Consider the following 72,089-nt stretch of genomic DNA (forward strand, 5'->3'; position numbering starts at 1 on the left):
CGTTCACACCCGCGTGCAGAACAACAGAAAAAGTGGCATGAGCGATGCCGATGTGTTGGAGGCCTGCTTAAAACAATACAAAGCCCTTTATAATAAAGATTTAGCATGTTGGAAGTTTGGAGACTATACATAAGCTCGCCAAAATGGCATACGGTCCCGACATCATCACCACCGTGACCGTCCAAACGGTCAAAGACAACGTCTACTTTGGCCGATCAATCGCCGTCGCAGCCCATGTCCGATGGTCATTGTCAAATTATTCTAAACGAGTTGGATCCGGAATTAATTTTTGACGAACCGGATGAGTTGCCACAGCTGTTAGGAAGAGATAAAGCCAAGGCGGCGGCTAGAGGTGGAGGATGTTCGTCCAGAACCACATCCTCTAAGAGTTCCGACACGAGCTCGCATCTTGAAAACTTGGAGCGGAGGCTAGCCAAGATTGCCAACATTAAAAAACAAAGACAGGAGGGCCTCATGAAGGTGCACGAAGAAAGAAAGGCGATGCTTGCGGAATACAAAGCGATCCACAAGGAGCGAACGAAACAAAAGGAACTCGAGCTCATCACAAAAGATCTATCGCATCTAGATCCTGTGTCGTGGGCGGTGATGGAAAAAAGAAGAGCAAAGATATTGGCCAAATATGCAAACGAGGACGACAACGACGATGACGAGCATTAGTTATATTTTTATTTGTATGTTTTTTATTTTTATTTGTATTGGTTTTTTTTGTTTTATAAAAATAAAATAAAATAAAAAAGGTTGGGCTTCGAAGCCCCTTCACCATAGAGGGGCGTTATGCCCTAGGGCTTCGATGCCCCCAGTGCCTACGTGGCGCTGACGTGGCACTGTGGAGGGGCTTCAAAGCCCCCCACCATAGCACGCAGCCTAAGGCTAAGGGTAATGGGGCTTGGTTGAGCCCCAAGTGAACCAACATCTTCATGACACGTGGCGCTGATTAGGCATGCCAACCAAGCCCCCAGACCAAGCCTCAAAGAGTGTAATGGTCCAGGTGAGCCGGGGCTTGGTTGAGTTTTTTTTTAATACTTTATCCTAAATAAATATTAATAATACTAAATTAAAACATTTCAGTAAAACATAAATAAAAAGGAAAATAAAAACATAAATTTAAAATGCAACAACCTCTAAAAAAAATACATAAAAATAGCGTTTTTAATTTTTTTTCATCAATTCCTTCCGAATACGATCGTTTTCTTCCTCCATTATCGCTTGGTCGGATGGCGGTAGGTGGCTAAAGTCCTTGGCTAGAAATTCCAAACTCCTCATCCGGTTTCTATTATGTTTAGCTTGACCAATTGACTCGAGACCAATTGACATTCTAGCAATCTCTTTTCTGAAGTCGTGACCGGCGGTTCTTTTCCCACGTTCCCTACCCGGGGGGCGGCTAGAGCCTTGCTCTTTCAAATCGCCCTCGGACAAGTTTAGGTCGAAGTTAATTTGAGTCTCCGAGCCGCTAGAAGAGACGTAGGAGCCGGACTCGCTAGTTTTCGTACGTTTAACCGATTCTTTTCCGACATCCGCATCTAGAGTAACTAACATGATCCATTTCGAGCACTTCTTGAGCACGTCCCACAAGTAGCGCTCGTCAAACGTCTTCACCATCCTGTACTTCCTTAACACCTCCGCTTTCCACTCGTCGCAAGTGAATTGAAAAACTTGAAGATCATCGGACCCACTCTGTCGCATTCGGTTTGCATTTCGGTTATGTAGGTTGGTAAATAATCCTACAAACTTACGAATATCGGACCACTGACCCGATATCAAATTATAGGTTCGGTCCCTACTCCCCACTTGCTCATAAAACAATTCCCGAACTTTGCTCCAAAATACTCGACGTTTATGAAAGTCGGCTATAAAACAAATAACAAAACTTTAGTAAATTGCAAACAAAAACTAAAAATTTAAATTAAAAAAAAATGCATCAAAAAATAATTACCCTCGTTTCGATCTTGAGATGTCTCAATCCAAGCTCTAGCCAACGCTAATTTTTCATCATTTTTCCAAGGAGTAGACTTTCGCTTCGTCACAGCCGGTGTCGATGAACCGCCCGCTTCTCCTGTTTTATTCGTTTTCTTACCTTTGTGAGAGCGTTTTGTGGGTTTATCCGGTCCCAGTTGTGTCTCCGGAACGGAAAACTCGGGTTGTGTATCCGAGTTGAAAAAAGTCGCGTTTTGAGATGCCATTAGATCTTGAAAGGCCTCGTCAGACATGTAGTCCAGCCCCTGCATCTGAAATTGAGCGCCAAGGTCCACTACCCTTAGCCTAATAGACATTCAAATAATGATGACAACAATAGCTTAGAAAGAAAAGTTTAGACCATTTCTTGATTTGTGCATGTCATCCTTGCACAGGGGCCATACTAATCTTCTCTGTATCATTCCAATTTTATCGGATGTCCCCGAAGGGACAAACGTTAACCCCAAACAACGCTATATAACCGGCTAGAGATTTGTCTTTTGGTCGATGTGGGAGGATACCAAACACTTATGACGTTTTTATAATAACTACTTAATTCAATATAAACTTACTTTTAAAATAATGTCAATTGCCAAACAACCCTTGAATAATTTATTTTTGTTCCATGCAAAAGTAACCACCATATTTTTATTTGCCTTCAATATTCCGAGTAAACCGGTTAATGTTTAGCTAACGTGACATTCAAGTCATCTTTAAAACTTTCAACGTCCTGTAGTATTTTTCATAATAATCTGGGGTAGATTTCAAGATGGCCCTAAACCCGCATCTTTACGGTAACGGCATGCCGGTCGCATTCGTCAACGAGATGTTCATTTTAATCAGAGATGGAATCGAATTCGAGATTAACAACATCTACGGGTCAGTTCATTATCAATTTGTTTGAATTCAAGGTTATGCTGTTAAACCAAATTCTCAAAAAAGTTGTCAACAAATCATCCAAAAGCAATCTATTAATAATAAATTACCATCATCCAAATCAATTAATAGGGATTAAACGGGTTGGAATTTTATACGTAACTTTCAAAACTATATGCATGTATATATATAAACAAAATTTTATGCACATATTTTCAAACTAATTAATCGGATTGGATTAGTAAGTATAACATCTAAATACTTCAAAGATATTTTTAACCGATTTTGAATGATTTTGGCCAATTTAGACCAGCTTTGACCGACCACAACCTAACCCGACTAGTGAGTTCTACAACAATGATTACACATGTATGATTTGATTGTCATAATTACGAAAGATTTAACTGTTCTACAATTCAACCAATATTGTTGATATGTGTATACATTTAAGTTAAACCAAACTCAATGCTAAATTTCATAATAATTTTTCAGGGCAAATGGAGGAACTGTGAAAGCAAAGGGTAGAATCTTTTTGTCAAATGTTCGCATGGTGTTGGTTTCCGATAAACCTACACAGATTTTTACTGCTTTTGATATGCCTCTGGTATGAACAATCTTTCGACTTATTACTTGAAAATTATACATTCAATTACATGTTTGATTTAGTAACAGGATCAATGTTTTTTGTCCCCTTTTGTTTACTCTGCAGCTGTATGTGCATGATGAAAAGTTTCACCAACCTGTCTTTCACTGCAACAATATATCTGGATGTGTGGAGCCCGTAAGTAGACCGAAACATATACTTGAGGTGTCAATTTCAATTTGAACCCTTTGAGCGTGTCGATTTGGTCAAACGGGCTGAACAGATTGAAAGTTGCCCAAAGTTTATCTGTAATGCATAAAGTCTCAAACATTTTTATGATGTTTTGCATTCGGGTCAACCCAAGTCAACTCGACCCGTTAAAAAAGTTAACTTCATGTTAAATTTCAACTCATCTCCTATGAATTGGTCAAACAGGTTGAACAAATGTAAAAGTTGCCCAAAGTGTATCTATAATGCATAAAATCTCTTAACCTTTTTATGATACTTTGTATTTGGGTCAACCCGACCCGCTCAAAAAAGTCAACTTATGGAATCAAGTTAAATTGCAGGTAGTACCGTATGATCAGAACCGAGCAAATTACCCTCCTCACTCTTTCAAGATTCTGTTCAAGCATGGAGGTTGCGGGACATTTGTGCCCTTATTTTTCAGTTTAATAAAATCAGTTAGACAATATAATCAACATTTCGATGCTGCAAATACGACCCATGACCCTTTAAGGGCGGCCCAAACTCCGGTTGATGACATGATGAACTGCGCGTAAGTATCATTTTTGACCCGTTTACTTATGAATGGGCCAGGCTTTGTTTCATATCTAAAGGGCTCATTATTTAACTTTGTATTTATATTTGAGCAGATATGTTGATCCGAGTGATCCAACAAAGATATATCTGCAGCAACCCGCTTCCGAACCACATCGACGTGACAATTACCATTCTTAAGACAAATAATCATCAGACCAAGATACATGTACAATTTTGTAAATCAGTTGTATCCATTGTGATTCATAATCTTCATTTATCGTTTATATCTATTTGATTATTAATTATATATCATATTAGTCTTTTTTATTTTAAATTGTCATTTATAACGAAAGTGAAAATTAGTAGTGTAATTGGTCATATTGATTGTATGAATTCTATATTTACAAAGCTGTAGTGCAAAATATAGTATATTTAAATTTAAGTTTGAATTGCCTTTAGGTTATTGCTGCTTTTTATAATATATGAGATATTTTTATTGTAAGGCACAATAAAGCTTAAATTGTAAAACTAAACTTTAAATCAAAGTGATAGTTTGGTTCGGTTTTACATATTAACGGTTCAATTGAGGTTTATAACCTAAAAGCATTTCAAACCGAGCCATGAGCACCTTACTGGAAACCGTCTCAGATTGACAGGTTTCAGGCTAGCAAGTTGAACTAGACTAACCCGAATACAACCTACATATTTATTCATATCAAATACATCAAATCTAAACCAGATATAAATAAAACCACATGCCGTTCAACTTTAAATAATAAACTCATGTAATCAAAGCATGACTCGTTTAACCAATATATTTAAGCGCGTCAAACAGTGAGTTGGATTGCACTCAAAATGTGTTAAAAGAGGCTATAAACAGGTTGACAGGTTTAATAAATGGGTTAACCAAGCAACACATTTAATTAAACAAGTTAATAAAGTTATAAACCCACTTGTGTAAGCATAGGGTTAAACATATCACAGTAAAAAATAACACGATAAATTAAACGATCTAAACAGGTCAACCGAACACCATACATCTATTAAACGGATTAAATATTACAGCCTATAATCTAAATCATTCTCATAACACTTATAAAAACTTAATAACACAACTCATTACCGTTACAGTCAGTTTTATATAACTAACTTGATACAATCAGTTACAACGCTTCAACACACGTGTCTTCTTCCAATATGTCCTCCAACCCGCCACTGCCACCGCCACCATCCACCACCGCTGGAGCTACCGTCAGTGGACCCAGCGGCTCCTCCGCTGCCAATGCTCTCACCTCTTCCACCCCAGTAAGTATATCTTATCCTCCACAACCTCTACCATTAATGGAGTTCTAAAGCTCTTCTTTTACTAATTTCTTTCAGGTTCCACCACTCGAAATCACCGAGTCTTACACATGCGATGATATCTGGGATTGGGAACCCGACGACAATATCAAAGACCCGAGTATGGAAAATTACTCCGACCAGTTCCCGATCGACTCCATCGATCTCTCAGAATTCGATTTTGAAACAGAATCAACTCCAGCTTCAACTGTACGTAACTACTTCATATTGCTCTCTACTTCTTTAACTCTTCAAACTATCACTAATAATATTTTAGATAATAATAAATTAATAAGCATTGCATCGAAATAGAAGCCAAAATGGCATAACATAGCATTTCCATGCATGACCCGTCTAACCTTTTTGAATAGCAAAACTCAGTCTTTAAATAATTACGTTCATAAATCTTCGGGTCATAACATTTCCATCATCCAACGGGTCATTAATATTCAGATTAACAATTTAGGAAATCGTTCAACAACCCGAAAGTTCGGGTAAAGGAAAGCAACCAATTCAGAACAACAACAACAATGATGATGATGATGGATATAACTGGAAACAAATCGGGGTCAGTAAAGTAAATGTTGGTGAGAATCTAACAAGGTATTATAAGTGCAAGAACAAAAACTGTTTGGCGAAGAAGAAGAAGGAAACATCTTCAAATGGTCATCTTATTCGGATCTTTTGTACGGGAGAACATGATCATCTGAAGCCTCGGTCTACTAACGAAGCATCTTCTTCGTCGAATCCTGTTCATGATGATGACCTTGATTCTCAAGTTAAAAGATTGTGAGTTAACTCCTCTTGTACTAATTATATCATCTATTCAAGATTCAAATATAAGTTTCGGGTCGGGTCGCTTGAGTGCCAAATTGGCGGGTTGAATTGCTTGACCCGAACACAAATTTAAACATGCTAATCGATGGGCGAGTTATTAAACAAGGTTAAATGGGTTAGTGGGTCAACTTGTTTAACTATTCATGTTAGTGGTTCGACTTGTTGAAGGTTAAACGGTTGTTAGACATAGCAACCCAAAACGTGATTGTTTTCGTATGTGAAAATGTATTGAATTTAATGTTCGGTTTTGGTTTTGTATGTAATAAAAACTAAAACCAACCAAATTTATATATTCACTTTTTTATTTCTAGTAATTTATAAGAATTTAATAAAATATGTAACTCAATTTTTTTTTTCAAATGTATAATAATTAATTAGTTATATTAATTAACAACGTTATTTAGGCCTAGACACATTAATTTTTTGAAAAACAATTCGGCCAAAAGTTTTTAATCACAAATGGCAAACTTGAAAACCGAACCGAACCAAACCAAACCCAAAACTAAAACCGAAAAACCTAAATCAAACGGTTTTTAGTTCGGTTTTGCCCGAAACCGACCCAATCCGAACCACGCACACATTTGTCACCCCTACTTTGACAAATATATTTAAAAAAAAATCATTGGTTTCATGGTGTGCTTAAAATTTGAAAAGATAAAATTTGATACAAGCTAGACTGAATTGTTAAACTGTCTAAACCGAATTGTGAACAAAATCATTTAGACGGTTCGATCAGTTTTAGCAGTTTGTAAACTCTTGACAAACAAAAAACTCCGGTCTCTTGTATTATTATTATTATTATTATTATTATTATTATGTTAAATAAGATGGAGGGTGATAGAAAAGAAGATAATACATTTAAGGTTCAAGTAGAAAGTGATATTGGTATACTTGAGGATGGATACAAATGGAAACTGTCGTATAAAAAAGTCACCAAAGATAATCCTAATCCAAGGTATCAAATTTTTATTTTTATTTTTATTTTTAAATTATAAATATAAAATACACAAATATAACTTTTATTAAATACTAAAGCATATGCTAACATATGTAGGAGTTACTATAGTTGCAAGACCGTCGGTTGTCCGGTGAAAAAGTACGTGGAGCGAGCACCAGATGATATAAAGTCAGTGATAACAACCTATATATGGAAACACAACCATCCTCTGCCGGTGGCTAGTGGTCCTCGTCATCCAGCACCGCAACCCGCCAACGTGACCACCAACTCAGTGAATCCGGTTTTTGCGAGCATCATGCCATATATTCCACCGATATATTTTGATCAATATCGTTCAAACTATTTGAGCCATGGCCCAAATTTACCAATGTATACAGAGTTTAGACCACCATGGTTGTTACCGGGCCAAGCAGGTTCTACACATGAGATGGGCCGAGGAGGTTTTATACATTGGCAAGGCCCAGCGGGGTTCCATGCATGGGTCGGGTCCAGTGGGTTTCTCACATGGGCTGGATCCTTGGGGTTGCATACAAGGGCCAAGCCAAGGAGGTTATCAACATGGGTCGGGCCAAGGAGGTTTTCAACATGGGCCGGGTCGAGGAGGTTTTCAACAGCCAAGGGGGTTACATACATGTGCAGGGCCAAGGGGGTTACATATATGCGCCAGGCCAAGGGGGTTACATACATGCGTCGGGCCAAGGGGGTTACATACATGCTCCGGGCCAAGGGGGTTGCATGCATGCGCCGGGCCAGGGAGGTTCCATACATGAGCCGGGCCGAGGGGTTTCCATACATGGGCCCAGCCAAGCGGTTTCCATACATGGGGCGGACCAAGAGGGTTCCTTACATGGGCCGGGCCAAGGAGGTTTCGTACACGGGCCAGTCCAGGGAGGTTTACATTGGCTGAGCCGAGGGGGTCCCACACTTGCGCCAAGCCGTGGGGGTTCTGCATAAAGATGACTCGTCATGGCGGGTATATAGTAACTGGAAGGAGGACGTGCTTGTTTCCCGAACTCTTGACACCAAGGTTCATGAAACCTAAGGATAAGCAATGCGCATATATCCAATCAGACGTTGGACCCTGTTGCTTACCTGGAGAGTTCGGGAAGGGCATGAAACTTATTAGGCCAATACGTACCACACCAGACGCCATACGAGTCACCACTTTATGTCTTTAACCGTGATCATGTCCTCTTTGTGATAAGGATATGGTTGCATCCCTTAGGATGTCACACAAGTCATGGTGGTTCATGCAACGTGTGACTCCGACCCTCTATGTTTTACAATGTGTTTTAACCGAAAGTCTGTTAAGTCGTGGTGATACACGAATACCCAGCTTTTGGTTCGATTTATTTTCGAAATTTCGATGTTGTGTTGGAACACAAGAGTCCATGGTGGTTCATGAAAACACTAAGTTCCTCACAACACTTATTATATTTATGGTTTTCATATTTTAACAAACTTTACAAAAGATTTATTTTCTTTATATACATCATGCACTATTCCGAGTCTCACGATTTTCGAAACCTTTGTTCGCAGAATGGCTTCCCGCAACCTTAAGCGTCGATCATCTGGAACCTCTAGCCGCAAGATAACTTCCCAGATCACTAAGCACCTGACAGCGGTCCTCCCCAATATCATGACCCAGATGCACCAGAACATCATGGCTAACGTTAATCCTCCTCCTCCACTGCCTCCAGCTCCCGTTGTGACCTACAAGAACTTTACTGACGCCAAAACTACCAAGTTTAATGGAACTCAAGGTGCCACTGCCCTACTTCAGTGGTACGAAAAGATGGAAAGCGTGTTTTACCAAATTGAATGTCCTGATGATAAGCGAACCCGATTCGCTACAGGTATGTTCGAGGAAGGCGCACTTACATGGTGGGTCAAGGAAAAGACGAACCGCGGTACTGAAGCTGCCATGGCCTTGACATGGAACAAATTGAAAGATCTCATGACCCGACAGTTTTGTCCTCCCAATGAGCTTATGAATTTGGAGTATGAGTTTTGGAACCTTAAGCAAGAGGGCGGTGAGCACTCCGCCTACACCGCCCGTTTCAACGAACTAATTGTGTTGGTGCCACACCTCGTCACTCCCGATTCGCGTGCCATCGATAAGTATATTCGGGGACTACCAAGACAAATTCAAGATAGTGTCTTTAGTAGCTCTCCTAAGGAACTTGGTGACGCGATCAACCTTGCTGCAACGTTGACCGATAATCATGTCAAAGCCGGGACTTTGACATTGAAGGGGTCCAAGAAACCCGTTGAAAAACCCTTTCCCTCACCCAAAGAAAACAAAGCCGAACCCTCCAAACCTGCTTATTCCTTGAGCCACCGAAACAACAAGCGCAAGAACTACACGCTGACCGATCAAACCGCACGGCAACCCCAGCCTAACTTTGCACCCCCTCCCAAGAAACTTTATAACGGACCCCATCCGTTTTGTAAAATGTGTCAACGCCATCACCGCGCTAGTTCTGCTTGCCGCCAATGCAGCCGTTGCAACCGTTTTGGACACCTCAGCAACATTTGTCGTGAGACAGCTATCCTTGCTCCCCCACGGTTTACTCCTCCAATGTGACATTCGTCAATTTCGGGTCTTGTTTGTATTCGTTTTTGTATTTGTTTATTATGTAAACCGACCCGATTTGTAAACCGAAGCTTATGTTATAATCAAAATGATGGATTTATGTTACAATATTATTTCAAACTTGTTGGGTCTTGAAAACATCCTATTTTTATTTTTATTTATTTATTTATTTATTATTTTTTTTTTGTTGTTTTGTGTTTTTGTCTTGATCCATTTTGCATGAAAACTCTTGTGTCTCACACCCATATGTGACCACCAACATTACCCTATATATACACCACCTTTCCTCTTCATTTTCCCTTGCTACAACTCCACAAAAAAAACTCTCTCAAACATCAAAGATTCAAGGTTATCTTCTTAAGTGTTCTTGAAGGATTTTGGTCTTTCATCTTAATTAGTTTATGTAGCCTTATTAATACTTGTTTATGGTTGTGCAACATATATATATATAATATACACCCCTTGTTTACCTTTGGTAGTTACTTCTCCGATTCCAGTCGGTGAGGTTTCGGACCCCTTAAGGCAAGGCTTCATGGAGGACTTCGTGTCCTTGATATATATACATCTATATAACTTGTTCATACATATTAATCTTGCTTATTTTAGTTTGTTGGTCATGTTTACAAGTTCCATGGTTATGGGTTTTTAAGAGTCTATGCTTCGGTTTAACCGTAAATAGCTCTAAACTGTAAACCGAACTTTGTTACTAGTTTTGTTTGTTTAAACATACTTAGTGTTAGATCTAAGTTTCTAAAATCGTTTTTACAAATTCTATGGTTATGGGTTTGTAGAATCTTACCTCGGTCTTAACCCGAAACACGATCCGAACCGAAAACCGAACTTTTGTTTAAAGACTTTATTGTTAACTTTTGGTATTTTTTTATTTGTACATTATTATACAAGTTATTTAGTGTTTGGACATGTGGAAACCATTTATGAACTTTTTGTAAGATGGAAACCGAAACAAACCGATTCTTGCTCGCTTAAGACACACAAGTGTGTTTTTTTTAGCCATCAAGACTTGTATATTTCTTTAAAAATAGTTACAAATTGATTTTTAAATATTTTCTTAAATACTTGGAAATGTTGGATCCAACTTGATCTCATAAAAAAGTTTGGACCGACAAAACCGAACACTCGCTTAACGTGCGTTGTTAGTTCTAAAACAATGGAACTACATACTTGGTTAAGTCTTATTAAATTTTATTGAGTTATCTAATAACATTCGATATTTTGGAAAGTTGACTTTGGGTTTGACCAATTATCAAGACCCGAAACGACAACCCGAACACTCGATAAAAAAAACCGTTTTAGTATCTTTATTCCAAAGGGATTTGCATTCTTGCATTTTACCCACCTTATTACTTAACATAGGTTGAGTAAATATTAAGGTTAGATACTTTAACCCGGTTTCGAGCAAACTTACATTTTTAAAGGGTTATTATTATAAATTCTTAAATAGTCACATTTTAAACCTTGAACTTTAATTATTTACATTTCTCAACATTTATTTTGTTTAAAGACCTTCAAGACAACCTTTCTAAATTCAAGACTTCTTTTCTTTTTAGGCATTGTGCGTTAAACTCGTCGTTCCGACAAATCTCCAAATTATCATCTTTCAAGTTTACTACTTGAAGGTGAGTACTTCATACCCCATTTTCCATCTTTTATTTTGGGGGTGACATTTCATACTTATTCAACAAAATGCTTTATATTTGAATCTTAAACCACAAACGTAGTTGTATACTTTACCTAAATAATTGCTCGATTTGGTGTTCTATGCTTATATGCCTATGTGTTTATCGCTTTTGGTTGGTGGCACTATAAAATCCTAGACTATTTGGCATCCCCTTATAGCAAGGTGTCGTTAACGTAATGCAATTAACGATAACTATAAAATCCTAGACTATTTGGCATCCCCTTATAGCTAGGTGTCGCTAATGTGTTTAGCGATATCTATTTATCCAAATTATCACTTTTATTTATCGTTTCGTATGCAAGTTTTGTGGCTATCTTTATTATATACTAATATGATTAAACTTATGAATTGCTCACCGACCTTTGTGTTGACAAACTTTATTTTATGAAATGTTGCAGGTTTGCATCTTGGTTGATTTATGATTGTGAAGAAAACGACATCAAAAACCTTAGGATATTAGTAAAAATGAACAATATCAATTTGCCATATTTTGTGATATCTTGTTTATGGTTATTTTATGGATAATTGTTATGTGACATTTTCAATGTTGTGAAATGAAATGAGTTTATTAAATACTGTCACTTTAATTAGTGTCATGTGCTTATGGACAATCGTTACACCTCGGCATGTTCCGCCGCCTTTGGTCGGGGTGTGACATCCAAACCCCCGCCCCGTACAATTTGCTCAACCCATTAGCCAAGTACGGGCTTGTTATAACTGTGGTGACCCTGGCCACTTCCGTAATGTGTGTCCACGACTCATGAACGTGAACTCGCTTCAGCTGGCCCCAGCCCCACAGTTTCAGCTCCAAGCTTATCAAGCCTACCAAGCGATTCGGCCACAACTTCCTCAATTGTTGGCTAATCAAGCTCAAGCCCAGCCGATACAAGCACCTGCACCCCAAGAGGGTCAAGCCGTTCAAGCTCCCCAAGATAATCGTGGGCGTGCCTTCATGATGAATGCCCACCAAGCTCAACAAAACGGCGATGTAGTGAACGGTACATTTCTTGTAGACGACCACTTTGCATCTATATTATTTGACACCGGTGCCGATATGAGTTTCGTATCCTTAGATTTTGAATTGTTTCTTGCTAAACCTCGGTCTAAACTTAAGAGCTCGTACACTGTTGAAGTAGCAAATGGTAAATCCGTGACGATCGACTCTGTTATTCGAAGTTGCAAGATGAATCTTAATGGCCACACGTTCTCAATCGACCTCATTCTGATGCAATTGGGAAGCTTCGATGTCATAGTAGGCATGGATTGGTTGTCCTCCCACCGTGCCGAAGTTGTTTGCTTTGAGAAGTTCATTCGCATTCCGCTCGTCGATGGGAAAACCCTTTGTGTTGTTGGTGAAAAGCCTTCCCCTTCAATTCTCAACCTCATAACTTGTTTTCAAGCCCAAACATACTTGTGCAAGAAGTATGTAGCGTTTGTGGCTCACGTTGTTGAAAAGAAAGAGCAAAATATTGGAGACATTCCGGTTGTTCGCGAGTATCCCGAAGTGTTCCCCGATGACGTTTCTGGTCTTCCTCCCGTTCGCGAAGTTGACTTTTGCATTGATCTCGTGCCTGGTGCAACTCCGGTTGCGAAGACTCTTTACCGTCTTGCATCCTCCGAGATGCAAGAATTGTCTACCCAACTCCAAGAACTTTCGGAAAAAGGGTTCATTCGCCCTAGTTCATCTCCTTGGGGCGTATCTGTGCTGTTTGTCAAGAAGAAAGATGGTTCCTTCCGTATGCGTATCGACTACCGCAAGCTCAACAAGCTTAAGGTCAAGAATCGTTACCCCTTGCCTCGCATCGACGATCTCTTCGATCAACTTCAAGGAGCTTCTTGCTTCTCCAAGATTGATCTTCGTTCGGGTTATCATCAACTGCGCGTGCATGAAGATGATGTACCCAAAACCGCCTTTCGGACTCGATACGGACATTACGAGTTTAGTGTTATGCCCTTTGGGTTAACCAATGCACCCGCGGTATTCATGGACCTCATGAACCGCGTGTGCAAGCCATACTTAGATAAATTCGTGATTGTCTTTATTGATGATATTCTCATATATTCTAAGTCCAAAACTGAGCATACAAAGCACCTTCATTCCATCCTTGATCTCTTGAGGAATGAACAACTTTACGCAAAGTTCTCGAAGTGTGAATTCTGGTTTAACGAAATTCCGTTCTTGGGGCACATAGTAAACGAAAAGGGTTTTCACGTTGACCCCGCCAAAGTCGAAGCCATCAAGAATTGGAAGACTCCAACCTCTCCTACCAAAGTTCGTTCGTTTCTTGGTCTCGCTGGTTATTATCGTCGCTTCATCCTCAATTTTTCAAAGATCGCTTTGCCCCTAACCGCTTTGACTCACAAGGATAAGCCTTTCGTGTGGGGACCAAAGCAAGATGAAGCTTTCCAAACTCTCAAACGTATGCTTTGCGATGCGCCGATCCTTGCCCTCCCCGAGGGCAACGAGGACTTTGTTGTCTATTGCGATGCTTCTAATCAAGGCCTCGGTTGCGTCCTTATGCAACGAGGTAAAGTCATCGCTTACGCTTCACGGCAACTCAAAGTTCATGAAAGGAATTACACGACGCATGATCTCGAGCTCAGTGCTGTTGTTTTTGCATTGAAAATTTGGAGACATTACCTTTATGGCACAAAATGTGTGGTATTCACCGACCACGAGAGTCGTCAACACATATTTGACCAAAAGGATTTGAACATGCGGCAACGTCGATGGGCCGAATTACTTAGTGATTACGACTGCGAAATTCGCTACCACCCCGGTAAGGCGAACGTTGTAGCCGATGCCCTTAGCCGAAAGACCCATGTGAAATCTATCTTGCTTCATAGTGTGACCGTCCAAACCGATCTCCAACTCCGAATCTTTGAAGCTCAACATGTCTCGGTCACCGAGGGTAATATGCACGACGAAATGTCTTGTGGCGCAGAGCTTCAACTCGAAACTAAGTGCGATAGTTTGTTGTATTACCTTAATCGTTTGTGGGTTCCCAATATAGGCAATCTTCGTACTTTCATCATGGACGAAGCTCATAAGTCGCGATATTCTATTCATCCCGGTGCGAATAAAATGTATTTCGACTTACGGTCCACGTTTTGGTGGCCCGGCATGAAGAAAGACATTGCATTGTACGTCGCAAAATGCCTTACTTGCGCTAAAGTTAAGGCCGAGCATCAACGACCATCTGGTTTACTTGTGCAACCGCATATCCCGATTTGGAAATGGGAAGATGTGACCATGGATTTCGTATTCAAACTCCCAACCATTCGAAGCCGTCACGATGGAATTTGGGTTATTGTTGACCGTTTGACTAAGTCCGCGCACTTCGTTCTGATCAATGAAAAGTTCTCGGTTGATCAACTCGCTCAAATCTATGTTACTTTATGCTTAGATCAATGAAAAGTTCTCGGTTCTCGGTTCTCGGTTGGGTAGTGAGGAAAATGAAATCATAACTCAAACAAGTAACATTTTATGCTTAGATTATGATGTGTGAATGCTACCTTACTTTTTTTCTTAGAGTGTCACGTCAACGCTGCATTATACCTCACTTCGCTTCATCCTTTTTCACAATATTAGGGAAATGGTTACTAATTCACCACTTCTCTTCCTTTACAACTAAAATAATAATATTTATAACTAAAACTAATTTAGTTCAATTATTTTTAAAGTTACTAATATAAATAAAATAAAAAACAAAATATTTGATATATTTAAAACATTATGTTACATTTAATAAATTAAATTAAAACATTCCATTTCAAATATTAAATAAAAAACATATTACTAAAATCCAAAAGAATAAATATATAAACATAATATAAATATAACTAATATTATTTTTATATTTAACCCCCACCTTCTTCGATTTACAACTTCTTATCCTCATTTCCTTCTTCTCCCTTTCTCTTTGGCTCTCATCAAAACATCAAATTTTGTGTTTTGAAATATATTAAAGAAAAGCTTAAAGCTTTTCTCCGCCGGTGTTTTATCATGAAAATTTCGCCGCTTTCTTTACCGCTGGGCATCACCAAGAAGAGAGGGGCAGAGTTTGCTGTCAGGGTCGCTGGCCACGTGTGCTTTTGGACGGCAAATCGATACCCACTCCGTATAGTCTTAATGTAACAGAAGCAAAAATTATGAACTATCTATGTGGTTAACTCTAATAGTTAAATTAATCATTGAACCCAATTAATCATCCATATTTCTATCAAGTTAAATAATAACTAGCAAAGAAACCTGCCCGTTGCGATGCAAGATTAATAACAATCATAACTTTATAAATAAATAAAAAAAATACAAATCTTGTAACGTAAACTACGTGTTATGACAGAAGTGTAACCCAATAGTCACATTGATGTGGTCACGCATGCAAAGAGAATTCGACACGATTCGATTTTAAATAAAATTTACGTCAAAACGATCGGCTCGGTCATGTATAAAACTTATATCAAAATTTAGATAAAAATAAGTATATCGCAACAATGCGTTCGGAGTGTACAGACACGTGATATTTATATCTAAAGTTGTAAGAGGAAAAAAAATGTAAAATTACTTATTTGGAAAAAACACTAAAAAGAATAAAATAGTTAAACAAGTGAAAAGACCAAATCAGTAATCACAGCCGTACTGTTTATTATTATATATCGGATGATTATAGATATAAATTGGTATGGGTATGGTTCGACAATCAACATTACAGTAAAACAACCTTGGCAGTTCAAAAAACCATACCCGGATCCGGAAACCAAACATCCACAACAATTCCTATTCTCATTCCCTCGTTCACGAACCCCAGATCCAAACACGGTTTTTTTTACCGGTTTAGAGACCAATTCGTTTTCAGAATTTGGTTTTTAATAGAGATGCTAATTTGTGAGTTCCAAACCAAACAAGCACAAAAATTCGAATCAAACCAAATTATTTTTGGTTTTTCTTATCTTAACTGGAATCCGGTCCAACCATAGTTACCGAATACGCTCCTTGAGGTGCGAAATGCGTATTGGAACGCAGTGAGCCGAAACGCAATACGATAGCGTACCGAACGCTAATGAAATCACGTACCAATTCCGATGGTACGTCGATCCAATTCGGAAATTTAATCAATCAATACGATGATGAAATCGTGTTTCCAATCGTTTTTTTAGTGTTCCGATCGATTAAGGTTGGCTGATTTTTAGCGTTCCGTCAAAATTGGGAACGCTTCAGATCAACTACGTTTTTGGCGGGAAATGGGTGCAGTCTTTTCAATTCCACCAGCGTACGATTTTAGAGTTCAGAATCTTCAGACCATTATATCATCTATATCTATCGATCCAAAACACCACATTATATCATCAATTCACCAATTCTTCAAAATTAAATCCTCAATTTACCTTTCTCCTCTTCAATTCAGTTTTTTGTATTCAATTTCTGAAATGGTTTTGAATAATCTGTTACGGAATATGGATAATCTCTTTTGGATAATATGTTATGGAATTTTAGCTTTGGACATGACATTTGATTATCTGCTATAGAATTAATGTTTTGGTAATATGTAATTATGTATTTTGGTAATTTTTGTTTTAAATTGGGTACACCGAACCGGATTCTATGGTACACCGTACCGGCTCGTATTGAAATGAACCTACCCTCTCCGTACCGAATACGTCACCTTGGGCGAATTGCGTACCCGTATTTGGTTCCCTTACCGGAGCGTACCGCGATTTAGGTAACTATGGGTCCAACTCAACTTATGAATCCACTTCCAGAAAACCAATTCGAATAACCAGAAGACCAATTTGATGCACACACCCACTGCAGCGGCATATGTTGTATGCAGTAGAGATTACCGTATTGACCTCTTTACTTTAAGGGCAGAACATGCTAACATAAAAATGTATTTAATTCAGTTTTAAAATATATAAAAGTACCAAATAAATTTGTGAGCCATCTGACCCGTTAGCACACATGAAGTCTCCCTCATTTCCGCCTACACGCCATTACATTACCTGATGATTTAAAAGATGGAGAACGATACATCAAGCAAAAACAGCAAACTGAAACTAAAATCCGAAATATTAAGAGAGAAGAAATATAGAGAATAACCTTGTAAGAGAAAAGAGAATTACTTGAGTAGCAGCTTTGACCTCAAGGTTAGTTAATCATTGATGCTTTCAAACTCTGAATCTGCATGTCAGAGATTGATATCTGATGCAAAGACAATGGCTACACACATGAGGCTGAGAGATTTACCAGAAGCCAAACATTAATTAATGTATGTTGCACCACTTCTGGTTTCTTGAAATAAATTCGCTACATATAAACAGTTTTAACACAATTTTCATACAAATTAGAAAAAAATTGTTTCCAAACAACCCACGAGGGAACAGCCAAATTTCAATCCACTTATAAATCACTTGGATTCAGAGTTGTAACGGGTCAAATATGTAAAATAAAAAACTATGCAGGTCGAAAGTCACCTGAAGCGTATGCCTACACATCACGCTAAATCACTTTTTCTAAAAATATGAACATTATTGTGATAAAATAGTTAAAACACATTTTTTTTGGTACAAAATGCTCATACAAACTTTCTCATGCTATATAAACAAGACCAAAAAATTAAAATAGCGATGACCAAGACAAAAAGGATTATAATAATAAAAATAGCATGCTTGCTATAGGCCGTATATAGCTAAACAAACACGTGGTCATAACTCAAAAGTAGAATAAAGATCTATAACATTCAACTGCCAATGCCATTATACCAAGCACGTATCTGATAAGTGTACATCACCTAAAAATACTGATCAAATCGTTACAGACCACTTCAACCATTATTTGAAATATATTCTTAAAAGGTAAACGAAAATATATATAAAGATAGCATACCCTGTAGTTCACGATTCTTGATATATTTGCCTGCTCGATAAGATGCCCACCACTGCCTTCAATATCCAAAGCAACATGAACACTTAATAGCATGTAAGCTTGTGTCTTTCAATATCCAAAACAGCACGAACACTTAATAGCATGTAAGCTTGCAAAAATATGTTGTAAAAAATACAAAAACATATGAAGCTTGGAGGCTTTGTAATATGATTCTTATAGCCGACAAATACTTGACTTACTCAATATCAAAGGTAACCATAACTTCATCTAATATTTGTTTCTCAACACATATCATGTAAATAAGTTAATAAATCATACAGGGTGAACCAAAAACTAGAAAACAAAAAAGGGTCCATGTCAAAAAGGTAAATTGTCACCAATAATCTCCGCAAGAACATACTCCATTTTCAAAATGATGAAACCTCTTAGCATCACGTGCAACAATTAGTCTTCCAACGAGCTTAGAAATAATCTTTAACGCATTATGACAATCACCACAAACACGAAGATTTTTTATTATTCTTACGGGTTGACGAGCCGGGCTGGTCAAAAGAGCTTGTGATAAAGCAAGCCTTTCACTATGTGACAAAAGAGCTTCCTCCTTGCTCTCTTGGTCAATATCATGAAGAACAAATTTAGTCTCCGGAACATAACCAGCTTCCTTCATGGGTTGTTTTAAACACCTAAGTTGACTATATAACTTCTCGTGCTCAGGGTGTGATGTGTCACCGGCTCGGTATTCATAAACTTTGGTTTTAATCTCGAGTGGATTAAAGCCTGATAACCTCTTTTTTTCCTTTTCTTTTGCAATGTCTGAAGGCTTTACGGGTATAAGCCCGGATTTTGATTGTTCATCCAAATAAGAAGGATCTAGAAGGCTAATGAGCTCAGTCAAACGGTCTCCAAGCTCGGCAGCCCCGTGCATCCTACACTGGTTCATCATAGTTTCATAAATTTCTATACTTGGCTCTATAGGCATGTTTTCAATGAATTCAAGGGCTTCGTTTAAATAACCTGCACTCCCAAGCATATCAACTACACTTTTATAATGCTCTAAAGATGGCGAAATGCCATAATTCTTACTCATTGAGTCAAACTGTAGCATCCCCTCGTTCATGTCTCCTAACACACTACACGCATTAAACACGCCAAAAAACATTTGACTGTCCGGCTTCAAACCAATCTTCTTAAACTCAGTAAACATATCAATCGCATCTTCCCCGTGCCTGTTTTTAGCAAGCCATGTTATCATAGTATCCCAAGAAGTCAAATTTCTCTGAGACATTTTATCAAACACCTTGTACGCATCTTCCATCGACCCACATTTGGCATACATTTCCAATACTTTATTACAAACCCAAACATCAATACGCGGCACTGACCTCGCAAGGTGCTCGTGAACACGTTTCGCTTCTTCAAGTGCCTGGGCCTCTCCACACTCATTCATCAGAAACAAATAGCTGTTCATATCAACCGAGTCGAGTAAACCCAAAAGGTCCACCGCTTCCTTTAACTTCCCCTCTTTGCAAAAGCCATCAAGCTCCTCACGTAATCGCCCTGGTTGGGAATAATTTGGCATTTTAGGGTTAGGGTTTTGGTCAAACCGGTGGGTATAATTCCCATAAGGGTTTTGAAAATCGAAGGTTGCCGCAGAATAAGTTTTGATACATGAACGGGATTTAACAGAATAATAATACCTGTTATATAAATAATAAGTGAGAGATTTAACTCTTACTCTTGCTTGAGACATGACATCCGGTGGGTGACAGCGATTGTTAAACCCCAAGGGTTCCTTCAAATGGGTAGTATTAAACTTACATATTTAGCTCACTAGTTTAGTTTTTTTGAAAAACTAGTTCCAAACCCATCTTCTTCTATACAATATGAGTGAATGAGGGATAAAAGTTTGTAACTAGAGGTGGCAATCTTGACCCAAACCATTTCAAATGGGTTAATTTTGGTTGTTTTAAAAATTTAATGGGTTGGTTTGGGTCAAGGATTTTAACTAAATGGGTCATTTGAAATTTCATCTTGTAATTTTCGGGTCAAATTGGGTCGCCATATTCAAAGAAATAAGTCGATGTGAGTTAGTGTCCTAAGAAAATGTGGCAGGTTTCGGATCGGAACGGGTTTCCGCACGAGACAGGTTTCGGCGTGAAACGAGTTTGAGATTGGAACGGGTTGGGTTTTGGTTTCTTTTTGGTCGATTCTGGACTCATTTTTGGTTTTTTGTTTCGTTTGTGCTCGTTTTTGTTTAAGTTTTTTAGTTTCGTTTTGATCGATTTTTTGATTTCGATTGATTTGGTTCGGTTTTGGGCTTTTGGCTTTTTGTTTCATTTCTGTTAACTTTTCGGTTTCGGTTCGATTTCTTGGGGGGGGGGGGGTTTAATGGAACCAGGACAACGAGGGAAATATTTTAGTTTTTTTTGTTTTTTATTTATATTTTGAGTTATGATTTTTTTATTATTATTTTTGGATATTTTTTTGAAGGGTTTTTGTTCTTAATAAAAGGGTTGTGTTCAAATAAGAAATTTAACTTTCCTATAAAGGCTATAAGGCTAGAAAGGAGAGTATATTTGTCCATAAATTATTTAAACCCTAATGGCTGCTTCACTAAAAAAACCAATAATCCTTATAAATCAAAATAACCCAATTAAATCAATCATCTTCACCTAGCTCGAACCAGGGCACCAGGCTACCATCACCGTTCGTCGACCGCCGGCGTCGTTTGTCCTCCGTCACAATCTACCCCGTATGTTACGGAGATCCTACATCTCAAAGTCGTCGTTATTTGTTCCAGTCGGTTCCGTCACCAGCTCTGGTAATCGATTTCAGATCTTAAACCTTCGATTCGAATTGGGTATGCGATGCTACTGCTTGACCAGCTGTAGTCGATTATGTGTAAGTATCGATTCGATTTTGTGACAGAATATTGGGAGCTTTGCGTATCGTTTCGATTACGTCGGAGCTTCGCCGGAACATGAAGACTGTTCGTTTTTGAACTTTGCATATTGAGAGTTTGTATATTATTGTACGTCGGAGCTATATATCAATTTATGATTGAGTTCTGCTTTTTTGTGCATACAGATTTTGTGTATTAGTTGAAACACAACAGTGGATAAAAAAAAATGTACCTCCAAAACACAATTATTATTTTTATCTAAAAAACACAATGCTAAAACGTACTTGTAAAACAGAATTTGTGTTTTCACATAATAAATAGAATTTTAGTAATGAAAAAAAAAACAATATTGAAAAAACACAATGAATAAAAAAATACTATGTTAAAACAAAATCCGTTAAAACACAATTTAGTAAAATTACAATTTGTAAAACACAATGAAAAAAAAAATTGAGCATAACCTATAACACAATGTATAAAAAATAAAGAAGAAAAAAGGCAATTCGTTAAAACACAATTTAAAAATGATTATGTTAAAACACAATTTAAAAAATCACTATGTTAAAACACAACGAAAAAACCATTATGCTTAAACACAATATTAAAAAACACTATGCTAAAACACAATAAAAAATATCATGGTAAAACACAATGCTAAGACATAATTAAAAAAAAGAAAAACACTATACTAAAACACAATGAATAAACACATTTTTTGTAATGAAAAAAAAACACAATAAAAAAAACCAATGTTAAAACACAATAAAGAAAAAATACACTACTCAACACTTATAAGTTATAACACAATGCATAAAAGTCCACTAATATTTTTATTTACTTTTATATAGCAATATGGTACTCATATTAAAGATACAAAAGCACTCGTTATTATGGTGGGTTTTTTTTTATAAAACAATGTCACATAAAAAAGTTAAGAGCGTTTTAAAATGATGGGGGAAATGACATGTGATTTGCATGTGGAGAGAGAAAGCCAACAACATGTGCTATTCCTTTTTTGCCCTTTCTCTTATTTTTTCTTTAGTTTTCTCTCAAACTAATCTTAACCCTTCAAATTCAAATTCAATTGATAAGATTACTTCTTATCCTTCCTACAAATATCATACTTCTTATTTTAACTTGACCCATTAATAGAAAACCCCTTAGAAAAAAATTCAAAAATAATAATAAAAAAATCACAACTCAAAATATAAATAAAAAACAAAAAATCTAAAAATACTAAAATGTTTCTGCCGCTATTCTAGTGAAAAAAAAAACCCGTTCTGACTCGTTCCGACCCTAACCTATTATGACCCAAACCAAAACAACCCTTTTTTAATTGACCTATCATGACCCTAACCCATTTCGACCCAAACCCATTTCGACCCATGACTCGTTCGACCCAACCCAACCCATTTGCCACCTCTATTTGTGACTTTATGTAAATTTTATTTGTCTCAACTTATTATTTTTTGATATTTGTTTGTGAGTAGATGATAGAAAAACTTTAATGATAAATGTATAAACTAGCGGGAATTCTGTCGGGTATAAAATAGTTGTGCCCATTATTTAGAGCCATATGGATTTGTTGGATACACCAAAAATTATTATTGTCTCAAGCTTGATACATATTCGAAACGTGAATTTGATTTCAAAGTAATTTACTTATTACCAATAAAGTAATGTATCAATTCACAACTTCCAATGAGAGTTAACTACAAAGTAAAGTGATACTTATTATCAAATATTGATAACTTGAAGATAGCGAAAAACATAAAATTTAAATTTGTATTTGAAGAAACACTAACCGGACCCCGGGCAGATTACTGGTAACCTGGGGGTTGGATAGCTGTTTCCTACGAGGGGTTAGACCCTTGGAAGATGGTTCTTCTGATAACCTGCAAAACAGACACCGTGAGCTCGTCACTGAGAAGGGGGGGGGTTCCTCCTTGTGACCACCCTCCGGCGTGAGAATCAGACTAGATTGCTCTTTAAATATAAAAGTATAATAAGAGATTGCTAGAGCAGATATCAGGTATAATATGATGATAATGTAGTAAGATATGTTGTGTTTAGATGATCATACCATTTGGGGTATTTATAGCCGAAGGTAGGTTTCCAAGGAGGTATGGCCGGCTGCAACAGTGTTCCTGTTCATCAACAGTAGCCTACGCACGTGCCCTGCTGGTAGTTGGTGGGTAGGCAGCGGCTGATAGCGACCAGGCCTGCTGTATACTATTCCCTTTCCACCAACTGCCGGCTACGCACGTGGTATGACAGTAGTTGGTGAGTAGGCAGCGGCTTAATAGTGATACAGTACAGGAGCATGCTGCTCGCCATACTGTATCAGTGAGCTGTCGTATCCCTGATCAGATCTTTCGCCCATACCTCGTCAGGTACAGTAAAAGGTCCTTCAGTATAGACTGGCTTATTTGGGCGGGAGTATTCCCCCTCCCGCCTCTGTGCGGGATTGCTCCCGGCTTTGCTCATTCCTTCAGGTGACACTGAATGATCGAGAGCTAAGTACCTAGTGCGTGTAGCCATGCTGCGCGGGTGGCCTTCCCTCATGGCTTGTATCCGAGGCTGCGGGAACAGGCGGAGTCCTTCACCATGGGAGGCATTTCCTGCGGGACCAGCTTACATACTGCGCGTAAGGACGTCACGTCTCTGAGCATGGTTGGTCCTGCGGATCCAGTTGGTCTCTGCGCAGACGTCCCTGTTTAAGGTGAGTCTTGCGGGTCCAACTGGGCTCTGCTGGGACCTACCTCTTCAAGTCCCCCCAGTCCAATGTTCTTCTCATGCGTGTTTAATAAAGTGAGGTGAACTTTTGGACTTAAGCAAAGGGTTTTGAAAAGGGTTTTGTAAGGTTTTCCATGGGAAGTCCTTGTCACTTGCAGAAATGCCCGAGTTTCCTGCTTGGTCTTTGGGTATGATGCGGGTAGGTCTGTAACCTCCTCGCAAGTCAGGAGCATTGAGTCCCAGTTGTGTGGATTCTCCATGAGGTTTTGGTAGTTTTGAACATAGTGATCAATTATGTTAAAACCACCAATTCCATCCTGGAGCTTCAAACAACGTAGTTGTCAACGTTCCCGCTATGCGGGGATGTTATTTCCGTTTCCGCAAGCATTGCCCAGAAGATCCTTCCTGGTTTCAATTCCCAGCGTAGCGCTAGGTATGTGAAGGGTTTTGCCTTAACACTGTACCAGCGCTCGTCTTACGGTTTCTTTACTTCCAAGGTATTCCTAGCGTCAATTCCCTGCAGGTGCTAGGTATGTGAAGGGTTTTGCCTTTACACTGTACCCGCATCCGTCTAACGGTTACTTGTTCGCCAAGGTTTACTTGGCTTCAATTCCCTGCGGGTGCTAGGTATGTGAAGGGTTTTGCCTTTACACTGTACCCGCATCCGTCTAACGGTTACTTGTTCGCCAAGGTTTACTTGGCTTCAATTCCCTGCGGGTGCTAGGTATGTGAAGGGTTTTGCCTTTACACTGTACCCGCATCCGTCTAACGGTTACTTGTTCGCCAAGGTTTACTTGGCTTCAATTCCCTGCGGGTGCTAGGTATGTGAAGGGTTTTGCCTTTACACTGTACCCGCATCCGTCTAACGGTTACTTGTTTGCCAAGGGGTAAGGGGTATTTTCCCGCTTACTTTTTAATAATTTTAAATTTTGAATTTTGAAATTCGAAGAGTTGGTGGAAAGATAAGAATAGTCCGAACCTCTGAAACGTCGTGCGACGGTTTCTTCTGACTGTCAGGACGTGCAGGAAGTTATGGTGACGTGACAGAACATGGTCATTCCAGACGCTTTTCCTGGCGCGTGGGCACGATTTTTCGGGCGCGTGGCCGCGAAATTACTGGCACACGTCCTGTCAACAGCTGTTGCCAGCCTGCTTTTTGCCACGTGTCATAGTTTCATTGCACCTTCGATTTCTCTCTCCTCCGCATTAAATTCACCGCATTAATTGCGATTAGTATATAAAGGGGGAGAGGCCCCTTTGTAATCCACACTTTCACCTCTTTTCTTCTTCTTCTTAGTGATTTCCGGCAAATACTCCCCTTTTTCAGGCAAGCATTTTCCCGAAATCACTCTTCTTTCTGCAAAAATGTCTTCTCATGATGCTGAAGCTGTAGCCGACGATAGGAGTACTGCTGGCGAGTGCCAGTGTGCTCTACCTGTCGATCAGTACCAGTACATCGTCAGGAAGTTCATGCTCGAGTCTCTCGAGCCTGAGTTTCCTGAATCCCACCAGACTGTGTACGATGCCCCCAGTGGCAAGATCGGGGTATATGCTGCATTCTTTGTTTATGGGAACCTTAGGTTTCCATTGACAAAGTTTATGTATCGTGTCCTGGAGAGGCACGGTGTGCACCTGACCGAGGTGCATCCGATGGCGATTGCCAAGGTCCGGCACTTCGAGTGGGTGTGCCGGATTCTGGGTATTGAGCCCTACGTGGACCGCCTGATGACCTTCTATACTTGGAGGTGCGTCCAGGGGTGGTACACCCTGACAACCCGTATTAAGGGTTTGAAGATCTGCGTGACCGAGCGCAGTCTCCGATCGTGGAAGCGGGAGTTCTTCTACATCTCTGCCCGCGCCATCCCCATTGCTATGAAGTTCAAGAAGGGTCAAGCGCTTCCGAGCCTTCATGCTTCCAGTTACCAGGAGGCGGAATGGTTCGCGAAGATATCCCGGGTCCAATCTCCGGTTTACCGGTTTGCGGAGTCCGGGATGGTGCTGCTGGGGATGAGCCGGGTATGGAAGGATGCGTCCCGGTTTCCCATCCTTCTTGAATATGGTTTGAACTCTATTCCTTATGGTATGTCTTGTCTTTCTTGCTGATATTAGTTAATTTTCTAACTGTTTCTTTGTCTTTCAGAGGGGAATAATTTGGAGTCGCTCCTGTTCCCGCGGGAAGCTGACAGTCCCGTGCGGGTGGGCACTCGTGCTCTGGACGACAATGAGTTGCCCATCCTGGAGCAAACGGCGGATAGGTTTGTGGAGGTCTATCCGCCGGGCCAAGAGATCCTGAGCCACCGGCGGCCAGGTAAGGAGATATTCTATCCTGAACCCCTCAATGCTGTACCCGTTGCTGGAAATCCTTACATCCTGTCTTCTTCTGAGGAATCCGCAGATGGTCCTCCCCTTGTGCGGAAGAAGAAGGCTGCTGCCGGCGTGAAGGGGAAGGAGAAGGCCTCCACAGCTGATCCAGTGGTTCTCTCTGACTCGGAGTCAGATAGTGAAGAGGTGGCGGGGAAGCCCGGTGGTGAGAAGAGCACTGCTCCGGAGGCTACGACCGTTACCTCCGGAGAACCAATGAAGACGACGGTGACCGGTACCAAGAGGTCGGCCCCATCGGGTTCCTCCCCGCCCGTCCGTACGTTCAGGGTCAAGAAAACCCGTAAGTACAATCATAATGTCTTTGCAGATTTATCACTATAAATTTATCTAACACTTTTTTCTTTGTGCAGGCGTGGGTGTTGACGCATTCCGGGGTGAACCGCAGGGGAGTATCTCCCCGCCAATGACGGTAGGCTCGGTCAGCCTTCCTGAGGCGTTGACCCAGGCGTCTGCGCCTGCATCCGCTGGTCCAGTTGCTCATTCCTTTGAGCCAACTGTTCCGGCAGTGATGACGTCACCGCCGGCTGTGAGTGCGATTTTTACAGCATCCTTCACAGAGCCGGCGGTTACTGCTGCTGCTTATAAGGCGGCGACCACGGCGGCGACCACATCGGCGACCACTGCGGCTGCCACCATGCCCGCGCCACCGGCACCGATGGCCGGACCATCAGGTACGCGCAGGGCTTCACGCCGATCTTTGCCACCTTCCCGTCTGCCTGACCTGTTGGATGGATTTCCTTTAGGTTCAGGTGATGGGTTTGGCGGCTATCGGCCTGTCATTGACCCTACAGGTGCGTAGGGTTCCTTTCTTTTTCCCTTATGTTTTTCATCATCTTTTCCTTACTGCTTTTGTTTCTTTTGCAGTGTCGGATTCCAATGAAGTGTATGTTCCTCGATGGAACATACGCCGAGGAACAACCCTTCGCACACCCGTGGAGTGCGTGGACTGGGCTCGCCACGCTGCTCCTCCGGGTGCGTTGGGGGAAGCCATGGTTAGCTACCAGGAGGGTAGGCTAACTAATGAGCTTCGGGTTCTCCAGGCCCGGATGCAGCCGCGCGTCGAGCTGCTTTGTCGTGAAAACGACAAGTTGAAAGCAGCTCACGCCAAGGACATATCTGAGGCGCGTGCTCTTCGGGAGGAGAACCAACAGCTGGTGGCAGCTGCCGCCGACAAGGAGAAGGCCTTCAAGGCCCTCGAGGTTGAAGTTCAGGCGCGACTCGAGGCCCGCTCCAAGGCTGCCCAAGCTGTGAATGAACAGCTTCGGCTGGCCAGGGAGACTGCGCGAAACGCAACCGAGAGGGCTGCCAAGGCTGAAGCCGTTGCTGAGCCTTTGCGTGTGGAGAATGAGGAGCTCAAGGCCAAATTAGAGGCTCTCCAATGCGCTCATGATGCCTTGGCAATGGAAGATGCCAAGAAACTCCAGGAAATCCTGGACCAGAGGGGGGTGCTTGACCAGACCCAGCGGAAGCTTAAGGGCGTCGAAGAGGCTGCCGCAAAGGAAGTTTTACTTGCCAACCTTAACAAAAGCGAAGCCGAACGCGCCCATAACGAAGCTCAAGCTGCCCTCCAATGGCTTCTTCGAGAAGCGTTGCCTCAGGTATGTTTAGATTTATCTTCCCGCTTTTCTTTTGTAAGAAAAGGTTCTAATACTTGTGTTTCCTTTGTAGGTTGTGCGTCGGGTCTTTTCAGAGACCTCTTACGATGATGCTATGACCGCAGCCCTCAACGCTTCTCATGAGGATGGGGAAAAGGCCGGCTTCTTGCTTGGTCTAGGGTTTGTTGAGAAAGGCGTCCCGCCTTCCAACTTCCCTTTGTTCAATGTGGATACCGAAGCCATTTATGACCAAGCATTGAACCAATACGCCGCCTTCCCGCATCCAGTGGTGGAGAAGGTGGACGAAGTAGCTGCTGCTGATGATGGGTTAGCTGTCCTCAAAGCGTTCCTCGAACCACCCCGTTCTTCTGACGGAGCGGGTCCAAGTGGAAGCGGCCCTGAAGCTTGATCCTGAAGATCCCTTCCCATTGCTAAGACTTGTATAGTTTTTTTTTTCTTTTAGGCGGGTAGTTACCCGGCCATCCTTGTAATAATTCATTTGTGAAATATAAATCTTTTTGCGTATAAGATTGTTATTTCCTTCTTTGGGTTCCTTGCTTTATAAACTTATGACTTGCATACTTAGTTTAAATTAGCAATTTTCCAAGTGTTTAGAATAAGAACCTTTGAACGTGGTTGATAGTGGGTTAAAGTTTCGCTTCCTCCTTCGTGATTGTGCGGGTAGAACCGTCACTTGCACTTGGTAGGATGGCTAAACTTTAACTTTTATCTGACCTGCGTGTAGGTTTTTCTTACCTTTTGAGGATAAGTTAACCTTTGAACGTGGTTGATAATAGGTGTGAAGTTTTACTTCCTCTTTCGTGATTGTGCGGGTAGAACCGTCACTTGCACTTAGTAGGATGGCAAAACTTTACCCATACCTGACCTGCGTGTAGGTTTTTCTTACCTTATGAGGATAAGTTAACCTTTGAACGTGGTTGATAATAGGTGTGAAGTTTTGCTTCCTCTTTCGTGATTGTGCGGGTAGAACCGTCACTTGCACTTAGTAGGATGGCAAAACTTTACCCTTACCTGACCTGCGTGTAGGTTTTTCTTACCTTTTGAGGATAAATTAACCTTTGAACGTGGTTGATAATAGGTGTGAAGTTTTACTTCCTCTTTCGTGATTGTGCGGGTAGAACCGTCACTTGCACTTAGTAGGATGGCAAAACTTTACCCATACCTGACCTGCGTGTAGGTTTTTCTTACCTTATGAGGATAAGTTAACCTTTGAACGTGGTTGATAATAGGTGTGAAGTTTTGCTTCCTCTTTCGTGATTGTGCGGGTAGAACCGTCACTTGCACTTAGTAGGATGGCAAAACTTTACCCTTACCTGACCTGCGTGTAGGTTTTCCTTATCCTTTTTAAGAATTTTGTTTTGAACCGTTCGACGCGCGGTTGTCGATAGGTTAGTGTTCATTTTCCTTTCATGATTCATGCGGATAGACCGGCACTTTCATTTAATGGGATAATTGAACTCTTCTCCTTCAACTGACCTGCGTGAAGGTTTGCCACGTTATTGGGTTCGTGCGGGTAAGACCGCCTTCCCACGCAACGACTTCACGTAATGTGAATGCCGTCACCAGTGTTGGATAGTTTTAACCGTTCGACGCGCGGTTGTTGATAGGTTATTATTCAGTTTCGTTAATGATTCATGCGGATAGACCGGCACTTTCATTTTTGGGTGCTGAACTTTTTCCCCTTCAACTGACCTGCGTGAAGGTTTGTCACGTTATTGGGTTCGTGCGGGTAGGACCGCCTTCCCATGCAATGACTTCACGTAATTATGCGGTGAAAACCGGCATATTAGTGTCCAGAAAAGTATAAATGTAAAATCATCAGCTTCGATATTCTTAAAAGAGAATCATTTCCATTAGAAGTGGCTCTTGGCCTTTTCTTTACAAATTGGAATTGATTTACATGCAAACTGTGTAAATGAGCTCCCTTCCTTGTTGGGATGGGAGTGCCATCGAGCCGATACGCACCTGGTTCGGGATCTCGTTCTTTACGCAGCATGTAGTCTCGATTTTGAAGCTGGAATTGATTCGTGTTTTCCCCAGCTGGGGTTCTATACGCACCCGCTTGCTCAGCCTTTATTACGCCACGAGGTGCGCGAGCGTCCCATCTCTGACAAATGCTTCGACCATATCTTTTACATCTATGCATTCTTCAGTGTTGTGGCCCTTTGTCTTGTGAAAGTCACAGTATTTGCTCCGATCTGCATCGTGACGATGTCGGATTATTGGAGGTTTTGGCCATGGGAGCTCTTCAGTGGCGAATATCTCAGTGACGCTTTTGGTGAGTGGCGTCCATCTGGAGTTCCGGTGCGACTGTACATTATCCCTTCCGCCCAACCGATTTTGCAAGCCGGATGAGGTGTCAAAGTTTACCCTTGACTGCCAGATGCCTAGCTTTCGTTTTTTATTTAGTCGGGCGGTGAGGACGTTGTCTTCTCTCGTCCTCTGGGTGTAGAGGTTTGTGCTCTGTGGGAGATCTCTACCCAGTTGCTTCTCTGTTTCCGCATAGCGTTTTGCTGCTGTCATGATGCCATCCCATGTGGATGGCATGCCATCTTTACCCGTTAGGGTGCGGATGAGCTCTGGGTCATGTGCGCCCTGGATGAAGGCAGCGCGAACAAGATCTTCGCTGATATTGCCCAAACTTAGCTTCTTTGAGTTGAAGCGAGTGATGAAGTTTGGCAGAGATTCGTCTTCCTCTCGTATGCATTTGAGGATTGTCCATTGCTCCTCGGTATACTTCCGTTGCTGGCTGAAGTGTTGGCTAAACTTCTGTTGGAAGTCTGCCCAATCGTAGATATGGTTGACCGGTAGACGATCGAACCATGCTCTAGCAGCCCCAACCAGCGTCATTTGGAACATGTAACACCACGTGGGTTCCGTCCAATTGCTGACGGTTGCCCCCGCTATGAACCTGTTCAAATGATCGTCTGGATCAGATATACCGTCATATGTGCCTATGTTGGGCATTTGTTTGGCACTCTTTGGGGCGATTGCTTCAGCAATGTCCCTTGCAAATTTGGACGTTCCTGCATTTGCAACGTTTGGTCTGAACGTTTTAGAGAAGTCTCGTGGACTTCCACCTGTGCTTTTTGGTTTGAAGGCTTGTCCAAAATGCCTTTTCGGTTGGGATTCCGTTTCCTTATGCTTCCCTTTTGCCCTATGGCGAGGGTTCGCGTCGGAGTCGGATTCCTCCGAGTCATCCTCCCAGTATTCGAATTCGTCGGCCTGTTGCACGGAACGCAAGCGTTCGTCCAACTCAGCCTGGAATTCCTTTTGTCGTGCCTCCGCCCATGCCTTAACTTCATCGAGAGTTTGGCGGGGGAGTCTTCGTTTCTCAACCTGGGTATCAGTGGATCCCAGTAGGCGATCATTTACTGCACTTGCCCCAGCTTTGGTAAGTGGGGTAGTGTTCGTAAAATTTACTTCACTTGCCCCGGCTTCGGTAGCCGGGGTAGTGTTCGTAAAAACTGTGTTACCGGTATTCCCCCTAGTAGCAGGGGTTATGGTTACCGGAATTTCTCTAACCATCTTTGTAGAAGTTTGAAAAAACTGGAGAAAAATAAAGTTCTAGCTTTATGCACGGATGGCGCCAATGAAGAAACACTAACCGGACCCCGAGCAGATTACTGGTAACCTGGGGGTTGGATAGCTGTTTCCCACGAGGGGTTAGACCCTTGGAAGATGGTTCTTCTGATAACCTGCAAAACAGACACCGTGAGCTCGTCACTGAGAAGGGGGGGGTTCCTCCTTGTGACCACCCTCCGGCGTGAGAATCAGACTAGATTGCTCTTTAAATATAAAAGTATAATAAGAGATTGCTAGAGCAGATATCAGGTATAATATGATGATAATGTAGTAAGATATGTTGTGTTTAGATGATCATACCATTTGGGGTATTTATAGCCGAAGGTAGGTTTCCAAGGAGGTATGGCCGGCTGCAACAGTGTTCCTGTTCATCAACAGTAGCCTACGCACGTGCCCTGCTGGTAGTTGGTGGGTAGGCAGCGGCTGATAGCGACCAGGCCTGCTGTATACTATTCCCTTTCCACCAACTGCCGGCTACGCACGTGGTATGACAGTAGTTGGTGAGTAGGCAGCGGCTTAATAGTGATACAGTACAGGAGCATGCTGCTCGCCATACTGTATCAGTGAGCTGTCGTATCCCTGATCAGATCTTTCGCCCATACCTCGTCAGGTACAGTAAAAGGTCCTTCAGTATAGACTGGCTTATTTGGGCGGGAGTATTCCCCCTCCCGCCTCTGTGCGGGATTGCTCCCGGCTTTGCTCATTCCTTCAGGTGACACTGAATGATCGAGAGCTAAGTACCTAGTGCGTGTAGCCATGCTGCGCGGGTGGCCTTCCCTCATGGCTTGTATCCGAGGCTGCGGGAACAGGCGGAGTCCTTCACCATGGGAGGCATTTCCTGCGGGACCAGCTTACATACTGCGCGTAAGGACGTCACGTCTCTGAGCATGGTTGGTCCTGCGGATCCAGTTGGTCTCTGCGCAGACGTCCCTGTTTAAGGTGAGTCTTGCGGGTCCAACTGGGCTCTGCTGGGACCTACCTCTTCAGTATTAATTGACTTTTAAAAGTCAAACCGCACATGTTAAGCATATGACCCATAAAAGAGAATATACATGCTCATTATTGCCAACCGTAACAAGAGCATGGTATGCAAGTTATGGGTCCTTGCCTCTCCAGTTAGTTGTGCGCACATTTCCTCTCGGCAAACTGGAAAATAATAATGGAATCGACTCTAGTAGCTGACTTTGTAGAATATAATATAGAGTACAAATTTTGAGTACCTTTTTAATACGTTTAAGAAAGTAGTTATCGAATATCACGTCTTTGCCAAGCTTGTAATCACATCCCCCTAACCGTAAAAAAATAATGGAGTTTGGAAGTACAAGTCGGACCAAGAGTTGAAACAAAAAAGTGAAAAAAGTGTCATATGTAAGTCATGCTGTAAAGTATACCCTCTGCTAAGGATTTCCGTTTGTGCATTTATTTGAACTTCTTTTCAAGAAAGAATAAACACCTGAAATATGATTATAAAAAGTAGTTTATGTTAAACGAGACGATATTTAAGGACGGTTCGGTAAATCTCATGGGGTGGCTTGGAGGAGATTTTAAATAATAATTCGTTTATTATTTATTAATAAGTTAGTCTTCTTTTAATTAAGTTAGTGTTATCCTAATTCCTATTTGAGTTTGACTCAAATTATGCATTTGAGTTCGAGTAGAATTAGGCCAAAGAATATCTATATAAGCCTTTGGTATTGGATGTATTCTTAATAAAATCATCGAAGTCTTTGTTTGTCAAAAGAAAAAGATTCTTGTGTCCTGCAATTTAATATTGTGCCCTCAAAGGAAAGTTTGCTTTCTGTTTCTTTTTGTTCGACTAAAGAGACAACAGTAAGATCAATATTGGGGTATCTTTGGGTTGTGATAATAAAGTCAAGAAGCAATCTTAGTTTCTTGTTCTGCAAACTGATCAAGATCAGCTCTTGATTATATCAGATTTGCATCGGTTCCACTGTTATATTTAACAGTTTATGATTACAATAATAATTGAATTTTTTCAATAATCACCGTCAAGTGGTGTTACAACAGACACCAAGGAAACCGCAGTGATGTTCACCGTCTCTTTAATTAATACTCTGCATCTGTACAAAATATTTACCTGCATTTAATGAATCAAAAATAAAAGTAAACTATAATAAAAAAAATAACTGTCGGTTCGGTTTGATATATTTCGGGCTGGTTTCGATTGCTGTAAACCAGAAAGTATGGTTAGAGATGTACACGTAGCCGAAATAACCAAACTGTAACCAGAATAACCGATGCAGGTGGACTGAAATAAAAAACCAACTAATAAACTGACAGTTTGGTTCGGTTTGATATATTTCGGGCTGGTTTCGATTGCTGTCAACCAGAAACTATGTTCAGAGATGTACACGTAGCTGAAATAACCAAATCGAAACCAGAATAACCAATGCAGCTGGACTGAAATAAACAAACCAACTAATAAACTGATGGTTTGGTTTGATATATTTCGGTTCGGTAGGTTTCATTGGTTGTGAGTCCACATGGAATGTACAGCCAACACCCGGTCCAGTAGATCTTGTGGTACTGGCTCACACCATCATTGCTGAGGGGCAATAGTTGCAGTGTGAGCCAATGTTTTCCATTTATCCTATATTAGCATACACGAAATCAAACTCACAACAATTAATAATCCATAATCTCATATAATCTTAAAAAGTTATAATTTTGGTTTCTTACCTTCCGATCCACATAAGTTCGATGGTTAGATCAAATGCGCGCGTCACGCCATCTGTAAAGATCACATTTTACCGAATAACATATTTTATCCAGTAATATTGAAGACCTGCTGGTTGCAAGTGTTTCAACTGCTGCCACAAGTGCTTCCACTTCAGAAACCGAGAACGGTCTTCTAGTTCTTCGTTGTGAAAGTTCAGATCTTTTGCTCTCTTTATGGTTCACTGGGATTACTTGCAGTGTAAATTTTGGACCAAACTCAAGCCCCTCTCATCACCAATCTTCAAAAGGATGACTGCAAAAATTTTATATAGTATCATTCATAATCCATTCGAATAAAATGATTTAGAATATTTTGTGACAATCTGATATATTTTCAATCCTTACGAGCCTAAGACAACTAAAAAGATACTCCAAATTATTCTGTAACGAAAAAACGTTTTGACTTGTACTAAAATGATTCGTCTTGGCCGGTTACTCAACCAACTCGACAGGCTCATTTTTGCCAAAGGTACAAATTTATTAAAAAAGTTTCATACTTGAATCGAATAGGTGACACCAGCGCTGGTCAGCAACAAGGGTGGCTGCCGCTTATATAGGCATCTTTTGGACAACTTTGCCCATAGTGCATAAATAGACAATGACCTCTGTTCCAACACCATGTCTGCCAGCTACAATGTGCATAAATAGAGGAGCCCGCGCTTTGCGGCGGGGTCGTAGGACTGTTGGCGATGACATATTTGTTCCCTGATATCCACAGGACCAGCTGGATCAGTTAAAACAGATTTAGTATACACATAAATATTGATGAGTCGTTCACTAAGTTAATAACTTAAACTTTATTTATAAGTATCGTTACCCGCGCATTGAGAGGGAAACGTCAAAGTTTTTAAAATAATGTTTTTTTATAGTTTATAACTAATAAATTTTTGTGTTTTTGTTTTCTTTTTGAAAGCCACTTGTATCATGCAACAGAAAGAGTGAAATTGGGGTTTAAACAAATCGTGTTCGCACACCAAGTGAATCAACAGGGGCTAAATAGCATTAGGGATCGTTTTTAGACATGCGAAACAGGGGCCGCTTCTCATTTTTTTTACATTCCCAAACATCATTGGAGGACGTTTATGGATGTCACCTCAGGTTACTAACAACTTTATTTATAAGCTACAGCTCGGATCTAGACTCGGGGACAATCTGGGATTTCTAGAGACACGACCTGGTTTTCGTTTCACCCAACAAATGGTGCCATAACCATTTCATATATAAATAAAATGGTTGTTGTTTGCATCACTTAAAACATATTTGACTCTTCGCTTCCATCTTAGATTAAACTTCATCAATTCTATCCACAGAATATGATAATGATATATACCCAAAATCATAATTGTTTTATATCATTTTATCATCAAAAGCAAATTAAAGTACATAATATTAATAATAAAAATTTTGAATAAGAAGGCATACCAAGAAGAGTGGGAGTGCACGCTGAATGTGGTGATTTGTCTAAGACTCTTATCAGTTTCTTTTTAATAGAATGACATTTTTATTGGTTTAATAATTTAAGTCTATCCAATCAAACCAGACAACTTGGATTATAAGTTATTGATCAAATAAAACATCGTAGTCGATATCTTCTTGTCTAATATCAGAATAACATCGGCATTTGTGGTCCAAACCATTGGTTTGATTGTAAAATGTCATCCAACCTAAGGGTAAGGTACCAGCTTTCCACATTGGCTTCTTTTTCCCCTACAATATTTGTCGAAAAAAACAGAATATTTAAAACAATAGCTAAAAAGAAAAACTGTCAAACATAATATTAAGGCATGTATTCAAATGCATAAAACCAAATGTAGTGCAGAATGTCTTAAAAAATAGAGGGGTAAACAAGCAAAGCCAGTCGTGAGACGGCCTGTATCAGCTCGCTAAAAGCTTGAATCAAACTGAGTTTGAATGAGCTCGAGTCCGAGCTCAATCCTAAAACTGAGCATGTTTGATAAACAAGCCCGGGCTTCACTTATATATAAGCAAATAATAATTCAACTGATAAAACAAAAAACACACACCAGTTGCAGATATTTGCCATAAACACTGGTCAGATTCGTTTTCCTCCATTTCTTCAAATCAAACACGCATGTGCACTTATTGTTGCCACCGTTGGATCAGATAAGTTGAGTAACAAACTCATCCTGCGATGCGCAGGATCAGTTCCACAAGTCTTGACCGCCCCATTGACCTTTCCCATCATGTTTACTCTCCAAAGGTGTGTTGTACAACCACATCATGATCAAGAAGTATAATGTTATTTAATGTCGGGAAAATATCTGGTAAGTAAAATCTTAGGTGGATTTCTGTTTTCAATTAGTGATTTAGGAACGACCATACGATCAGCAAACTAAACAACTATGGATTGAATTCATTGAAAAACTTAAATGAATTGAAATTGAACAACACAGACATAGATTACCTGGAATTGATTGGAGAATAGACTACTGCCGAGGAGGAATTCTGAGTACTATCGTGAGAGCAATCAATTGAGTTAACTGAATAGGTCGCCAGACGATTGAAGGTAGAAGGTCGCCGCCGGTGAAGGTTTAAATGGTAATGGCAAAATTACAATTCTATCCATCTAAAATGTTTTATATGTAACTAGTAGACTTGGATTATGACAATTAGATTATGTAAAAGACGCAAACACACAACTTTAATAGTTCCATATAAGTTTTATCACAAATAATATTACAAATCCTTACATTCTACATGAAGTTCACATATGTCAAGCCAAAGCTCAAACTACAAATCAACTTCCTATACCCCATCCCCTTCAAGTGATATTAGTAAAATCTTATAGTTTCATTTGTTGAACTTCAAGGAACAACCCTGATGATCTCAAATAAACCAGCCATACTTTGCCATTCTTGAAGCTTCTGTTATGAAATAATCCTGCAATCCATATCATAATTAGAACCAGATGGTATTACTCCATCCCGCATCTGTAGCACTAATAATCTCTATGCTTCATATAAACACAGTACAATGACAAATAATTAATAGAAGCAACAAATTAATAAATAGATGACTGTCGTTTTTTTCTCATCTTTCACCTGTTTGAACTTGGTCCCATTACGTTTAAACGTGATAACTGATTTGAAGCTAGCATCATAGCCCGATGATCTTTGCAGTTGTTGCATCAAGTGTGTAGAATGTACAAAGCTCCAAGCAAGTATGCAACATGCTGTCCAAACAATGGTGCATAGATCTCTAGCAGAATTATAAAACCAAGTTTAAAAATGGTTAGATTCTTTTATAAATAGATCAAATATTTATTGTGTAACCAACATTTTTTTATAAACTTACCATTCCTTTTAGGCTATTCACTATGGATGGGGCTTTAAAGCGCCTCCACAGTGCCTCATTGCCACACAGGTTTGCTGCCCTCTCCATAACGCCCCACTGTGATTTGTTGCCCCATTATATTTATACACGTATATGTATGTGTGTGTATGAGAGAGAAAGAGAGAAAAAGTTGGATTCCCCCTCCCCCCAAAGCCGCTCAGTCTTCACAACGCAGCCCTCTTTGCCACCCCCCACACCGCCCCATAACGAAGAGCCTTAGAGTCCAAACTATCTCTTTAAGGCTCTTACTTTATATATGGCTTTATCTTAATAATAACAGAATCGTTAAAATCCGTACCATCAAGTCCTTCAACCAAGAAGCAATATGATCGGCTTGCACGTTTTGGCTAACATATTTGGCACTTTTAGTGCCTTGTAGCACGAGTGCGGGTGTTTGATCTGCTTTAACTCCAAAATACTAAACAACAAGCGGTTAAGAAGTTTGTATATGACTTGAAAGTTGAAACCATATATAAATTTTTAAAAAAGAATATGAAAAAAATTATTAATGATTGATAAAAATACAAAGAATATATTGCACGTGCATACCTCAGCCTTTGTGTAGGTTTCACCTAGTCTTTGTTTTATATCCCGACCAATCGAGAGGAAATCCTCTTCCAAGTTCATATTTGTTCTTGCACTCTGTTTGAAATTTAAATAATATATGTAGAAACTTAAACATGTGCCAATTGTGTTTGGCCAGATATAAAGCTTTAACTTACAGTTTCAAAGAATTTGATTCCATATTCATCAAAAAGTGCCTCGCCATTTGATGCCTAAACTCACATGTCTGATTGGCGACCTAGCTGCTTTTGTAGAACAACCTGAACCAAGTGCGATTCGCTCATCTTTGGGATTGGATCACCATGTCCACCTTTCTCACCTATCAAAAAACCATGGTTAAATAAATTTTAACAATGATTATTAATAAAAAAAATTATGATTATTTATAAAAAAAAATGAAATGATTTTATAACACCTTGATAAAACAACTTTCTTGCACATGGTTGTTTCATCCTCTAAAGTGACACCACAAACATTGCCTTCTTCATCAAACTCAACCTAATATTTGTTTAAATATATTTAGTGACCATTATAGAATATTTGAAAAGCTAGAGTTCAGAAAACAAAAACAATAAAATGTATGATATGTTGATAAGGAATACCTTGCACTCGGGTTTATTCAGCATATATGTTCTGCCATAAACGGCACTGAGTTAGTCAAAAGCCTGCGAAAGCATATTGAAATAAACATTAAGCGAATTGATGTTTATGAATCTTATTTCAAAAGTAAACAAAGTAACATCATAACATAAACAAATAAGACAAGTGTAGCATAACTTCCTCACCTAACAAATGATAAATGTGAGGTGATCCTCCTTGAAAACGTACAAGTGACTCGGCATAATGCTAGTGCAAAGATAACATTAAAATCAGTTAGTGATCATAAATAGAAGACAGATAACGTAAATGATAAAGTGTTAATAGCATTATTCTTTTCACTGTACCAAGAGCAAGTTTTTTAAGTAGCGATCATCTATATGCGAAGCTAAAGCATGGGCAAATAACCAATGAGATCGACAATGTTCTCATCAGGACAGTGTTTAATGAAAAAGTAATATATTATTGGCAATGTTTTTAGATAAATGCTAATAGTTAACACTTAATATATATTAAATTTCAATTTGATTACAAAATGAACATTTCAAAGTCAAAAAATACCGCACTTGTTTGCAGTTATTAGAAAAATCAATCTTTATACCACAAAATTTAGGATTTTTTCCTCAAGTAAAAATGTGCATAAAATATGCAAGACTTATATAGAGTAGCATAACCCTGAAGGTTGACCAGCTGTTACTGCTGCATCTTACAGATGATGTTTGATTTGGATCCAAAAGCTGAGATGTTAATAGATGATCAGTACTCAATTATCAAGAAAAATACAGAAATAGTGTTTGCAACAAGTAGTATTTCTCAATAACTTTTATAAAAAGTAATCACAAAAGGCAGATCAATCACCAAAAAAAAAAAATTAAACCTATGGTAGTTGCATACATGCAAATTGGTAGTTGTATATTTAACTCATTAAACTTTGTAATTATACATCTAGATCCTTACACAGATTACTTCTATGTTGCTAATATTGCATATAACAATTTAATCTTTGAATGATTTAAATATCAATCATGTGATGTTTAGCAAACAGCTGCTAGTCCCCACCAAGTAGCTTATCCTTTTTAAAACAGCAGTCAATTACCACAAAAACTACACACCCATAAAGCATGCAAGGAACCATATTCAATCTCTTCAGCAAGCATACGGGAAATGAAGGCTATCAATTCAACACAAGAACACCCATTCGACGATGTATAGACATAAACCATTCGACGATAGATCTGCTGAGAAATCATGTTGGAGACAGTAGAACACCCAATAAGCATTTTCGACCTGATCGATGTGAATAGAATACACCATCTCCTTGTCGTTCGTTTTGAAAAACCAGCAGAATAAATCTGAGATCTAGGGTTTCGAATGAATTTGAAATTTGAAAATTTTCATGCAACAATAAGTTGTACACTATGCTTGTAAATTTTGTACCCCTTAATAATTTTAAGAGTTTTTTTGTGAATTTATGAAAATATCCTTCGTATATGTATTATTTGTATTTTATAAGAGAGTATAAATATAGATATAGATTATTTAATTAAAAAATAGAAACAACTAAACTTACAAAAGTGAGGGTGGTAAAGAATTTAAAGAAATTGGATTGTACCAAACAAGTATGACTGTGCTAACAAAACAATAATATTTTTTTTTCATAGTTATAACTAGTTTTTTACCTAGCGCGTTGCGTCGGGTCCGCTTTAACAAGCTTTGACTGCTCGCGTTACAAACTGATCAACAAAAGCAGCTAACTGCTATTAATTATGTTGAAAAGAACTACCATTAACTAAACGGTGTTAAACATCATACAAACATATAAACACGAACACACCAATCAACCAGCGTTACATGAAAATAAATCGAATTGTCGCAGAAAAAAAAAGACAAAAGCAAGAATCCAAAAACATAAAAAAAATTACACCAGCAATATTTGTACTCTTATAACCAGACCAGACATCAACTACCACCAGCAATATTTGTTCACGGTTCGGTTCGAAACCGTGAAACCGTCCAAAACGGTCATCGGTTTGGTTTCACGGTTAGTTTTTTTCTTAACTTTCGGTCGGTTGGTTTGAAAACTTTCAAACCGTAACGAACGGTTTGGTTTACAGTTTGTATCAGAAACCAACCGTATAAAACCGGACCGGACGTTAAGATTTAGTTATATTTAATTTTTAAATATTTTATATAATATATATATATATATATGTGTGTGCATACAAATATATTAATATAAATAATGAAAGAAAAAGTATTTAGCATATAATATAAATTACTAAACAATGCATTAAATATAAACAATGGGTTAAGCCCAAATATGAAACTCACAAACTTTAATTAGCCTTTTAAATTTCTAAATGAAAACCCAAAAATCAGTTGGTGTTTAACCTTGTGAAATTATGTAAAAATTGAAAGCTTTACCTTAAAATATTATAAATTATTTTGGATATTTTGTATTAAACTTCAACTAGTTCAAACCGTGAAACCAACCCGTTACTAACGGTTCGGTTTGATTCGGTTTAAGAGTTCAACGGTTTGGTTTCGGTTTACAAAAATCAAAAACCGTTACTAACGGTTCGGCTCACGGTTTGACCTAAAACCCGCGAAAACCGGACCGCGAACACCCCTAATGTCAACAACAATTAACAACTAAACACAACACACATTTCTTTCATCCTTTATAACCAAAAGTATTAACGATCATTCTCAACAGCTACCCGTCACACTCTTCACCCTTGAGGGTGATAATCATAATGAACTTAAATATGTATAAATCGTGCTAATAGAAAATGCATATAAGATTTACTCTTAAAATTTTGTGAAAGCAAAACAAAATGTAAGAACCTTAAACATCATTTGTAGACAGCTTTTAAGTTGTTTTATAATTATTTTTTTATCCGTTACTTATAAAAATTACACTTTGGTCTTTATTTAAAGCACTTTAGTTGTGACAATTTTAATCTTGACCCAAAGCAAGACAAGAAATAATCATGCTTTGGATTGACATGACATGCAACCTGATTTATAAAATGGGTCGTGTTTGGTAACGTTATTAATATAGAGAGTTTCAACCTTGGAATGACACTGAGAACGACGTCATGTTCCTAACATTTGTAACAGAGTACCACACAGACTGCAAAACTTTGAAGTTGGCGAATTGTGTTTATAACATTTACCTTCTACCATGAAGTTTAAGCAATTAGACGAACATGAGGTGAAAATGAACCTGCACAACATCGCCCCAAATAGAAGATAAAAGCTCACAATCTTAACAAAAAGAACCCATAACAACACTCCTATAATCGTTGACAACCTGATCATAAACTTCTGAATCCGAAACGTTTATTGAACGTGGATCAGAATCCGAGCCCGCTCTAGACCTTTTTCTTGAAGACTAAGGTTCGTTAATGTCCATAGACATCTATGATATTAGTTACTTAAAATCTCTACAAAAACAACACATATCACAACGGATAATCGCGCGCATACAACACTAAAATTTTGAATAAATAACTATCTTTTACCAAACTATAATAGCAAATTTGTTTCGCATAGAAACCTACTACATTAATTCTATACTACACCTTAAATAGCAGACATAATCAATGCACACATAAACAACAAAAAATACACAACCTTAGTGGCTGAATCTGAAAAGCATACCTTCAATAGCAGTGAATAAAACACCTTGAAAGAAATATGCTAAGATTAGCTTCTAGAAAAATAAAAAAAAAGCCAAAAAGAAAAAAAATATATAAACGTAACGCAAGCTTCAAAACTCTAATCCGATAGATATAGTTACTTTGACATTCGTCATTTCCAAACACGCAAAACCGATCCGTTTTAAAAGTTTGTTTTGAAATCGAACCTTTCATTATTAAGAAAATATGTCATTTTATGTTTTCTTTGCAATTGTATTATATAACCGATCCGATTTGTTTTCGGATTCATCCTTATTTATAAAATAATGTTTTTCGTGTTATAATCATATCCCATACTTGTCGTGTTGTTTTAATATCTTTAACGGTGTTTAATTCGCTTATTTTATACTTGAAATCGACCTAAAACAAACTACAGGGACCAATATTACCAAAAAATCAAAATCTGCCGAATCCCATTTCCACGCACGACAGGGGAAAACGTAGATAAGCAAAAATCAGTTTTTTTTAATGTTTTTAGTTCGGTTTCAATCGTTTAAGCCCCAAACTCGTGTTTCTTCTATCCAAATCGATCAAGACCTGACCCATAATTATATTATCATTCACTAAACTTTTTTTAGTCTCAAAACATATTAATTTAATTATTAATCTTTAATTAAATCCAAAAGCAACCAATAAATCTTTTTGCATTAGATTATATTAGTTGAGCCTTGTCACTCTCTAAGACTTATCACTGCACTCTTAGCCTATAAACATAAGTCTTCTAAACCCATTCTCAGCTACGCTTCCCCTCTAATCTCTTTCAAATCCGGATTTTCAAGCATAATCCCTTGTTCTCGACAGCTTGACTTTTTAGTCAAACTTTTGCTAGTTCTTGCTTTCAATCCGATTCAGGTGATTAGATGTTATAATTTCAGTTTTTTTTGTCATATAACTATTGGAATGATTTCCCTTCTTCAACTACATTTGATTAAGGTTTTTCACCTTCCGAATGCTCATTTTTGCATTATAAGGCTATTTTGGTTAAATTTGGGCTTTTTACTAGTTTAAACCTCTAAGTTCTTATAATTGTTGTTTTGTAAGTTTTTATAAGTTCAATTATATATTGTGGCCATGTTGGAATTAAGTTTGAATATATATCAAGCCTTGGGCCGACTTTAGCCAAACACTCGTTTAAAACCCGTTTGGAGTGTTAATGTTTGTTCATGCTCGTTTAAAAAGACATAAAAATTCTTAGCTACTGTTTTGTAGTTATTTTTTGTTAAAGGAAGATTGGTACTAAACTTGTCTCATACAGAGCTTCGGATTAAATAAACCAAACAAATCGCCTAAAACTAAATCCTCGATTAAACACACGAGTCGATAATTAAGCTATCGATTCTTGTATTTTCTTTCAAAGTTTCTATCTTATTTTAGATTTTTACTAGTTCTTATGTTTTGGATATGTGAAAACCAACCTCGGTCTCATACCGAGTCCCGGACCGAACCAAATTCGAACTTTCACTTAAGTTGATGTTTAAACAACCAAGCATGTATTTTATCTTTGGTTATTGTTTCACTTTGATGCTTATAATATTCCTCATGCTTTTAGCATGTCGAAATCGAATTTGGGCTCATATCAAGTTTCGGGCCGACTAAACCAAAGATTCACTTAAACTTTAGATTTGGAGTTTTAATTGATAAAACCCCTAAACTTGGTTAAGCTACTGACTTTTATGAGTTCTCTCATACATTTAATCATTAAGGTAATTCGGGCTTGGATTTGACATTCTATTAAGCTCCGAACGGCTAAACCGATCACTCGGTTATGTAACATCTTACTTTTATGAATAAATAATAAAAGAATATTACTTAATTAATTGTGTGTTAATATTTAGTTATGTAGAATAATGATAAGTTGAGTGTAGGATTGGGAAATAAAAGATGGATTATGGGATGGTGATGGCCTTAAGATCCACGGGCTTAAGGGTATTTAAACACTCTTAAACCTCCCTAAAAACCTAAACTCTCATTCCATCCCTGCCTCCATACACACTCAAAAAAACACACAAACACTCTCCTTTAAACCCAGACCCAAATCCGAGCTAAAGGAGGGCAGATTTTGTGACCAAGCAGCACCGAACAACTGATAACACACCCAGATCAGAGTGCTGAATCCGATCCGAAGCAAGAAACATGTCTATATCTGCATCTAGACTCGAACCCGAACCAACAAAGGTAGGATTTAGTCAAAGGTTATATATTTTATGTCGGTTTGCCAAACGCTTTGGTAGGCTGATGAATCAGACTGTATGGTTTAGAAAAACATAAACTTGATTATGAACGAGATGTTTGGGATGATTCGAGACGAACGGGTAGTGTTTGGACCATGTATGAAGCAAATGGGTAATGTTGTTAAGACCCAAAACTCGTTATATTGGCAAACGAGTCTCAAGGGGTTGAAAGAAAACTTTTATGACGAAAAAGTAGGAAAACCCGGTTCGAATCGCATTTATGAAAATTTGATTCGATTGGTTTAAACTCGATTCGATTTGTTTGCCTAAACTTGATTCGATTCGTTTTCCTAAACTCCATTCGATTTGTTTGCTCAAACTCGATTCGATTCATTTGCCTCAACTCAATTCGATTCATTTGCTCAAACTCAATTCGGTTCGTTACTTAAACTCCACTCGATTCATTTTCCTAAATTCGATTCGATTCATGCTTGTGGTTATGTGTGATATAATCATAAAATTAATTTTTCTAATGTATTTTTAATAAAGACTTATTAACGAAAATAAAGGGGCTTTGTCCCTTGGATCCTACTAGGGGTTGCCGTCCCTAGGACCCCGCAACAAGGGCGTTGCCCCTAGACTTCCATTCGTTAGGGGCTTCTCTAACCTAGAAATATGATCTGGTTAAGAGAAGTTAAGTGATGCATCCTCCTTGCTTTCTTGGTCAATATCATGAAGAACAAATTTAGTCTCAGGAACATAACCAGCTTCCTTCATGGGCTATTCTAAACACCTAAGTTGACTATATAACTTCTAGTGCTCATGGTGTGATGTGTCACCGGCTCGGTATTCATAAACTTTGGTTTTGATCTCAAGTGGATTAAAGCCTGATAACCTTTTTTTTTCTTTTTCTTTTGCAATGTCTGAAGGCTTTACGGGTATAAGCCCGGATTTTGATTGTTCATCCAAATAAGAAGGGTCTAGAAGGTTGATGAGCTCAGTCAAACGGTCTCCAAGCTCGGTATCCCCATGTATCCTACACTGGTTCATCATAGTTTCATAAATTTCTATACTTGATTCTATAGGCATGTTTTCAATGAATTCTAGGGCTTCGTTTAAATAACCTACACTCCCGAGCATATCAACTACACTTTTATAATGCTCTAAAGATGGTGTAATGCCATAATTCTTACTCATTGAGTCAAAGTGTAACATCCCCTCGTTCATGTCTCCTAACACACTACACGTAGTAAACACGCCAAAAAACATTTGACTGTCCGGCTTCAAACCAATCTTCTTAAAGTCAGTAAACATATCAATCGCATCTTCCCCGTGTGTGGGTCAACTTTGGCTTGAGGTGCGGGTTCGGTTTTGCTTTTATCACTTTTCTTCTTGATGGTTAGGGTACCCGTCTTAACATGGTTCTCCGATAGCGCACCGGCTAAAGTAATTGCATCCTCAAGGTTCTCGGGTTTGCTACTCATGACTGAGTCCTGAATTAGCATGGGTAAACCCCCGATGTATTTGTCGATTTTACGTTCGAGCGGGGTAACCAAATGAGGTACAAGGGTGCTCAATTCATGAAAACGGAGCGAGTAAGTGGCATTATCACCACTTTCTTGTTTCAATTCCCAAAATTCGGCTTCAAGCTTTTAGAGCTCGTGTTTGGGACAAAACTTCTTCATCATGAGTTCCTTAAGTTCGGTCCATGGAAGCGCCATGGCAATTTCCGCCCCTTGGAGATGCCATAACACTACCCCACCACGTAAGAGCAGTTTCCTCAAACATGCTAGAAGCGAAATTAGTTTTCTTCGCTTCGGGGCACTCGCTGTGTCGGAACACATTTTCCATCTTTTCAAACCATTGCAACAAGGTAGTCGCACAATTCGTACCAAGGAATTTGGTTGGGTTAGCACCGGTAAATTGTTTATACAAGTAGGGAGCGGGTGTGGGTTCAACGGGTGCTACAACGGGTGGAGGTTGGTTTGCTTGCAAGTGAGTTAGGAGTTTGGGAATCACAGCGGCGACTTGTTCGGCTACTAAAGCGGCCATCTTGCGTCTGGAGTCCTTGCGGTAGTGGCGTCGTAGCAGAGGAATTCTAAAAATTATAAAGAATTCTAGTGAGTTTGAGGGCATTGAGTTTAAAATAGAAGATGTAAGTAACCATTTTTTTTACGTGAATCCTAGTGTCATAAGGATGAGAATGTTAGTAGAAATAAAGTTTATACATAAACCAAATGATAAAAACGTATATATAAGTATATGTTTCAAAGTTTCGAGAATTTAAAATTTGGACGTTTTGAAGTGTTGAAATTTGTATATAGTCGGAAAAATCGTACATGAACCTCCATGATTTGATATTCCGAAAAAAAAAAACAACAAAATTTCTTGTAAACATATATATAGTTGGGAAAATCGTACATGAACCACCATGATTTGATATCCCAGCAATAAAAACTTATGTAAAAGTAATATATATGGAGTCGAACATGTGCACGAATCACCGCGTCTTTCATGTTGTTGACTCAAATCATAATAATAACATACAATAAAACGGAGATACAACGAGATGTTAAAAGCACTTGTCCACGTATCACCGTGGTTTTTATGTTTTCAACACCAAAAATAAAGAGGCGACCGGAACGCTCGCATACGACAACTTAAAGTGTCGGCTCATATAACTCGAGTTGCTTGACCTAGAAACCAACACTAAACCCAATCATCCCAGGTAAGTAAATCACCTTCGATTCTTGGAATCTTTTTGTCAAATGATCGAATCAAGTGTTTCGTTCCCTACGGTCGTCACAAAACAAATTATAGAACCTAGCTTTAAGGAGATTGTAAACAACGAGATCCAAGTTAAGCTTGTGATCCATAAAACACAATATAAAAACTAATGTTTTGTTTTAAGGTAAAAATACCTTAGAATACTATTGAAAGTGTGTGTATGTGTACATTTATGATGAGATAGATTTTTAAACAAGTTTATAAATAATTAATAAATGCAATAAACAATCAAGTAGGGTAAACACGTATGAGCACACGTATAGGGACCCTAAAGCATAAACTATACTAGGCTGTTACGTCTAACCACCTATCCTATAGTCGATGGCTCTGATACCAATCTGTCACACCCCGACCAGTGAAGGCGGAAACGTCGAGGCGCGACATGATTGCTCATTACACAATGACACTATAAAGTTAGAATATTTAAACAACTCGTTTAAATCCATATCATCATAAATAACACAACAATTGTTCATACAAAATGCCAAATAGATAGATAAACAAATAACTTGTTCTTTTATTTTCTAATATCCTAAAGCCAAGATAATAAGTTTCTTCAAGTAATCCAATCAAGCTAACATCAAACCTGTAACATTGCATAAAATAGAGTTTGTCAACACGAAGGTTGCTGAGCAGTTTTCATAGTTTTGGACAATAAGTATATAGTATGAAATCCACAACTAGTATATGAAAACAATAAATAATAGCAACAATTTAGAAAATAAAACCGTCAATAAGAATACATTGACGAAAATAATGAAATCGTCAATAAGAATACATTGACGACGCCTTTCTATATGGGGATACCATATATACTCGGAATTAACGTATGATCATACTTTTATGAGGCTACCCGCCTTAGCATTCAAGAGGCTACCCGCCTTAGCATTCAAGAATTTGCACATAATCATGTAAAGCATATAACACCAAATCGAGCATTTATTTAAGTAAACATATACAATACGTGTTGTGGTTTAAGACTCGAGTATAAATCGTTTGAATTTGAATAAGTATGCAATGTCACCCCCAAAACGAAAGATGGAAAACGGGGGATGAAAAAGTACTCACATTAACAAGAAACTTGAAAGATAGTGTCGTGAATAATCGGAGAGATCGGTTTAACGAGCAAGACCTATATTAAACGGGTCTTGTGTTAGTAGGTAGTCTTGGAAGGGTTTAAAATAAAATACATGACAAATAAAGTAAATAACTAAAGTTTAGGATTTAAAATGTAAATATTTGAGAAATTAAAGAAACGAGTTTTGTAAAATAAGTTTACTCGAAACTGGGTCTCGGTATTCTATTCATTAGTTTTTTTCTTTTTTTACTCAACCTATGTTAAGTAATAATGTGGGTTAAAATGCGATATTGCAAAACCTTTGGTTATAAGAGTACCAAAACGAGGTTTAAACGAGTGTTCGGGTTTGTCGGTTCGGGACTTGATAATTGACCAAGCTCACAGTTAACTTCCCAAAATAATAAATGTTATGAGATAACTCAATAAAATCAAAATAGACTTAACCAAGTATGTAGTTCTATTGTGAAGAACCTTAACGTTCGTTAAGCGAGTATACGACCTTATCGGTTCGAACTTGTTATAAGATCAAGTTGGTTACTGACATGCCAAGTATGTTTAGAAACTAACTAAAATTGATTTAAAATATAATCTTGAAGAAAAATATGAGTTTTGGTGGCTAAAAACACACTTGTGTGTCTTAAGCGAATGAACTCGGTTTAGTTCGGTTTTTGGTTCGGTCCTTGACTCGGAATAAGACCGAGGATGGTTACCACATACCCAATTACCATGGAACTTGTAAAATAACTTATAAATAATAATACTCAAGTTTTACATTCAAAAAGTTAACAATAATGCTTTTAAACAAAAGTTCGGTTTTTGGTTCGGTTCTCAACTCGGGATGAAACCAAGGCTAGTCACCACATACCCAATACCATGGAACTTGACAAATATGAAAAATAAACTAAAATATGTAGAATTTAAGCAAGTATAACAAGTTATATGGTTAGATTTGTTAAATATATAAACAAGGACTACAAAGTCCTCCATGTAACCTTGCCTTACTAGTCCGACATTTCAACCGGCTGAGACCGGAGAAATGAAAGACCGAAGGTAAACAAGGAGTGTATATTATATATATGTTGTAACATCAAGCTTTAAGTATTGAGAAGTTAGTTAAAATGAAAAATTAGCTTATGAAGAACAACCTTAGAATTCAAGAATTTGAGAGAAAAATGAAGAAATGAGCAAGCACAAATGAAGAAGATGGGTGTGTATATATAGGGTAAGTTGAATGGGTCTTTCATAAAGGGTGTTTCATGAAAATGGGTTGGTTATAGACCCAAGAAAGCACAAACTACAAATGGGTCCTTCAAGTCTCCATTTTGGTAGTTTTAGTCCCTGGAGTTCGTTTTGAGCGTTTTCGGAGAATTTTAAGAACCGAAAAGGGTGTTTTTTATCCAACAACTATAAAACAAATATTTAACATACAATTCATCATTTTGATAATATCGAAAGGTTCGGGATACAAAACGGGTCGGGTTTACATTAAGAATACAAGTATAAAATAACCCGAAATTGACAAATGTCACAAACTTCCCCTCTTTGCAAAACCCATCAAGCTCCTCGATTGTGCCGCGTAATCGCCTGCCTTCATCTGGGTTCTCTTCGGGTTGGGAATAGTTTGGGATTTAATTGTTCATTTTAGGTTTAGAGTTTTGGTCAAACCGGTTGCAAGTTTGGGTATAATTCAAGTTATTATGACCATAGTTAGCGCCAGGGTTTTTAAAATCAAAGGTTGCCGCAGAGCTTAGTGTGGAATAACTTTTGATACATGAACGGGATTCAATAATAGAACAATAATAATACCTTTGTGAGGCGTTATATAAATAATTGAGAGATTTAACTGCCTTTACTCTTGCTTGAGACATGATTCCAGGGAACATAAAAACGGTGACGGCGGAGGCAGGAGATGGTTAAACCCCAAGGTTCAAATGGGTAGATAGACAGATTACATATTTAGCTCAGTACTTTAGTTTATTGAAAAACTAGTTCCAAACTTTTTGCATCGTGTACCATAGTCGAGTCACTTATGAGTTACTTCATGTATACGCATTAGAGCATTCTCAACTTATTTTCTGTAGGATAGGTTTAAGAGCGGTTAAGAGTGAAGGGGAGATAAAAGTTTGTGACTTCTTGTAAATTTTGGGAATTTTCTCTGAGACATTTTATCAAACACCTTGTATGCATCTTCCATCGATCCACATTTCGCATACATTTCCAAAACATTATTACAAAACCAAACATCAATACGCGGCACCGACCTCACAAGGTGCTCGTGAACACGTTTCGCTTCTTCAAGCGCCTAGGCCAAACATCAACTACCATAAAGTTAACAACTAAACACAACACACATTTCTTTCATCCTTTATAACCAAAAGTATTAACGATCATCTCAACAGCTACCCGTCACCCTCTTCGCCCTTGAGGGTGATAATTATAGTGAACTTAAATATGTATAAATCGTGTTAATTGAAAATGCATATAAGATTTACAATTAAAATTACGTGAACGCTAAACAAAATGTAAGAACCTTAAACATCATTTTTAGACGGCTTTAAGTTGTATTATAGTTATTTTTTATCCGTTACTTATAAAAATTACACTATTGTCTTTATTTAAAGCACTGTAGTTGTGACAATTTTAATCATGACCTAAAGCAAGACATGAAATAATCATGCTTCGGGTTGACATGACATGCAACCTGATTTATAAAGCGGGTCGTGTTTGGTAACGTTATTTATATAGAGAGTTTCAACCTTGGAATGACACTGAGAACGATGTTATGTTCCTAACATTTGTAACAGAGAACCACACAGACTGTAAAACTTTGAAATTGGCGAATTATGTTTATAACATTTACCTTCTACCACGAAGTTTAAGCAATTAAACGAACGCGAAGTGAAAATGAAGCTGCACAATATCGTACAAAAAGGAAGATAAGAGCTCATGAGCTTAACAAAAAGAACCCATAACAACACTCCTATAATCGTTAATAACCTGGTCATGAATTCTGAATCCGAAACGTTTATTGAACGTGGATCAGAATCCGAGCCCGCTAGGGCTGTCAATTTATGACACGGACCTGTTAACATGACATGACACGACACGGGTTTAAACAGGCTTGGGTTTGAGCTTAACAGGTTTCTTGTCTTAAACATGTCAACATGTTTATGACATGTTTAAATTCGTGTCCTAATAGGTTAAAGACCTGTTAACCTGTGTAGATTTTTATTTTAAAAAAATGAATAACTGACACCCTAGCACAGTTGGCTAGGGTGTGTGTGTTTAACTTTGCTTCGGCCATAGGCGCGGGTTCGAGTCCCGGCCGGTCGAATTTTTTGGTTATTTTTGTTCTTTATTGTTTTAATTCATTTTAATGGTTTTAAATGATTTATAAAATATTATAATTAATATTAAATATCAAATAAACAATATTTTATTTAACCGTCATCATAAAGTAAACGTTTCGTGTCAATTCATCTCATTACAAATTTTCGTATACATATATATATATATAATATCGTATTAATAATAAACCGTCATTATTTTATTAAAACCGTGACACCAATATTGAAGTTTCTCAAGCTACTTTATCAAGTTGCTCATATTTATTATAAATATTATATATATATATGTATGTATTACTCGTTTTAAACAAAATTATAATAAACATATTAATATATTTTTACCATCGGATTTCGTTAAATATTCTAAGATATAAATTTTGTGATAATTATATGTTTAAACGTTTATTATTATAATAGATCTCAACTTATATTTATTTAAACTAATTATTCGTGAACTCAATTTTATGACAAACAATTATTCTTATAATTGAATAATATCAATAATCCTTATGGAGCAATCGTTCAATCCATAACATACCCAATCATAAATATAACTTAAATCAAATCAAAATCCTAAATTGGTTATACGTATTGTATCATTCATAATTCTCTCACAATATCATTTATTTAGGAGTCTTGTCGGTAATTCTCGAAGAGTGGGCTTACTACTTTGTTGTCGTATTCATTCTCGTTTGGCTTAATCGATCAGGTGAGTTTATCATTCCCCTATTTTACTCAATTTTCTAAATGATTTGGGGACATATGCGTACCTATCCGTATTTCATACCATATATATATTCAAACAAATACATACGTGTTATTGTGAGTGATTTAATCAAAAATACGTGTTACTTGCTTACTTGTGTTACCATTCAATCAATCGTATATTGGAATTTCTATTCAATCAATCATATAGCGGGTGTTTCTGCTGGTTACCAATGTCCGATTCGCTTGGCAACGGTCTACATACTTGTTTGTGTTTTGATTATATTTACTGCAATTATCACCATGCTTATATATATTGATGTGTCAAAACTGGTGATATTTGACGGGTGGATTGTAGAGCCACCCTTAAGTGTCGTAATTCGAGTTAAAACGTGTGCATTTATGTATAAATTCAAGGATTTGGATTACTACACTATGTTGTGTTACGCAGGTACAAATGAGGAGAAAAGATTGCTCGAGTGTGTTCAGATGAAAAGGAACAAGAGTGTCAATGCGGGAAGTCAACAACCAAGAATTGATAAAGAAAAATGAAATTTTGAACTGGGTCTACCGTAGCTTACGGTAGCCAACGTAAGCTATGCTAGGGGCTGCCGTAAAAAGCCACCGTAAACAGACACTTTCCACCGTAAGAACTTCAGGGCTACCGTAGCTTACGGTAGCCACCGTAGCTTACTGTAGCCTCAGCATTTTAATGTCGGTTACAACTCGAAAAATGGGTTTTAAAGGACTTTTGGGTTCCATTCTTGGATGTTCCGAACTAGACAATTGGTGTGGGTAATTTTGGTGCCTTGGAGCAATATTTTGGGTGTTTCTAATTGAAGATTAATATCATAATCTTTGATTGAATTGGATTAAACATTGGATTGATGAAACCAATCATGAGTGGCTAAACCCTTTGGTGTTTCTCTTGGATGTAAGGTTATTCACAATACATTTATGTTTATTGTTCTTGAATTTAGATTGGTTATCTAATTGTTGAGGTTAGTATAACTATGATGTTTGTTTGATTGTTTGTAATTTTTCCATATCGTTTTAAACCTAGTTTCGTTCTATACGTTCTTGGTGTAGTTGACAATTGAGATTTAGTATAATGAATTAGGGTTAAGACTATATTGATTGATTATCAAGTAACGACCTCGCGTTGTAGGAATCCTAGTACTTAGTTCTTGATTAATCACAAACAATTACGCGTACACAAAATCAAGATATTATGATTTATCCATTGAACTTTAATAAAAGTGTTGAGTAATAACCCGAATTCCAAGAGGAATACTTGCTTAAGCAATTGTTTACAACTTTCGTTTAGTATATTTAGTTTATAAAATCAAATCAATAACCAACTTGAAAATTAATTTCTGTCATTTATATTTATATTAGTTTAATTGTTGAGTTACTTAGTAACACATATTCCACAAACTCCTCGTGTTCGACACCCACTTACCGCTATCTAGTTAGTTGTATTTGGTTTATTTTTGCGCGAGTCTTTGACCTCGTGTCAAATTTTGTCGCCGCTGCCGGGGAGTAGTGCGCAACGTGTGTTATTTTTGTAGTTTTTGTTTAAATTGTTATTGTCAGTTTTACGCGGGTTGTGCTAGTGTGCAGGTACTTACAGGTATATGCATAAACGACGCTCTCGGTCTTCATCACCGTTAGCGTTTGATCTTGAAATCGAGAGAACCTTTCATCAGAATCGGATTCTTCAAAGGGAGAACAAGGTTATTGGGTCGCCAAGCACAAAAAGTCGAACAACTGACGCCACAATCATGGCTTCGGAAAAAACTGTACCGCAAATGCCACCACCCATAAATCCACAAAACTCATCATCCACTGAACCCATTACCACTACAATCTCTACAAGTGTACCTACTTCATCTGTGTTTAGCTTTCAACCACCAATCAACCTTCCACCCTTGACAACTTTTATGCCTATTCAAGGACAATCTTTAAATTCATTACAACAATCACCTTTTCACTCTCAACAACACCCACTTTACAGTCAACAACCATATACATTTCCTCACGACCCACCCTTAACCCATACTTCACCGGGTCAGAGATCGGGCCCGCATTTGTATGGTGGATCACGGTATGGTGATGGCAATGAAGGGTATGAAGAATTTGAAGAAGGATATGTAAGTGGAGTTGATGGGAGTCAATTGAGGGTGCAAGGGCAATTCGGATATGGACCCGAACTTCAACCGCAACAACAAGTGCCACAATGGGGTGGACCTCTAATTATTCAAGAATAACCACAACAACCACAACCATTACAACAAGTTCCTCAACAAACCCAATACCAACAACCCCAACTTCAATAACCAAATCCTCAATCGCAATTTCAACAAAATATGCAACAATGGCCCGTTTACCGGCAAATGGGCCAACCAAGAGTACCATTGGGGGTACCAAGACGTCATGCAAAAGAGATGGTAAGGGGAATTGAAGCTCACTTTAGACCGGTAATCACTAATAACCCATCTCCGATGGTTATTCCTCAAAACCAAAATAGAAGAACGTTTGAGGTGAGAACCAATGCGCTCCAAAGTTTACCAAAGTATAAGGGTCTAGCAATGGAAGAACCTTATTTTCATTTGGAGGCATATGATTCTATTTGCAACACGATTGGGGGTCAAGGGTTCTCACCGGATGAGGTTAAGTTGGTTCTATTTCAATTTTCGTTGGAGGATAAGGCAAAGAGATGGTTTTACACTTTGCCTTCCACATCAATTTATACTTGGGCCGAGATGCAACAAATGTTCTTAGAAGAGTTTTACACGGCCCAAAAAACTAATGATGCAAGACGAAGTTTGAGAAGCTTCCAACAACAATCGGGTGAAATGTTTCATGAAGCATTCGAGAGCTTTAATATGATGATCAAAAATTGTCCTCACCATGGTATAGCTCTTTGGAAATTGTTGAATGCTTTTCATGAGGGGTTAAATGCGGAAGATGAGAGGGACTTAATGTCAATCACAAATGGTACATTCGGTACCAATTATGAACAAGATGATTGGGCATTCTTGGAGCAAATGTCGGTCACATCGAAGAGAAAGGCTCAAACCGCAAGAAGAGCAAGGCCGGCAATTGGAAGACCACAAGTCCATGCCGTAGAATATGTAGGAGTACAAACCACTAACCAAAGAATTGATATTTGTACAAATTGCAATGAGTTGGGTCATGTGGCGGATGTGTGTATGGTGGGACAAGCACAAGTAGAGAAAGTGAATGCACTTCAAGGTCAAGGGGGAGGTGGTTAAAATTATAACATGAATTCAAACACTTACCACCCCGGGTTGAAAATCATCCCAATTTTCGTTATGGGAATCCGGCTACTCAATCTAATCCGAATTTCCAAGGGAATCAAGGAAATTATGTTCCACGCCAACAATACAACAATCAAGGCTTTCAAAGTCAATTTCAACAAACGGGAAGTGGTCAAAGTGGGTGTTCGGGTCAAAGTTCTTCAAGTGGGAATGAAGTCATGGATATGCTTAGGATGATACAACAAGACATGCAAAGGAGAAATCAACTTGATGAAGTGCGCATGCAAAAGGATGAAATCCGCGACAAAGCCATTCAATCGTTGACCACTCAAATGGATCAACTTGCAACCGATATTGAGAATTTGAAGAAAAACAGCCCGAGCTTAAAGAAGGGGAACAACGTGCATATCAATGCGGTAAGTCTTTTACCTAATTTTGGAATTTCTAGTGTTCAGGTTGATCCAGCACCACAGTTTGTTGAGGGGGTGGTGGAAGATATTAGTGATGAGACTGAAAATGTGAGTAATTATGAAACAATTTTTCAAAACAACTCTGAATTACAACCGAATGAAATATCTTTTTGTGAAAATTGTTCTTGTGATAAATATTTAAATGACAAATTAACCAAAATAAAGGATGAGAGGGTTGATAATAATATTATCCCGAGTAAACTTCAAGACCCAGGAGTGCCCATTTTATCAATCCAAATTGGTGAATTTAAAACTGATCGGGCACTGCTAGATCTTGGAGCTTGTGTTAGTATAATGCCCGGTAGTTTATATGATCAGTATGAGTTTGGTCCGCTACAAAAAGTAAACACCACCATGGTTTTAGCGGATCAAACCCATACACTTCCCCGAGGCATGATATATAATATGATGGTACATGTGGAGGATTTCTGTTACTCAGTTGACTTTTTAGTACTTGATTATGCTAAAAATGTAACTAATACGCAACCCACAGTCATATTGGTAGACCCTTCCTCGCCACTTCACTTGCAGTAATTGATTGTGCTAAAGGGACACTGGGAATTAAATGTGGGAATCGTGATAAACGGTTATTATTATTTGAAAATACTACTGACCCTTTTATTGACAAGGAAAGCCTGAAGGTGGATTTTGTTAACAAGCATGTATCCTTGAGCAAGGATCACACGAAAATGGAGTGTTTTGTGATTGACAGGTCAGTTGAGAAGAAAGAAGCTGAGCATCAACAGAGTGAAAAGGTAGCAGAAAAAGGTGGCCAACCAAGGAAGAAAAAAGTGAGACATCCACATAACCTAAATGATCCAGGGTAGAGGATGAGGATGTTCGGGCCCGACCCTGGTTTGCCGGAAGACTGGCAACAGTTGCTTGAAAAAGAGCGTGCTTATAACGAGAAGGCTGCAAGGAAGTGGGCCAGTCACCCACCTTGAATGTCATAAAAGTTTCAAAAAGGTGGTAATTGTACATTTTGTATATTTTTATTTTTATTTTTATTTTGCTCTATAATTTCTAGTTTGTTTGTTATTAATGGTATTTTAAGTTACCATCTTAGCAAAAACCAAGTGTGGAGAAATTCTTATGGATTTCTCTTCAACACTATGTTGGGCACAACACAGGTTTTTCATGAATGGAAGTGGATTTTTTAATTTCTTAAAACCATATATTGGGGACAATGTATCCCAAATGTGGGGATGGGGGAATTTTTAGTTTTTAAAAATTTTTCATAAAAAAAAAGAAAAGGAAAAGAGAAAAGAAAATAAAAATAAAAAATTTAAAGAAATTCGGAAAGTGGTAAGATGGCGGGGTAAGATTTTGGTCCCTTTTCATGGTCACAATTTCCTAAAGGTCAAGTTTGCTTAGTTGTTTTAAAAAAAACGAGGTTGTGTAGTATTCTAGTCAAGGTTAGCATGCTTTCGGTACAATAACCTTCATAACATGTCCATATCCACTTGTTTATTGGGAAAGTGAAGAACGGTGATGGATTGGTTATTCTCCGTTAGAACTTGTGCTATCAATGCATTTTGAGACCTTAGTTTGGCATAAGTGTAAAAGTGATAAAGGCAATTAGGTTAAACCTCGTCTGGATGAGCGTGAGTGTGGGTTTTGGGGGGTTGGGCCTCATACATTACACATATGATCGTGGGCAATGAGAAGGGTGGGGGGTTGGTTCCCTTAGAAAACTTTATTAGACTTGTTCTTTTGATTTAATCAACCCCGATGTTATGTTGCGAGACGATCCGGCTTAGTAGATATTTCTTTGTATTTGTAATTGTTATAGTACTAATCAATAGGAAGTATTAAGTATTATGTTTACTCAAAAAAAGAAAAAAAAATGAAAAAAAATGAAAAAGAAAGAAAAAGTTGAGAGTCAATGTTCGAAGTATGGTGTAGTGAATGTTGAGATGTAAGTTAGTAATGTTTATTGTTGTTTATATTATTGTTTATTTAGTTTTGATGTAATAAGCCGGATTGGATCGCCTGAGCTACTTTCAATATTCCATTCCATACCCTTACACCTAGCCCCGTTATAGCCCGTTTTAAGTCCTCTTGATTTGTATTTGTGTCAAAGCATATATAGGTGGAGATTTGATGGTAGTACAAGCGTATGCGATGAGAATTGAGTATTATTGGAAAATATAGAACAATCACCGACAAGAGGGTTAATGAGTGACGGTGTGTTATGTGTGAGTAAAAGCCGAAAGCATGTTAAGTTTGACTAGAATTCTATGTTTTAAATATAATATTGAGTGATACTAATGCAAACCTTTAACAATGAGGGAATAGGGTATGATTGGGGACCTTGACTGAGCCGGGCTTTGTGGTATGTTTGGTGGTTATGTTTTAAAAACAAGAAATTGTTTGAGTTGCTTGAGGGCAAGCAACGTGTAAGTGTGGGGATGTGACGGGTGGATTGTAGAGCCACCCTTAAGTGTCGTAATTCGAGTTAAAACGTGTGCGTTTATGTATAAATGCAAGGATTTGGATTACTACACTATGTTGTGTTAACGCAGGTACAAATGAGGAGAAAAGGTTGCTCGAGTGTGTTCAGATGAAAAGGAACAAGAGAGTCAATGCGGGAAGTCAACAACCAAGAATTGATAAAGAAAAATGAAATTTTGAACTGGGTCTACCGTAGCTTACGGTAGCCACCGTAAGCTACGCTAGGGGTCTGCCGTAAAAAGGCCACCGTAAACAGACACTTTCCACCGTAAGAACTTCAGGGCTACCGTAGCTTACGGTAGCCACGGTAGCTTACTGTAGCCTCAGCATTTTAATGTCGGTTACAACTCGAAAAATGGGTTTTAAAGGACTTTTGGGTTCCATTCTTGGATGTTCCGAACTAGACAATTGGTGTGGGTAATTTTGGTGCCTTGGAGCAATATTTTGGGTGTTTCTAATTGAAGATTAACATCATAATCTTTGATTGAATTGGATTAAACATTGGATTGATGAAACCAATCATGAGTGGCTAAACCCTTTGGTGTTTCTCTTGGATGTAAGATTATTCACAATACATTTATGTTTATTGTTCTTGAATTTGGATTGGTTATCTAATTGTTGAGGTTAGTATAACTATGATGTTTGTTTGATTGTTTGTAATTTTTCCATATCGTTTTAAACCTAGTTTCGTTCTATACGTTCTTGGTGTCGTTAACAATTGAGATTTAGTAGAAGGAATTAGGGTTAAGACTATATTGATTGATTATCAAGTAACGACCTCGCGTTCTAGGAATCTGAGTACTTAGTTCTTGATTAATCACAAACAATTACGCTTACACAAATTCAAGATATTATGATTTATCCATTGAACTTTAATAAAAGTGTTGAGTAATAACCCGAATTCCAAGAGGAATACTTGCTTAAGCAATTGTTTACAACTTTCGTTTAGTAAATTTAGTTTATAAAATCAAATCAAAACCCAACTTGAAAATTACTTTCTGTCATTTACATTTATATTAGCTTAATTGTTAAACTACTTCTTAACACATATTCCACAACTTCCTGTGTTCGATACACATTTGCCACTATCTATTTAGTTGTAATCGGTTTATTTTTGCGCGAGTCTTCGACCTCGTGTCAATATTCTCACTCAACTTTATGTTGACAAAACTCCATTTTCTACACATATGCAGGTTGTTTGTATTGAAGATTGAAATTTGGACACGTAGACAAGATTTTAGGATATAATCAAGTTAACTTTTATTTGAGCTTATGTTTGTATATTTAAATTGTTTATTGTATTTAGATATTGTGTGTGTAATTGAAATCAAATAATTAATTAGATATTGTCACATTTATATTATGATAGTATCTTCGAGCTGTGAGCAATCGAATCACGCCCCGACATTTCCGCCTTAGGTTGGGGTGTGACAGAAGTTAAAGATCTAACAGTGCTCAAATCTAATTCCGGTGAAGACAGTTACAGATCTAAGTTCCTATTCCGGCGACCCTTACAACCGCACTAGGCAAGGAAGACGGTGGAAGTGACAGCAAGAGGAAGATACAATGGTGCTGGAGAACCCCACTAGATTTTCCGGTGATGGGATTTTCCGAAGAACTCGTCATCCAACGAGCCAAGTAGATGAGAGATTTGTGGTGAACATCATTGTGTTTTTCATTATTCATTGAAGATTTGGAGGTTGAAGGAAATAGAAATTATACAGAATCTTAGGAATAGAGTAAAGCTTGTTTTAATCCTAAAAGGAAGAACAGTACGTTAACAGAAAAACATTCAATATAAAAAAACACAGTTGAATTTTAATTGTGTTTTATAACACAATTGTGTTTTGTAACACAATTCTATCCTTTGTATGATGTTTCACTTTCAATGCGTTTCTTTTCACCACCATTTATAAAACTATAATACAGTAACGCATAATTTAGTGAAAAAAAAAGACCAATTGACCATACCTTACAACACAATAAATAAAAAACACAATGTTAAAACATAATGAAGTAACACACTTATAAAAAAAACACAATGAACAAAACAAACACTATGTTAAAACACAATTTGATATAACACATTTGTAAAACACAATGATCTAAGCATATAACACAATGTATAAAAAACCCCACTAAATTTTGTTTGTTTTTATATAGCAATATGATACTCATATTAAAGAGATAAAAACACTTGTAATTATCAAGATTTTTTTTCCAAAAAAAATGTCGTATTAAAAAGTTAATTAAATGAAGAGAGAGAAAGTCAACAAATATGTGTTATTCCTTTAATACTCTTCCCTTATTTCATGCATAATTTTCTTTCAAACTAATCTCAATTATCCAAATTTAAAATCAATTGATTAAAATCCTTCGTAACCTTCCTAAAAAACCTAACTTCTTATTTTAAGTCAACCAATAACTTTACTTATAAAATTAAAAAAAAAAGTTATGTATTTTCTTTAATATAAGAATAAAAACCACTATCCACAACAAAAAAAAAGAAAAAAAAAACAATAGTTTTCAAATAATCATTGTTCTTCACATATACTCTCAAGACAAGGCCGCCAATCTCCACCATCAACACTCCGGCGACTTCTCTGCCTTCTAACCTTCTTCTCCGCCACACCACCACCCGAAACACACACCGCGGCGTCTCCCATCATCATCTTGATCTTCACACTCTTGTCCACATTTTCCTTCCTCTTTCTCTTATTTTCCGTAACAGAAGAAGAAGGTATCAAAAAATAAATACCACCTCTCTTCAGCTCCGAACTACTAGACAATATCACTATCCGCCTCACGACACCGTGTGTAGTCGGTTTGCTTAGCACATATTTTGGGTACTTGTTAAGAACCTCAACCGCGGTGATCGGGTGTGTGATCTCGTCAACTACGCCGTTTAAATGAACGATTTGGATCAAGTCTAGGGACCCAAAAGGAATTAGACATGATAAACAAGGCCTTAAGGTGTTTCCCATGGTGATTTTGGAATCTTTGAGTTGGTGGTTTGAAGGTGTTCGTGGGGAGTATTAATATAGGGAAGGAGGGCGTGGAGATGGAGTATTATTATATTGAGGGTGGACGTGGAGTGAAATTATGAAGATATCATGGCCGTAGTTTTGCATGTTTCTTGGATTATTCATTTTTGTAGTTGTAATATGTAAGAGTGGGTTTTAGATTTTACTTTATTTAAGTTTATTTATATTGTAGCACGTTTGGATATTTTAAACGTTAAAAAACTAGGTTATATTGTAAGAGACTATAGTAATATTAGTAAATGAGTTTATAACAAATTAGAAATTGAAGAGGTATGTACCCGAAGTCCATTCTCCCCCTTTTTGGGGTAAAACAGGGGACTTTGAAGCGACCTCCGGCGCAGCCTCGGCACCTTGTTGCGCCTGAGGTTGATCCACCAAGGTCGATGGCTCTACAAACATTTAAGTGAGCAAAGATTCATTAATAATTCTATCAGAATCGCGCTCATAAAACCATAAAGTATAAACAAAGTATACCTGTCGAAGAGGAAACAGCAGGCGCAGCGCCGATTCCCTTTTCTGCCGCGCGAAGGGAGGAGGTGGCGGCACCATACCTCGTGTGGACAGGAGGTCTGCCCACATTTTGAGGCAAGGAAGACAAGGAAAACTTGGAGGTAAACTCCTGGGTTTTCTCAAGTCCCTTCGCCTGAGTAGGAGGATCCTGAGCAACAGGGGCATCATCTTTCTTCTGTTTCTTACTGGCCCCTGCGCCAGTTTTCCCTTTAGCTTTACGCTTTAGTTGGGGCACCTCAGCCTCCTCCTCCTCCTCCTCTTCCGCGAGCTCCAGCTCGTAGTTTTCGAGCGCATCTACAACGTGCAACAGAAATGTTAACCAAATTTGGTATTATAAAGGCATAAGCATAAGTACAAAGGCTTACCAGGCGCGTCGCTGTCAAAGCGAAATCCCAGATCAACAGGGATGAACATGTCATCGAAGCGATCGGGGAAGCCAACTTCCCCAGCGCCCAGCGCGACAGAGCCACCCTCCATATGCTCATCATAGGCGGCGTGGACATACTCCTTTCTTACTGCACAAAACAAGACAAATGATATCAGCAAAATGAATTATATTCGCGCAGAAGTAATGCAATGAGTTAATAACTTACACAAGCCGTCAACTTGGATAACAGGCTCAGTCGCGCTGTCGGCCCACCTCCTGCTCATACCAACCCCCACCAGCGCCTCCTCGCAAATGTTCTTGGCGGGGGATGGTTCAGCAGTCAACTTTTTAACCCAGGCGCCAGTTGGGTTCTTGAAGACACCCACATCCGCGGGCGCAGAAGAGATCGCGCGCTTGGTCATGCGGATGGGGATCACACCAGCCTTAATATAGAAAAATCTCTCAGACCAGTCATGAAGGCTCTTGAAGGAAACAGTGCAGCACTTGACCTTCTGACTGCGAGGAATAAATGAGAACCAAGAATCTTGGATCTTTGGCTTATAAAAAAACTGAAAGCGCCGAGGGGTGGGCTCCTCGCGCTGAGATTTGCACATGAACTCAAAGTGAGTCATGCGCACAAGTCCAAACGGATGGACTTGGGATATGTGAATCCCATAGAATCGAAGCAGCGCACCCACAAACCTTGTCATCGGGAGACGAAGGTTGCAGTGGGTGAAAAAATGGCAATACAGGGAGATATAGCCGGTGGGCGGATCCGCCGCCGTTTGCCCAGCCGCCGGCAGCATGCAGCCATACTCAGGGAGAAAACCCTGAGAGGCGATAAGACTGTCAAAATCGGACTGCCTCAGTTTACAGGGGATCTCATCCCACTTCTTCACTGCCTTGACCTTCCCCACCTCCTCCGATGAGGCCTCGGCAGCCCTTTTCCCCTTGCCGGTCTTCTTCAAAGTAGACATTACTAACGACTTCACACGGCGTTGGCTGGGGGAGATTGTGGTGTCTGGGCTATCAGACATACAACTGTAAAATCGGACAGAGGATACTTCAAGAACGGAAGTCTGGAAGCAATTGACAGGCAATCGAAACAAAATGGAAGAAAAAAGCTCTGAAATAACAATGAAGATGAAGGATAAAAACTCAAAGGGCTTGCTTTTATAGGCCCAGGAGAGAGAAATTGGTACTGATCAGACTTCACGCGCCCCCACTCGCAGGTGTAAGCCAACGCGAGCGCGACACGTGTCCCTGACACTGTGTGAGGGGACACGAAAGGGAACGAAACAGGTACTGCCAGAGTTCACGCGCCACCACTCGCAGGTGTAAGCCAACGCGAGCGCGACACGTGTTCCTGACACTGTGTGAGGGGACATGAAAGGCAACTGTAGCACCTCGAGCACACGAAAAGTCTGACACGTCTCCATCTCTGACGCATGTCAGCAACAACCAACCACGTACAGGGACGATTCGTTTCAACCAAAAGGATAGAATTTCGCGCAACGATGAGCAATAAGAAGAAAAAGACAAACCCTATTAAAAGAGCAAACTATTAAGTCTAATATCTATCTTACCTCGCTCGCGCGAGACAAGACACACATTAGACTGGGGGGGCTTGAAGAGGTATGTACCCGCCTCAACACCGAGCGAGGCGGGTCAACCCACAAGACATAGACAAGAGGCTTGAAATCAAGATATTATGAAGGCACAAAGCCAAAACCTATGCGCATGGCGCATATCACATGCTCATGCATCACATATGCTCACGCATCACATATGCTCACGCATCACATATGCTCACGCGTATCACATGCTCACGCACCATATATGCTCACGCATATCACATCTGCGCGTGGCGCATCCGCGCGTGGCGCATATCACATGCTCACGTATCATACATGCTCACGCATATCACATCTGCGCGTGGCGCATCCGCGCGTGGCGTATATTACATATGCTTGTGCATATCACATCTGCGCATGAAACATCTGCGCGTGAGAATAAAGAGAAGACCTCGCGCATCCTCAGGATAAGCGCATATCACACATGCACATAATCAACCTCGTCCTTATCCAAATCAGGATAAGGACAACCTTGATTGTGCACGTCAGACAACCTTCCAGAAGGTATCCTTTAAGGAATAAGAATATGCTGATGTTGACAGCTACCAATGAAAGGTGGACAACTCAGCAAAACCCATGTGCTACCACGTGATTGCACATGGGTCAGGTAAAATACCTGGGTCAGAGAATAATCAATGAAAAAGCACCAGGTGTCCTAAGGACACGTGGCGCAAAGCAATAGGAGGAGGCCAAAAAGGCCCTAATTGGGTCTGAGCTCAATCATTGGAAACCCTAGCACTATAAATACCACATCAACTCCACAAGGAGAGGTACGCCATATTACGCAATATTAAGCAATATTAAGCAATACAAGCTAGAAAATACATTCCAATTCCTTACTCACTCTCAGATTATTATCTTCTCCTACAATCTCTTATTCTCACACCGGAGGGTTACCCCAAAGAGGACCCCTCTGTCCCTTTCTGAGGGGTAAGTTTACGGTGCTGTTCATTTTGTAGGTGGAAGAATCCAGATTCCAGAGAACCATCGGTGAAATAGCATAATCATACCCGAGGAAAGTTGATCGTCTACTAGTGAGCCGATCCACGTTTCTTCAGAAATCTTAAAGCCTAGTATGCCCCCATGGGCTTACTAAAAATCGAATGCTGATAATGAAAACAATTGAAAAGAAAAAGAAGAAGAAGAAGAAGAAGAAAGTAAAATATAAAAAAGAAGCCATATTGATACCTGTCATCAGAACTGATGTAACGTATTCTGCTTGATCGAGTTGGCCACGAATTCACGTCTTCATTGTGGTGATCCTGTAGGATTTGAAAGTTCATTGCCTATTATCCACATCTTCAACGCCGGTGATCCCGTAGGAGTTAAAAGCTCTTCGCCTAATAAAAAGAAAACTAGCAAAAGCTGACGTGTTTTCTTGAAGAGCTCTTCTCAATCGGCTTCCAACAAGCAACTACCTTATAAAAAGGAAGATCTTTTCGTGTCCTAGGGTTTGTCATTGTTGTATGGCTCCGGGGGAAACAAATGATCACTTGTTTACTAATTGCTATGTGCATTAATAGGTGATGCAATATTCCACCTATTGTTGGTTTGGTTCAAGATATTTTCGAGTTACATAAGCAAGAGCTAGAAACAAGTTGATTTTTGAAGACAATGCAATAAGGATCGACAATGTACCCGGGAACATAAAGTATCAGACTATTTGTGGATTAAAAATAGAGCAAAGTATTTAGATCTAGACTAGGTCAAATAGAAAAAGCTTGGCTCTGTAATTTACTTGTTTGTATTTCCAGCCCCTGCTAGCTTCTCGATAGGATGGGTTGGTGTTTTGTTTTAATGAAATTTGTTATTCAATAATAATAATATTCATCCATTAATTAATTAACATTTAAAATTTAATGATGTTATACTTATTGTTTACTCGTCAATATGTATAAATATATAAAAGCCATCTTCTTACTTGTTAGTACTTGGTAGTTGCAACTTCACTACAACCCCTTTAGAAGTAATTTGCATAGATCAATCATCAGCATCCAATTTGGTAGTTTAATGCTTATGTACTAAATCATGGTGTTGTAAGTAACAAGGAAACCTCAATCTGTGTAAGTTTTAGACACCGACCATTCCCATGATTGCTTAATTCATTGTATGGGTTTTCATATATAGAAATCTTGTATGTTGAGACAACTCAAAATATGAAACGTTGTATTCGTTTTGATGAAGTTGAAACTAGGGATGGGCAAAAATCGGTATGGTATCGAACTAGTACTGGTATCGAAATCAGTAGATTTGGTACCGTCGGTACCGAATCGGTACCAAGGTTTTAAGTTTTTAGGACCGGTACTACCGGTATTCCCGAATTTTACCTTAAATACCGGTACCATTCCTGTACCGGTACCAGTACCAAAAATTTACGATTTTCGGCATCAGGATTTTCGGTACTAGTACCGGTCGGTACCGAGCTCATCCTAGTTGAAACCATCCATGTTCAAATATATTTACAATATAACATGTATTTTTATACATAAAATATATATTTTTGCAGTGTTATCATACATATATAATCTATTTTACATAACCTATTTAACTTCTACAAAACTTTTAACTACTAATAATTAGTTTAAAAGGTAAACACAATCCAATCCATATAAGTTTAGCCATAAGGCTTCTTTGGTGACGTGGCGTCACATGACACATAACGTCTTTATAGGTGCTCCATCCACTTCACATGGTCTAATATCCATCAACACTTTTTCTCTTACACTATATTCGTATATTAACTATTTAAATTTAATTTTATATATGTTAAAAAGATCAACTAACACGTTATGATTCGTTGCCCAACTCTTATCAATCAATAATATGTTCTTCACTTTTATGTTTATCATTATTTTAATATATTAAATTAAGGTGATTTTGAGTTAAAAATTAAAATACGATTCTCATACCAAGACGCACGAGGGTTCAATAATCTAAGATGGTAAACGACAAAAAAGAAACCAATTTAATATCTTAGACTCTGTCTTCATTGTAGATCCAAGGTGGAAACTTCAATTAAATTAATTTAATAAAATGCTCTTAAACATTTAATCATTAAGTTCTAGAAAAATCATTTGCTATTTAATTTTAATTTTCTCTCAAAAGTAAAATAATATGTTATTTGATTATTCATTCACGTCTATTATGAGTTAATTGGCATGTTCGTAGCAACATACAAATAATTGGTTCTTGTTAATTTTATTTTTTTTATAATTTAGTTTTGTTTTTACAATTTAAAATACGTGGTTGAGACTATCTTTACAATTGAATAACACATGACTCATACTGATTTTTACGGTTCTTATTTATATTTGATTTTTTATTAATCTCATTTCTCGGATAGCATGTTAGACAAAATGACAAACATTTCCGGTTACGAATCTAAGCCCATATCACTCTCTTTTTTTACTATCAGGCTTTCAGGCAAATTTACTAGTGTAGTGTAGATAAGCATAACTTCACAATATGCACACGAGTGGCACCTCAAAGACATAAGAGAATAAGCGCTCAAAATGAATTTTATTTTAAAAACACAATAAATTCAAGTAATGGGAAGAAGATGAAGCAATTGTTAGAAATGCTTGATCTAAAATTATCATGTTACTGTCTCTTTTAATATCCTCCCATCTTGCCTCGTATTGTCTCATGTTGTTTCATTCTTTATCCTTCGTCATTCAGTCTTCAAGTATTCATTCTTCATCACTATGTCGGAAGACAAGAAATGATGATTTTCATTATATACAAAAATGCTACACAAGTTTTACTTGTCCTTTAAGATTTTGACCATCATATTCTTAGAAATTTAAGTTTCTTCTTTAGAGTTGTCACACTCTTCTTTAGTCGTCATTGTCCTCGACGAGATTTGACACATCGTCCCAAACGACAATGGAGTAGCTTTTATGTAAAATCTGTAATGCGTGAACTCTCCTACCCACCATGGCACCAACTTTGTAATTTGCTCCTATAGATAGAAACTAAACTTCCTGTGAAGTCACCCGTGTTGATACTGCTGTCATTTTCCTACAAACACATAATTAACTGTGAAGCTCTTGTCTTGTTTCAACAAAAAATGGTGTATTTGGAATCAAACATTTGTTACTAACTCGATCATATATATCACTCTTGCAGTATAATTTGTAACGTACTTAATTACAAAGTGAAATAATAGTGTTTTTGTATAACATATAAAATAATAATCCTAGTTTCTTTAATTACTTAAGCTGTCAAGTTCAGTGTACGTGTTAATATATAAATGATGGATTAATGTTTCGATAAGATACGCAATTAAGATCGTTTAGCATGCATGATTTTGGAATAAATGCCTCACATACGTCTTCTTTTTTTCCTTTTTTTTTTCTTTTTGTGTTTTACATCAAATTACAAATAGTAGTTTCAAATTCACCATTTGTAAAACAGATTTAATAGCAATTAATTTTTAAAATATAAATGATAAACAGAAAACCACATTAAATTATATACCATTCCTTTTCTTATTAAAACCAAATTTATTCGTTTTCGATACATTGGCCAGTCAGTCAATAACCATTTCGCTATATGTGTTGTAGATGATCGTCACAATCCAATAAGGCAATGACCAACCAGCTGGGTCGTCGTATGCTGCCAAAAATAAAAACATATGTTATACATCATGTACAAACGTTTAAATTAAGTTTAGGGTTTTGCATTACAAATAATACGTATGGCATACACATACAAGCATAAATTTTCGTGACTTGATTTAAGAATTTGTAATATGTATACTTGTATTTTAATATAGTTGAGCACGTAGAAGGGTTTCACATCGTTTTAAGGAATCTCTAATAATTAAAACACCAAGTAGAAACTCTATTCAATCCATGAGATTATATTCTATTTCATCTATAGAATAAATTAAATCAATCAATGACTCGTATCTAAATTGAACCATTATATTTGTGAAATCGGGGAGCTTAGAATATTACTTCAATTTGTTCATTTATATTGTTTGGGTTGTTTGTTAACTTGAGACAAACTCACGATTACATAAAACAGGAAAGTTAAATCAAAAGTACAATAATATTTGGTGTTTGGAAAATGAAGATGAGGATTATTTGTATCATAGAAAGCTATGTGAACCACTATCAAAGATAAAATTCGAGAAGATGGTCGACAAGGACTCAATTGAGTTAGGTTATCGTTGGCTAAAATGGTGCATGGAAAATCATATACAAAAAACATGACTTATTGTTTAATAAAGATGAAGAGGTAGGTCCCAGCAGAGCCCAGTTGGACCCGCAAGACTCACCTTGAACAGGGACGTCTGCGCAATGACCAACTGCTCCAGCAGGACACACCATGCTCAAAGAACCTTACGCGCAGTACGCCAGCTGTACCCGCAGGGAAAGCCTCCCAATGGTGAAGTACCCCGCCTGTTCCCGCAGCTGCGGATACAAGCCATCAGGGAAGGCTACCCGCACTAACAGCAAGGCTACACGCACAAGGCATTCGTTACTTCAGTAGTCACATGAAGGAATGAGCAAGGCGGGAACACTCCCGCCTAAATGAGCCAGTCCGTATGCTTCTGGAAGGTCTTTCGTACTATACCTACTAAGGTATGGGCGGAACAGACAGTTTGACCAGAGCAGCTCATGAACTAATCACAAGGTGACAGCTCACCGACAACAATACGAGGAGGAGCACCCTCTAGTACTGTTTGTCACTATTAGCCGCTGCCTACTCACCAACCCTTACGATGAGACGTGCGCAGCCTACAGTTGGTGGAACAGTGCGTAGCCGGCAGTAAAAGGAACAGTATACAGCCGACCTTATTACTGTTGGCCGTAACCTATCCACCAACCAGCATGGCTTGTGCGTGATCCACTGTTGGTAGAACAGGAATACTATTCAGCCGGCTGTACCTGCTTGGAAACCTACCTTCGGCTATAAATACTCCAACACCTTGGAATGGTAAGGACATCATCTGTTATCTCAATCTTATCTAGCAATCTCTTAATATACACTTATATTCAGAGCAATCTAGTCTGATTCTCACGCCGGAGGGTGGTCACAAGGAGGAACCCCCCCCCCCTTCTCAGTGACAAGCTTACGGTGTCTGTTTTGCAGGTCCCCTGAAGAACAACCTTCTCTGCTGGACCTCATTCGTGGGAAACATTACTTAACCCCCAGATTATCTATAATCTGCCTGTGGGTTCACCTAGTGTTTCTTCATTGGAGGGTGGTCACAAGGAGGAACCCCCCCCCCCTTCTCAGTGACGAGCTTACGGTGTCTGTTTTGCAGGTCCCCTGAAGAACAACCTTCTCTGCTGGACCTCATTCGTGGGAAACATTACTTAACCCCCAGATTATTTATAATCTGCCTGTGGGTTCACCTAGTGTTTCTTCATTGGCGCCATCCGTGCATAAAAGCTAGAACTATTTTAGTTTTTTCAAAATTTCTGAAGAAATGGTTAACGTTACTCCGGTCCCAAGGCCAGTAACCGACCAAGAAACCCCGGTAACCACAACCCCAGCAACTGGGGGGAACACCGGCGGTTATACAAATCTTACGAACACTACCCCGACTACCCAAGCCGGGGCAAGTGCAGTAAATATTCCACTGGGGTTCACTGATGCCCAGTTGGAAAAACGACTGAGGGCCCCTCGCCAAACACTAGATCAAGTGAAGGCGTGGGCCGAAGCACGTCAAAGAGAATTCCAAGCTGAATTGGATGAACGCTTGCGTTCAGTTCAACAGGCTGACGAATTCGGCGGTACTCGCCAACAGCTCAATATGAACAGCGAGTGCGAGTACTCAGACGAGGAGAGAGAGGAATCCGACACCGACGCAAACCCTCGCCATAAGGCGAAAGGGAAGCGTAAGGAAACGGACTCCCAGCCAAAAAGGAATTTTGGGGAAGCTTTTAAACCAACAAATGCGGAGAGAAACCCGCGTGACTTCTCAAAAACCTTTAGGCCAACTGCTACAAATGCAGGAAAGTCAAGGTTTGCAAGGGACATTGCGGAAGCAATCGCCCCGAGAAGTGCCAAACAAATGTCTAACATTGGCACTTATGATGGTCTATCCGACCCAGACGACCACTTGAACAGATTCATTGCGGGGGCAACCGTCAGTAACTGGACGGAACCCACGTGGTGTTATATGTTCCAGATGACTCTGGTTGGAGCGGCCAGGGCATGGTTCGATCGTTTACCGGTCCACCACATATATGACTGGGCGGACTTTCAGAACAAGTTCAGCCAGCACTTCAGCCAACAGAGGAAATACACCGAGGAACAGTGGACAATCCTCAACTGCGTTAGAGAGGAGGATGAATCTTTATTAGACTTCATCACCCGCTTCAACTCCAAAAAGCTAAGTCTCGGCAACGTAAGTGAAGATCTTGTTCGCGCCGCTTTCATCCAAGGCGCCGTATACCCGGAGCTTATCCGCACATTGACGGGTAAGGATGGCATGCCATCAACATGGGATGCCATCATGACGGCGGCCAAGCGCTTTGCCGAGACAGAGAAGCAACTGGGAAGGGACCTCCCCCAGAGTACACACCTCT

At 38.7% G+C, this 72,089-nt stretch overlaps 3 protein-coding genes, 1 non-coding gene and 1 pseudogene across 4 annotated transcripts; 1 reads left to right on the forward strand and 4 right to left on the reverse strand.

The window, feature by feature from the left end:
- Window positions 1-2,323: 2,323 nt before the first annotated feature.
- LOC143632709 (U6 spliceosomal RNA) lies at window positions 2,324-2,426 on the reverse strand. The gene has a single exon (XR_013153562.1). It is a non-coding gene; the product is annotated as a U6 spliceosomal RNA (small nuclear RNA).
- Window positions 2,427-2,743: 317 nt separating this feature from the next.
- LOC143632686 (UPF0664 stress-induced protein C29B12.11c-like) lies at window positions 2,744-4,393 on the forward strand. Its single transcript, XM_077101142.1, has 5 exons — window positions 2,744-2,853; window positions 3,343-3,454; window positions 3,560-3,631; window positions 4,003-4,211; window positions 4,309-4,393. Exons 1-5 carry the CDS (start codon window positions 2,744-2,746, stop codon window positions 4,391-4,393), a joined length of 588 nt encoding a protein of 195 aa, XP_076957257.1.
- Window positions 4,394-18,795: 14,402 nt separating this feature from the next.
- Window positions 18,796-20,091, reverse strand: LOC143632687 (pentatricopeptide repeat-containing protein At2g25580-like). The gene has a single exon (XM_077101143.1). The coding sequence runs from the start codon at window positions 20,089-20,091 to the stop codon at window positions 18,886-18,888; it is 1,206 nt and encodes a 401-aa protein (XP_076957258.1). The 3' UTR covers window positions 18,796-18,885.
- A 25,455-nt stretch (window positions 20,092-45,546) lies between these two features.
- LOC143632688 (pentatricopeptide repeat-containing protein At2g25580-like) lies at window positions 45,547-55,197 on the reverse strand (annotated as a pseudogene).
- A 6,324-nt stretch (window positions 55,198-61,521) lies between these two features.
- LOC143632689 (uncharacterized) lies at window positions 61,522-61,971 on the reverse strand. The gene has a single exon (XM_077101144.1). It carries the CDS (start codon window positions 61,969-61,971, stop codon window positions 61,522-61,524), a length of 450 nt encoding a protein of 149 aa, XP_076957259.1.
- Between the last annotated feature and the right edge of the window lie 10,118 nt (window positions 61,972-72,089).

The sequence above is a fragment of the Bidens hawaiensis genome, unplaced genomic scaffold (assembly GCF_021521415.1).
Source record: "Bidens hawaiensis isolate Kalapana, Puna unplaced genomic scaffold, B.hawaiensis_p1.1 tig00006520_1, whole genome shotgun sequence".
Taxonomy (NCBI): domain Eukaryota; kingdom Viridiplantae; phylum Streptophyta; class Magnoliopsida; order Asterales; family Asteraceae; genus Bidens; species Bidens hawaiensis.

Bases quoted from the DNA above. Each gene is read 5' to 3' on its own strand.
- LOC143632686 (XM_077101142.1), top strand. From the start codon at position 2,744: ATGGCCCTAAACCCGCATCTTTACGGTAACGGCATGCCGGTCGCATTC. The intron at 2,854-3,342 runs GTCAGTTCATTA...ATAATTTTTCAG, and splicing joins GAGATTAACAACATCTACGG to GGCAAATGGAGGAACTGTGA. The intron at 4,212-4,308 runs GTAAGTATCATT...ATATTTGAGCAG, and splicing joins GATGACATGATGAACTGCGC to ATATGTTGATCCGAGTGATC.
- LOC143632687 (XM_077101143.1), bottom strand. From the start codon at position 20,091: ATGCCAAATTATTCCCAACCAGGGCGATTACGTGAGGAGCTTGATGGC.
- LOC143632689 (XM_077101144.1), bottom strand. From the start codon at position 61,971: ATGGGAAACACCTTAAGGCCTTGTTTATCATGTCTAATTCCTTTTGGG.